The sequence below is a fragment of the Furipterus horrens genome, unplaced genomic scaffold (assembly GCF_987537825.1).
Source record: "Furipterus horrens unplaced genomic scaffold, mFurHor1.1.pri manual_scaffold_2, whole genome shotgun sequence".
In the NCBI taxonomy this organism is placed as follows: domain Eukaryota; kingdom Metazoa; phylum Chordata; class Mammalia; order Chiroptera; family Furipteridae; genus Furipterus; species Furipterus horrens.
Window position 1 is genome coordinate 152979165 of NW_028327172.1, and position 72089 is coordinate 153051253.

At 37.7% G+C, this 72089-nt stretch overlaps 1 protein-coding gene across 2 annotated transcripts; it reads right to left on the reverse strand.

Annotated features, from left to right (window-relative positions):
* Positions 1-8783: 8783 nt before the first annotated feature.
* On the reverse strand, positions 8784-39918 carry RAB18 (RAB18, member RAS oncogene family). 2 transcript variants are annotated; one of them, XM_090266644.1, is made up of 7 exons: positions 39762-39918; positions 35418-35473; positions 23720-23781; positions 13089-13161; positions 11082-11200; positions 10941-11007; positions 8784-9248 (listed from the first exon to the last, which is right to left on the reverse strand). In XM_090266644.1, the coding sequence occupies exons 1-7, from the start codon at positions 39827-39829 to the stop codon at positions 9073-9075; spliced, it is 621 nt and encodes a 206-aa protein (XP_090122770.1). In that variant the 5' UTR covers positions 39830-39918; the 3' UTR covers positions 8784-9072. The 2 variants fall into 2 exon arrangements, with proteins under 2 accessions (XP_090122770.1, XP_090122771.1); XM_090266645.1 differs by lacking the exon at positions 10941-11007.
* Between the last annotated feature and the right edge of the window lie 32171 nt (positions 39919-72089).

Genomic DNA, 72089 nt, shown 5'->3' on the forward strand with positions numbered 1-72089 from the left:
ATATGAAATATTTCTAGATTTATGCAAAATGGGGAATAGATGGATGCCTCTAACAGATAACAGAGGTGAGAAAAAGGAAGTCTAGAATATATATGCAGATGGAGACTGCAATAGAGGCCAGAGCCGACCTTCCTGGGAGGGTCACAGAGAAAGCCTCAGGCAACATCAGGTAAAGTAGAAGTGACAGGAAGAAGCATTTATACACAAGCAAACTTTCTGGCAATAGAAATGTTCCAAATCTTGATTGTTATAATGGTTATATAAAGGCACATATTTATTCAAACCCATTAAAATATAGTCCTAAATGGGTGCATTTTATGTAAAATAAAGATTTTTAAAATTACCCTAGAAACTTATCCTCCACAAATGAGAAAGTTATTCACTGCCCATTTATGGACAATTGGTTGAATAAACTGTGCAGCCCACAATGGAGGATCTGCAACCGTAAAAAAAGAATGAGAAAGAGCACTATGAACTGAAGCTATATGGAATGCTTTTTCAGGTTGCATTGTTAGGTGTAAAAAATGAAAAAGAAAAAAAGTGTATACACTACACTACCTTTCATGTAAGAAATGGAAAGAAATATTGGATGATTTTTGATTTTTGCAAAAATAAACAGAGGAGGAGGAGAGCATGAGACCAGGATGGAATTGACAGGGATAGGAACACAATTTCTCGATTTAGCTTTTTATATCATATTGACTTGTGAGCCATGTAAGTTTTATTTATTCAAAGATTAATTGAAAGATGAAAAACGTAAGCCCTAACACTGAATACAAGCAAGAACAAATCAACTCATAGATAATAAAACCACATAGAAAAAAGAATTTATTCAAGTAATTTGAACACATTTTGAGATAACACCTAAGGACAAAAGAATGCAAATAAATATTTACATTTTCTTAAGAGGTTAAAGGCTGGTAGCTCTATTGGTATTGTAACTCTGAAGTCATTTTGTAAGACTGATTTAATCATTTCTATTAACGAAAAGTGAACAGCGCAAGAGGTAAACGTAAACAGATGTTTATAAGTGTACGTGTTTATGTTCTCTATCTAGCACTACAGGATTTCATCAATGTGTTTTAGAGAAATGTTGGTTGTGTATCTAACCTAAAAAGAAAGGTGTTAGGGGTGTGACACATGGGAATATTTAACTAGCTTAAACTTTCTAGTGAAGAAAATATGGCTACAGGAGCATGAATTTAAAAAGGACAAATGCCTGTGGTCAGGAGCATACATATAACTGTTTCCTGACATGGCAAACTAAATGCTTCAAGCTCCTGTGGCATGTGGAAGCCGCGAAGAGCCATGACTTAGGGATGCTGTGTAGCCTGTGGTGAGTCCCATTGTCAATATCCACGTCTTCGCAATGGAGGGAATCTGGCAGTATCTCCAAATGGCCCTCATTTGCATAAATCTACTCAGAAATCACTAATTGTTCATTCCAAACTGTTCTAGACTACGATTTTGCCTGTTAAAAACACACACATACACACTTTTTGCAAAAGAAATAAAATATTTATATACACATGGAACAAGAAACTATAACCTTAGAAAATAATTTTCAAATAAATATCTGATTTTATTCTAGAAAATTTTAAACCTCAAAAAAATGCCTTTTCTCTATGTGAATTATAAAAATTAAGGAAAACAGAGAACCTCACATATGCTGACAACTGACAGCTAACACATCACATGCTGAGGTGCACTGTGTCAAGCTTTACACTCCCTAACTCATTCAAAGCCCACACAACCCTAGGAAGTTGTTGAGACTATTATTGACCAGTTTTCAATGTGAAGAAACTGAGACCCAAAAAGGTTATATAACTAGGCCAAGGTCGTACAGCAGTAAAGTAACTGAGCTGGGATCTGAGCTCACTGATTCCAAAAGGCCACACTTAACTATTATGCTACACTGACTTGAAGGAAACCTGCAACAAACAGGCAATACCCATTTTTAAAAAATGAAGTATTCCAGCATGTAGAAAAAGAACCGTCCCAGTTGTATGACTTGCGAAACATGGACTTAGCAACAACAGAAAAAAAGAGCCCAGTGTCACTAAGTGGTGCATCCCAGGGACAGCTTGGCCTATGGAACACGAGCCCTGGCCTTGGAAAGAGCAGGGGGCACCTGTGCTCCTGCTGACTGGGGAGTTGTACCTGCACTGCACCTGAGCTGCCCGAGGCAGGCTGGTACGTACGTAGTACTTAGCAGTAGTTGTGAAATGAGAAGCCTCCTCCACTTTGTCAGGAAACAGATTCAAATAAAACAAAACAGATGCCTGCAACTTCCTCTAAATAAACCTATCTTTAAAAATTACAAATCACATTTTTGCTATTTTAACTAGAAAACTAAAGAAACCCTAATTTAAATTCAAGTACCAAATTAATTATGTAGCTGGATAGACAGAAAAGTCAATAGCTTTTCCTTAAGCAACAACTACATAGATTCTGAAATGAGAAAAAAAATACCTAAAATAAGTTTTAAAAGAAGGTTCAGGACCATGTAAACTATAAATTTTAAAAACAGTATAAAAATTGAACAAACAGAAAGATATCCTGTTTCCTAATGGCAAGTCTTACCATTATGTTTTCTTACAATTAATGCAGAAATATCATATGATTCCAATTAAAAACCCAGCTTTTAAGAACTAATTAAAATAATTAAATTTTTGCTTTAAAATATTTTAATTATGCAATATTTCAGACAAAGTCAAAAGACAAATCACTGGTTGGGAAAGAACTTTAATTTAAAAAGAAGAAACCACAAAAAGGAAAAATGGGCAAAGAATAAAGTGATCTTTAAGACACATATAGAAAAACAAATGGAAAAAGAGTGAGAAAGGACTTGCCCTGACATCCACAAATATAAACATATTATAGAGCCATTACCATCAAAACTTTGTTTCCTCAGAACTCTGCAGTCATCTGGTGATACCTGCAGAGCACTTCTAAGAATAATTTTTTTCTTAAAGCATAAATGAAATACACAGGGTTAAAGAAAACCAATTATGCTGAAATACATTACCTTCCAAGGTCAAGAGACCATAAAATAGAAGGCAGAAAAGTAGATTCAAGTACTTATGGAAATTTTATCTAAGAAAAGAATGGTATTAGCTCAGTGGGAAACAGAAAGTTTATAATGTATAGCGCTGGCACAGCTGGCTATCCATATGAAGAATAAAATTGCTCCATATCTTGTGTTAAAAGCAAAAGTGAATTCAAACTCATTAAAAGATTTAAAACCAAAAAATAGAAGTTTCAGATGAAGTGAAGAAGATTGTATGTACAACCTAAGAGTAGGGGAGCCTATAAAGTATAAAATATTAAAAAATTACTTTGAAGGAAAAACACAGCATAACCAAAATGAAAAAACAAATACCAGGTAAGAAACAAATGCTTAAAACATACACATATAGGTTAATACCTGTATTATATAAAGAATTCATATAACAACAAAACCACACACAAAAAAAAATGAACAGAAAATCTGGCAAAGGATATGGATAAGTATTTCAAAAAAGAGTAATTCCAAATAGCCTACAAACACAAAAATAAAATGCTCTTAAGAAAACGCAAACTAAAATAACAGTTAACACCTTACAAATATCAAAGTAGCAAAAATTAAAACTTGAAAACACCTACTGCTGTTGATGGAGAATGCAGGGGGAAAGCAAAACACTCACATATTACTAGTGGAAATTAAATTTTTATAGTTTTAAAAGCAATCTACAAAATACATCAAAACTGAAAAAATACATTTTGTTTGGCCCATGGATCCAATTCTTCGTATCTATTTCATAGAAACAAAAAGATATGTGTACAAGGGTATTTATTGCAGCAAAGGGAAAATTAGAAACAATAGAAATTCCCATTACTAAAAGAATGGTTAAATAAATGGCGGTAATCCACAGCATAGAATATTCATAATGTACAATCACTGAAACAGATGCTCGTTGCATCAAAGTTCGCCTGAAGGGACTTTCATAATCTATTGTTAGGCAAGAACAGCAACATGCAGAGATGGATATACAGATGATCCCAGTCTTGTAAAATAAATAAGAGTGAAATAATTTATACAGATATTTGCATATGATTGTAGAGGCATGGAGAAATGCAGAAACGGTGCATGTGCCAGCTGGTACTGCTGATTACCGCAGGGAGGAGAGGGGAAGACTGAGTGTTTCGGTGAGAGAAAAATTAAACCAAAAAACATGAGACATTATACAACAAGGGGTCCTTAAAATCACATGTATGAAGTTAACTCATTTATATGTAATCATCATCGGCAGCCGTCCGTCTCGAGAGACGATGGTGTAGCTTCTTAAGAGTCTATCTGCACCACCGAGAATGGCTGTGCAGTCCGACTTGGGAGTGACACGGTATCTGTCTCCTCCCGTGTTGAATCGACATCTTGCGATGAAGCTGGAGTGTCCTCTCCATTGAAGCTGAAGCTACAGAGCCTGGGCAGGGTGATATGGAGGGTCTGCTGTTGCCCATGCAGCAGACCCCCCCCTCTCTTCGCAGCTGAAGGATCCAAGGGAAAGACGGAGTCAATACAGCTTGGCTTCAGGTGCGCCGCAGGAGTTGCCGGTGTTGACTACAACGTCAAACCGCCTTAGGGACTCCGGCTCCGGATTATCTGTCGGGGTTTACTCCCTTAGCCTTTCCCCTGAAGAGGTATGCCGCAAGGCAGCGGAGGTTTTTTGGAATCAGAGTTTTCCTTCTCTGATGTGCCCTGACTGGAAGATCGAACCAGCGACACTTAGCTCGCAGGCCGACGCTCAATCCACTGAGCCAAACCAGCCAGGGACATTTATATGTAATATCCACAAAGAAACATGTCAACTCACTAAAATATTAAGTTATTTAAGAGTAACGCCTTTTCAAGTGACAGTTTTCACATATTAAACCTGATGTACAAAGAACCCCCACATATACACTCACACAACATACATTTGGTTGTAAGAAAAAAGAAAATCCAACTCAAACTGGATTAAACAAAAAAAGGAATTTATTGGCTCTCAAAAGTGAAAAGTCTACATATAATTTGACTTCAATTCCAACTTGATGGAGGTTCCGAATTGCTCCAGGGCTCCAAGCTAGAATCCCTCTCCTTTCCTTGGCACTGCCCTCAGGCTGGCTCCTTTATGTTAGAAAAAAGGGACGCATCAAGGTCAGATGTGAATCCTCACACCACACTGTCTCCAAGATGGTGTCTTCCTCCGTAGTTCCTGAGAAAGCCTCAGCAAATATCTAGTAGCTACGCAGCCTGATCTGAGTATCCTGTCTATCTCTGAACCATTCACTGTGGCACTATTGAAAAGTAACCGGACTAACTCTAGAGCTGGAGGCGTGACAATTCCATTCAAACCACATGGGCCATAATGAGGAGTTAGTTATCCAAAGAAAAAGTGGGTGGCCTTGTGAGAGAAAGAAGTGGATGTTGGACAGGCAACCACAACATATACATGAATATGAAATTTATCCAATAAAATAGTGCTCAACCTCATTAGTATTCAAAGAAAGACAAATAAAATTACATAACATGTTTCCTACCAGGTTAATTTAAAAAATGTGTGGGGGAGACGTGGTGAGGAGGCAGGACTGAGAATAGGAGCTCACACTTCTATTGGAAAGATGCTTATGTACAGTTTTAATTAAAAGGCACTTAAGCAAGTTTTACATCACAATTAGAAACATTACTGGTTGCTAAATATAAAAGAAGAAGCTAGCAACAAATAGTAAAATTTAAAGCCCCATAATGTAACAGAAGTTGATTATTGTTTTTTACCCTCCAACCTGATAGATGTTTCCATTTTGGGGGGAAAAAAAATCAGAGATTCCCTATACTCCTTAGCTCCAAGTCTTGACTTGGCCTATTTCTTTCTATTCTCTTCTTTCAACATTCCTGGACAAAATCCAGGATGAAGTCTACAGTTAATTAATCTTGGCATAGCTGGGGTCAGAACTAGTAAAATGTCTTCTGAAAACTGATTAAATGCTTTTACCCCCTATGTAACTAGGGGAAAATACATGAAGGACAAAAAAAAAACAAAAAACCAACTTCCTAAGTGTGACTTTGAAATATACCCCAAGACATAGAAGCATAATGCTTGAATACAGAAACTTACAATCTAGAGAGTACCTATATGATTATTCCAGTTCACTTAAAAATTAGGAAAAAAAAACAAAAACCACTAAACTGTATTTTAAGATATTATGGTTAGAGGTAGGTCTGTGTGCCATCCCACAGGCAGAAAAAGCAGTGGCATAAGAAGGACGTTCCCAGTCCCACATTTTGTACAGAATCATGTATATTTCTTTAATGAAGTTCGGTTCCACTGAACTCATTAGAATGTCAACACCAATTGTGAATTTGTTGATGGCAATTAAGTACTTGAAATGAGAATACCCACAAATTTGAACTAAAGACTGTTCCTAGGTTTAATTTTTCTCAACTCCAATTACAAATAGAAAGTTAAGATACCATAAGTTCCCTGACTTTGTACTATTGTAAATCAGAGATTTTCATACCACCCGGAAAAGATAAAAGAACTAGGAGACAACATACTCCTCTAGTTTAACTTTTTGGTTAAATGACTTAAATGGCTGGCTTACATCAATGGGATTTACTCTATAACTGAACTATCTGAAAAAGAACAATAAGAAACAGGAAAACTCTCAACCCTACTGTGTTAAAACAGCAAGCTAGTACCAGCAAAGGGAGCAGTGGTTAAAGAGCAGAGACTCAGCAGTGAAGATGCCTTGACTGAAATCCATCTCCACCACTGATTAGCTATGTGATCTTGGGAATTTACCCAACATACCTGTGTTTCCTTATCCTCATCTTTAAAATGGGCATAACAGTAGTACCAACCAATCTCTTAAAGTTGCTGTGAGGTTTCATGAGATAACCCAGCACCTCACACCAAGGAATCTTTCAATAAATGTTATTGCTCTTAATAGAAACTGAATAGTTCTTTGTTCCTTTAGGTCTATGTCCATACCCCTAGAACACAAACACTATATGTATCCTAATTGTTCTAATTTGCCCATCTGCAAAAAGCACTTTAAAACCACTTCAAATGATTGGAAAAATTAACAAAATCCTTTCTGTGGCTAATAATTTTAGATATTATAACACTTCAATTAAAAAACCTCTACTATGAAACAGTAAGTTTGCAAGAAAATAGTAAAGTGAAAGCCACAGAATACAATAGAACTTGAACAACACTATATTCAGAGGTTCCTCAGCTGATGAGAGTAACAGGGAAATGTATAATACTTCCTGCACGAGTGCATCTAAGGAAAGCAGACTATATTTATTCAAAAACTACAAAAGGTTACAATATAAATCAAACAAAATTAGTTTTTAAAAGTTAAGTGACTCAAATGTATCCAAATTCTGACCAAATCAAGGCAATAATCCAATGTACAGAAAGGTTATTTATATAGCCCAAGAAGCAAAAAGCAATAAACAGAAATGTCTTGTCAATATAGACACTACATGAATATACAAATCTAGTTTTAACGTAATATGAATAAATCTTAAGTACATGTGTTGGCTAACTTTTTCCAACATTAAAGCAGTAAATGTTTTTATACTTAATAAAAAATATATATACTGTATAAAACCTTTAATCACATGTGACGAGGTCTAACAAGTGTGAACCAAGTAGAACTTAAGGTTTTCTTATGTAAAGATGGACATTTCAGAAAGAACCTGACTTGAAGTAAATCCATTATCACATGTATTGTAAAGATAACCCACAGAAACGCTTATCCTTTGCAACTGTATACAGAGAACAAACTGCCCAGGAATTTGTATTATTTCTGGTATGATAGTGACCTGCCTGAAAAGACAAATTACTTATTTGAGGGCTTAAATAGCAAACATCAATGTGAATTAAAATAACATATGAGTAAAAATATATATACAATGTACAAGAGCTAGAGGTTAGAAACCTGAATACTGTGGCAAAGATTTATTAGTCTGTACAAGTTGGTTGATAAAATATTGACTACTTGTTACAATAAATTACCAAGATTTTCATTGCAATAATATTTCCCCATACACATCAAAATCTGGAAGCAAATTATCGTTTAGTGTTTTTTTTCCCAACCCTCAAAACACAGGCAAAGGTTTTAGAATATCAACAAGCAATTTACGGAAGTCATAAGATACAGCTATTATAAACATTACACAAGCTACAATGGATGTACCGGACAAATACCACCAACATTTACAGCAAAACTTGTTGGTTTAAAAAGTGTTAAGTACTAACATGAGCCACCTAAACACACTATTTGTATCCTTCTGAAACCAAAGTAAGGGAAGACCTTATTGCCATTCTGCCAAACATCACATAACTAAAAATGCTGCACAAAGGGTCATGAATCCAATGTACACATATCACAGAATTAAAACTCCAGTTAAGCAACTGAGCTATTCATTGAAGTAAATTAAAAAGTAAGACCAAACTTCTTTAACATATCAATGCTATTTTAGAAGCATCGTCAGAACAGAGATTTAATTATAAATTGGCCTGGACTACACCCCGTAAAGAGAATTTTGTTTAGTACTAAAAGAGAATCTGCCAACAGACATCCTAGGAAAGATGTGGAATCATGCTCTTTGTTATTCCTGAAGAAATTCACCAGGTTGGATGATACCGGTAATCTCCCAGTGGTTCTAGTAATTCTACGTATCAATTAATTCAGTAATTGATAGGCATATTCAAGCAAAAAGAAGACCAAAAGTGGACCTTGTTCTCAACATAAAGTAGGTGAATTTTTAAAAATCACATGATAAATGTAAGTCATAAAATGAAGTGTACTTATAAAGGTACACCAATTTTATGTTACATAAAAAACTGTAGACTGCAAACTGCGTGCTTACCCTAACATTTTACCTGGGAAAGCCAATAAGTGGGATTTCTTGTAAATATTTACTGCCATGATACAAAACAAACATGTGCAAACTGCAAGGTCCCTAAAATAGCAGTTAATTTATATACAGAAGGATGTCACTATCTGATCAAATATGTAAGAGATGGCATTTCCCAGAGTTTATAACACAGAACAATAACCTCCGCAGGCTCCTCCTCCATGGCCTTCTTCCCTGTGTGACAGTTTGACTCCTTTATTCTGGTTCTCACTTTCCCACAGTCCAGGTGTCTGAATGATCTTTTCAACAAGTTCTTCAAAGGCACACTGCACACCATCACAGGTTTTCGCACTTGCCTCTGAAATTCAAGGAAAAATGTTATAGTACATCCTTTTCTGGTCATACTGCTGTTTTTCTGTGCAACTATCACGGCATAAATATCAGCCAATAATATATAAAGAGCCAAATCAACGACCCCCCCCCCATGTTTAACATTATTGGATTTCCCCCCCACTCATTGCCTGTCAGCTTTACTGTCGATCAAAGCCTCTCCCAGGTCTGCCAACTTTCCACCACCTATCACTGCCACTGCTGTCAAAACCACCAGCTTCGTTCATCTGGGCTATTTTAAGAGAATAACTGGCCTCTTGCTTCTGCTTCTCATGGTCCATTTTCTACACAAATGGGTCATTTTTTGTTTTTTAAAGAATATCAGATCACAGCAGTATTCCCTTGCTTTCCACCACACTTAGAATAAAATCCATTTCTTTACCATATCCTGTGAGGTCTAACATGACCTTTTTAAATCTCATCTCCCACTATTAACCACCCTTTCCCCCAATATATACTGCTCCAGCCCACAAACTTTCTTCCTGTTTCTTAAATGCACTAAACTGGTTCCTACCTCAGGAAATATTTGCTATTCTCTCAGCCCAAGATGCCCTCCCTCTTGGCCTGCAGATGAGTGGTGATTCCTGCTCAAATGGCATTCCCTGGAAGAACTTGCCCGAATCAGTCCCCAAGCCAGTCGTTCCCTCTCCTCTCATAATGCTTTATTTCCTCCATAGCATTGCTTACTTGTTTCCCATACTTGAACGTATGCTCCATAAGGGCAGGGAGTTTGTTTGTTCTATTCAGTATTATATCCTCAATGTTCAGTCAATATTTATTGAATAAACTAACAAATATTGAAACAAAAGGGCACCCAGTAAGTAAAAAGTAAAGGTAGTACTGTTCCTTTCTAAAACTCCCTATACCTTCCACTTACACCACTTTGCTTCTACTTATATATGATGTTCTTCCATATCCACTTCTTGATTCCTAGTCACTTCTAACACCATGAAATAGCCAAATTGGTAACTCTTATAGCTAGCTTCACATTACAATCAACTAGGGTGGTTTTTATATACTGCCTTCTAGGTCCTCTTTCAGACCTGTGTAAGTCCCAGGGGTCTGTAATTTTAAAAAGCATGCCACTTTTCTAGATGAGGGGCGTCAACAAACTTTTTTTGTAAAGGGCCAAATAGTAAACATTTTAGGCTTTGTAGCCATATGGTTTCTATTGTAACTGAACTCTGCCATGAACCCGAAAGCAGCCTCGGACAGTATGCAGGTGACTGGGCATGGCTGTGTTCCACAGAAATGATGGGGCCCGACTGGGCCCCTGCTATAGTTCGCCAACCCCTGCTCTACAATGCTTTTGAAATATTAATGTGCATACAAATCACATGAAGATTTTATTAAAATGAAGATTCTAATTCACTGTAGCAAGTTACTAGGTGGAGTGACTTTAGCACTGGGAGCCTGGCTTTATTAAGTAGCATTATATCTTGAGAAGAATGATCTGACTGTGTTCTGTATGACTTCATATAATGGATCTTATTTTTTCTTACAGAAGGAAAAATAAAGAACCTGATTCTATAGTTAGATTTTATATCATGAGATAACTATGAATACATATCATTTATAATTCCTAAAGAGAAAAATTTAGCATAAATTTTATTTTTAAATTCCCTATTAATAATGAAAGGCTAAATATTTACACACCTACCTATAAATAACATGGAATGCTTTCGTGCAAATTTCAGGCCTTCACTTCTATCAACTTCACGATTTTCCTAAAAGATAGACGCAAAGATTAAGAAAAGCTACCAAAATATAGAGCCAAAATGCCAAGTAGCTAACTTCTTACCTTATCAATTTTATTTCCAACTAGCATGTTTACTATGTCATTTCTCGTGCAGTATGTTTCCAACTCATTTAACCAATTATCCAGTTTAACAAAGGTGTCTCTTCTTGTGACATCATAAACTGAAGTAAAGAAGTCATTTATTAAATAAGCATTTAAAAATAAAAAGCAATGATATCATATTTCTGATATGTAAACAGGCATTAACATTACTATATGGTAAGTCTTTTTTTAAGCATTCAAAGCTTGATCTTCACTGTCTACCGATGTAGATGGAAGACACAAAGAAATGAAAAAAATACAAACACACATATGCACATTTCAATTTGATGTGTATTGATGAAAACCAACTTAAGCAAAACAACAGGTGCCCCTTCATTCATAACAACAAAAAAGGAAGTTTGTCCAAAAACAATGTGTTTAGGTTCAAATCTGACAAAATACCAAAAATTTTACATGAATTTAAACATCTATGATTATATGCTTCTTACAAGAACAGAATGTAAAGTCAGCAGATGAAATCCTGATTGTCTTCCTCTGTTATCACTTTCACATTATTCTGAATTATAATAAATAAAGAGGTTTATCAATTTATAGTGTTTTCTAAACTTAGGAGATGCTAAAACCAATACAATAGACTCACTGTCAAATTAACAGAAATAAAACCAAAGCCTCACAAATCACAATATAAAAGAATTCTCCCTACAAATGATCAATATTTATTTTACACTTTTCCCAGGAGCACTTCTTGGCAAGCCCGCAAGACAGCAGCAGCCAGGGAGGTGTCTGAGGTGGGTGGTGTGGGCCCTGCTGCTCTGGAAGGTTATTGATTGTTATGAAAATCCCAAAAATGAGGGGACATCTAAAAATGTTGTAATTGGATCTGTGGATGACGTAATGAAATTACAGATTCAAGTGGATTAAAAGGGGGAGATCGTGGATGCAGGTTTAAATCATTTGGCTGTGGTTCTGCAATTGCCTCCAGCTCCTGAGCCATCAAATGGCTGAAAGGAAAGAGAGTGGAGGAAGCCCTGACCATCAAAAACACAAATATGACCCAGGAACTCTGTGTCCCCCCTGTGAAACTGCACTGCTCCATGCTGGCTGAAGACGTGATCCAGGCGGCCCTGACTGATTTACAAACTGAAACAAGAACCCAAGAAAGGAGAGGTGGAGAGGAAATGAGCCCTTGGTGAAGCTTCCAGCAGGACACATCAACTGCTTGCCCACCAGCCATGCAGTCATCATATATTTCAAAAGCCGTTCCCACACTGCAGTGAGATACCCACAACATTAGCTGTTCATGCTGTGGCTCTAATGCAAGCAAAATACACAATTTAACTGTGCTGAATCCTATGGTTTCTTTCAGCCCACTTTCATCACCTTAACAACTTGTGTATATTCTGAATTGTGGGAATGGCCTCAAAACTAAAATCGGTAATGAAGTCTCAAGTTTTGATAGTGCATGAAGTGCACAAAGATCTATTTCTGGGAAGATTACCAATGGAATGGCTCAGTATGATTATTTGATAGAAGCAAGTATTGTACATAAAACAGATTTGTATATATAATAAATAAAAGAACGTAAAGCAAAAAAAGGACAACCACTTTTCAACTGAGATCCACATTTGGTATTTAAATTCTGTGTTAAGTGCTTTGTGATTATTTTTTTTTTTTAGGACTGATAAAATGCTTCTAACTAAAGATCAGTTTCCTGTAATATTCTAAGACCAACTATATATGTGGATTAATCCTCAATTATTTCCTTATTAACGTGCTTTTAAATGAAGTGAATTAGCCTGATTTTTTTTATTGCTAGACAAAGGGTTGAAAATAAATTTTACAAGTTTCAATACTCATTAATATTAAAGTTAATACAACTTCAAGTTACTTTAAAGTAGCCCTAAAGAAAAATAAAACAAAAATTTATTGACATTTACAGATAATAATCAGAAATTCCAGTAATAAACAATAATATTTTTAAAACAGTATATTAAAGTGAAAACTTACCTAGTATAACACCCTGTGCACCTCTATAATAACTGGGAGTTAATGTTCTGAACCTCTCTTGACCAGCAGTATCCTAGAAGTGATAATCAATAACTATTGAATAAAACAAAGTATAAATAACATTCAACATACTAATTTAGAAGTAGAAAGTAAACAACGTTATTTAAAATATCAATGCACAAGAGCTCATTTAAAACTTGAAATTTAAATAAGATGTGTTCTCTTAATAAATGTTACATTAAATAAAATTAAACACTGACTCATCTCTAAAAAATGCAACTAAGTAAAGGTTTCCTACTACTTTGGATTTAAGATTTTCATCACACATGAAACCCATTTCATTGAAGGCATTTTAGGCAAGCAACTTTTAGTCTGGACTTTTTGAAGTGTTTTCTATGTATCTTCTTTTAGGAAAATGCATAAAACCAAACCACCCCATATTTCTGACTCATGCCAGGGGTGAGAAACATAAAATGTACACTAGTAGGAAATTAAGATTTCATGAGAAAGAATCCTCATCTGCTTAATCTCCAGTTCAACCCCAGTGCCTAGAGAAAGTCCTGCCATAGGATAGCTGCTCAACGTCTGCTGGAGGGGGGAGGGACAGGAGTGAAAAAACTAATTAAGAAGTCTCTACTTCCTGGATGGTTCCTTCTGGCTTCTTTCTACGTCAGTGGACTGACTGTGGCGGCAGTTAGTTGGCAATCTGCTACCTCAGCCCTCCACCTGTTTTACTATATAACATTTTAGCAGCCACGCCCATTCACTTATGTAATGCCTCATGACCCGCCTTAGGGTTGGACTAAATATTTACTATCCTGCCTTTTAAGGTGACTGGGTGAAAAAGGTTAAGGGATTAAGAAGTACAAATTGGTAATAAAAACAGTCACAGATTATGACAACAATGCATGGTGCCAGAAGGGTGCTGGAAATATCAGGGGAAGCACTTTGTAAAGTTTATGACTGTCTAACCACTAGACTGTACACCTGACACTAATCTAAAATAATAATGAATGTAAACCATAACTGAAAAATAAAATTAAAAAAAAGAAAAGTCTGCAGTATGCTAATGTAAAGTACCCGGAAAAAAAGTAAAGATGTATATCAAATGTCAGCTGAGCTACCAGTTCCACGGTTGTAAATGTGAGTTTAATTAAGGAGCATATAGAGTGTGAATAACCTCTAAGAGGTTTATAAGATTGGAGAAAAATTTTAAACCAGCAGTAATGAGCTCTAGCAATACCTAGTTTCTTAGCCTAGCCAAAGTAGAGAAAGCTTAAAGAAAATAACAATAAGGTAGAGTGTTTGAGGTAATTCATAGCCCCAGAAGAGAAACTTAGGAAATTAACTTTCACATAAACCACTCTGCACATCTGCTGCTCTTCCACAGATAAGCCTACATAAATGCATTATGTCCTTGGCTTTCAGATTCTCACTGCAACAGAAATACCCCCCTCCCAGGATGAAGTGAAAAAGTAGCAAATTTAAAATTAAACTTTCTAAAGAGATAAATTTATGAGATAAAGATTTCTCTATTTACTAAAATTCTTTTATAAAATTGCCTCAGATATTTAAAATTATTCAATTTGCATGTTTACTCAAAACAATAATACAAATTAAAAGCTACTTAAAGTGAAGTGACTTTGCTATCTAAAGCAGATTATAATTTTGACAATATAATATAGGTCAGGAAAAGGACCAAGGATGAAATATTTGTGTCCCAAGACTACTTGTTATAACAGGAAGTAATTCTATTTGCATAGTGAAAATATCCATACTTCAATAAATTAATTTCCAAAACTAGTAGAAAACCATTTGAATATATATAAGTTTGTTCTCTTTGGTCTTCACTGAGATCAACTTCAGTAACTACCTTGATGAAACACAACATAAAAACTGGAACTGCAATTCCCGTTATAATTTCCATAAAGCCCAATGTTTTAAAAGTAAAGATTATAGCAAAAAATGTTTTAGTGTTAAAATAGTGCACATGATTTTGACATTTTAAATATGAATTTTTAATTAAGTCAGATGTGTAAGTCTTCACATTTTTTATTCACCTATAAAAAAGTTTAAGAGGGTATAATTATTTGGGGGAAAAAACCCTGTGCCATAGTATTGGATCAGGATTTATAACAACTATAAAATTTATATGCTTAAATAGTAAGAAGTTAGATTTTTGCTTGTTTGTTTTCAAAACAGAAATACACAGTAAAAAAAGTGTAGTGACATCTTTGTAAGATAAAAGCAGGAGAGCTTATTATCTTTATCCTGCAGTTTTATTTAGTAATGGGAGGAGAAGAGATTATTCAAGACAGCAATGTATAAAGGGCTAGAAATGATCTAGAAAAGTTAAATAACAGAATGAGAGGCATGGAAGTGAGGGAAGAACACAGAGAAAAACAAGCTTAGAGTAGGTCATAATACATATGCAGCACTTTCAGGAGGCAGTGGGGGCAGGGCTATGCTTGATTATTCTATTTGACTGATCCTAGAAGGAGCTTCCAAGTAGGAAAGGAACTGATTTTATTTATGTAAGTAAAACTACAGAAGAATTAAGCGAAAACTATGGATTCATACATTTCTAAAACTGAGTGAGAAGGTCGTCCTAAATATGACATGATACCCAGATGCCATGAGAAAATAACTGATCTGATCACATAAACACTAAACCTTGGTATGGCAAGAACATATCTCCGCTGACCCCATCCCTCCCCAGACACACACTGTGATCCTAAAAATGATTTGAAGGTAAATGGCAAATTGGAAAAAAAAAATATTGTAGGATATGACCAGTTAGTATTACAAACACAAACAAGAACATTAACATATATCCATCTTAAGTAAGATTTAAAGACAGAGTGGAAAAAAATAGCATTTGACAAAAGATAGTCTTTTTAATATATAAAGACTTATTAATCATTAAAAAGATAAGTGCTAATACAAAATGGACCAAGTATATAAAAAGAAAATCCATTTAAAATATAAACAATAAATATGAGAGAAAAAAACCTCACTAAGCAAAAGAAATGCAAATATAGTGAAAAATTACTCAGGCAAAAATGAAAAAGAATGTTAACATATAGTACAGAAGACTTGTTTGATATATCTCAATGTTATACTTCACCTTCTTTGAATCAATTCTATTCTAGGTAAACATCCTAAAGTAATCAGACAAGGACACACAGATGTATAAATTAGGATGCTGATTAGAGCACTACTAATATTTATCAAAAACTAATAACAATGTAAATACTTTTCACTAGGATTAACTAAATTAGAGTATAGCCATGAGATGGAATACAGGTAGCTACCTAAACCGAGGTACCTCTATTTTCATTGACAAAGAATGTAAAGTGTGTGTGGGGGGTTGTGGGGGCAAATATAATCCTTTCTTTTGGAAAACTGCATATACAAACATGTAATGATATGCACATGCCTAAGTATTTTAAAGGATGTTAACTAAAATGTAGACAATGATGAACTTTCTCCTCTTCATTTCTTATTGTTTTAATTATCCTTCTTAGAATGAGTCTGTATTTTCCTTATAGTCAGATGGAAAGCTCTCTTCTTTAAAAAATACTTATAGGCCTGTGATAAAGATGTCACTTCAATGATACCTGTCAACTTTTTTATTAGAAAGGAATTAAAAAGTAAATTAAATACAAAAAGTCTCTCATACGAAAGACCTTATGGCAACCATCAAACCTAGATCCTACTCTGATCTGTACCTTTCACAAAGCAGTAGCGGGGACAGAAAGAGGTGACAAATCAGCCATTAAAAACATATGGAAAATCAGTCTCGCATTTTAGCACAGAAAGCAGCCAGCATTCTTAAACTGTTCAGTATATTTTACTATGTCCTAATCTAACATTTTTCAAATTGTTTTCTGTATGGCATTACTGTTTTGATTGACATTAAATGTTTTTTGGGGAGACAGGCAAAGAGGCCACCAATCATGTCGAATACTGTATGCAGAAAAAAATTAACAGGAAGACATTAGAACACTTACAAAGTTACTTGTTATTTGGGATAAAATGTTTCTTAGGAACAGTGTGCCATTCAAAGATTGCCATGAAAATGAATGAGATCACGCAATGTATGAATATTGTGGTCTCAACCTGTAATTGAAGTCTAGACATCCCTTAATATTTAACCACCATGTTGAAGTATGTATCAGTTTGAAGGTAGCTGACTAGTTCAAACATTATATATCATGTTATAAAAATATATTTACATAATTATCATAGTATATGAAGAAATTAGATATACAAAACAGCACATTTTAATGACATGTAATATATATTTAATATAATAACAATCATATTTAGATAGACAGACATAAGGTAGGAAGGTAGGTAAGTAGATAGGAGCAAGGGATAGACAGGCAGACGTAGACATTAAGTATCTTGGGTGTTTCTGACAATTAAAGCTACCTATTCAAAATAAGAATACTTTAAAGGACCTTTGGAACAACATAAAGTGTAATAGTGATACCAAAAGAATAGAGAGAGCAAGCAAGCAACAACCTGTTTGAAGAAATAATGGCTAAAAACTTCCCTAACCTGGTAAAGGAAAAACACACAAGTCCAGGAAGCACCCAGTCCCAAACAAGATGAATCCAAAGGGGACCACACCAAGACACATCATAACTAAAATGCCAAAGGTTAAAGACAAAGCAAGAATCTTAAAAAGCAACAAGAGATGAAGCTCACTGGCCTTCTGTTTCCCCAACATAATTTGTCAGTTGTGGATCTGACCTGCATCCTGGAACAACCTGTCAAATATGATGGCATCAGGACAGAGTGAAGCAGGCATCACAGGTCCCCCAGTCAAAGGCATCCTGGGATATACTGAGGACCAGGTTGTCTCCTGGGACTTTAACAGTGATACCTACTCCTCCACCTTCAATGCTAAAGCTGACATTGCCCTCAATGACCACTTTCTCAAGCTCATTTTCTGGTATGACAATGAATTTGGCTATAGCAACAGGGTGGTGGGCCTCATGGTCCACATGGCCTCCAAGGAGTAAGAGCCCCCTGGACCACCAGCCCCAGGAAAAGGAAGAGAGGCCTTCAGCGGCTAAGGAGTGGTTGCCCCAAATCAACCCGCCAACATACTGAGAATCTCCTGACCTCCACAGTTTCCATCTCAGACACCGTGAAGAAGGGGAGAGGCTCAGAGAGCCCTACTTTGTCATGTATCATCAATCAAGTTCGATGTTCCTAGCCAAGAACAAAAAAGCAAGAGAAAGACAGTTACCTACAAGACAGCTCCCATAACACTATCAGCAAATTTCTCAACAAAAATATTTCATGCCAAAAGGGATTGGCATAATATATTTAAAGTGATAAAAGACAAGGACCTACAACCAAGACTACTTCACCCAGCAAGGCTCTCATTTAAAACTGAAGGAGAAATAAAGAGCTTCTGAGACAAGAAAAAGTGAAGAGTTCATTACCACCAAAGCAGTATTACAAAACAATGTTTAAGAGTCTTCTTTAAGAAGAAGGAAAAGATAAAAAACACAGTGAGTCATAGTTATAAAGAATAAAATGGCAATAAATATGTATCTAACGATAATCACTTTATTCAATAATCACTTTAAATGTAAATGGCTTAAATGCTCTAATCAAAAGGCATAGGGTAGCCCTGGCCAGTGTGGCTCAGTTGGTTGGAGTGTGGTCCTGTAACCAAAAGGTAGCAGGTTTGATTCCCCATCAGTGCACATACCTAGGTTGCCGGTTCAGTTCCCGGCCAAGGCACATATGATCCTCAGTCTGTATGTGGATGGCAGGAAACTAATGGATGCTTCTCTCTTGCATCAATGTTTCTCTCTCCCTTCCTATCTCTTGGGTGAGGATTAAAATAAAAGGCATAGGGTAGCTGCATGAATAAGAAAACAACACCCATATATATGCTGTCTACAAGAGACCCACCTCAGGATGAAAGATACACACAGACTATAAATAAAGGGATATAAAAAATATTTAATGCAACTAGAAATGAAAAAAAAAGCTGGGGTAGCAATGCTTATAACAGAAAAAAAGACTTTAAAACAAAGGCTGCAATAAAAAACAAAGAACAATACTACATAATGATAAAAGGATCAATATAACAAGAGAATATAACCCTTGTAAACACTTATGCACCTAACATAGGAGCACCTAAATATATAAAGCGAATCCTGATGGATATGAATGGAGAAATCGATTGTATTACAGTCATTGTAGCGGATTTTAACACACCATTGACATCAATGGATAGATCGTCCAGACAGAAAATCAACAAGAAAATGTAGCCTAAATGACACACTAGATGAGATGGCTTTAATTGATACCCTCAGAGCATTACACCAAAAGCAGCAGTGCTAAAAGGAAAATTCATAGCATTACAGGCCTACATCAAGAAACAAGCAAAATCTCAAATACACAATGTAACATAAAACTTAAAGGTACTAGAAAAAGAACAAGAAGCAAAACCCGAAGTGAGTGGAGAAAGGAAATGATAAAGATCAGAAAAGAAATTTTAAAAGTCTAAAAATAAAACAATACAAAAAAATCAATGAAACCAATAGCAGGTACTTTGAAAAGATTAACAAGGTTGTTAAACCTTTATCCAGGCTCATCAAGAAAAAAAGAGAGGACCCAAATTATTAAATTCAGAAATGAAAAAGAAGTAACAACTGACAGCAAAGAAATACAAAGAACTGTAAGAAAATATTACAAACACCTAAATGCCATCAAATAGGACAATCTGGAAGAAATGCATAAATTCCAAGAAACATACAATCTTCCAAAACTGAATCGAGAAAAAAATAGAAAATATGAACAGATCTATTTCAACTAATGAAATTGAAGCAGTAATCAAAAACTACCAATAAAAGTCCTGGATCTGATGGCTTCACAGGTGAATTTACCAAATATCCAAAAAAGAACAAACACCTATACTGCTCAAACTATTTCAAAAAATTCAAGAGCAGTGAAGAGGTCCAAGCTCTTCTGTCAAAGCCTGATACAAAAACTACAAAGAAAGAAAATTATAGGCCAATAGCCTTCATGAACATAGATGCTAAAATCCTTAACAAAATATTAGCAAACCAGATCCAACAATACATTAAAAAGATCATACATCATGATCAAGTGGGATTTATTCCAGGGATGCAAGGCTGGTACAATATCTGCAAATCAATAAACATAATACACCACATATACAAAACAAAGGATAAAAATCACATGATGGTATCAAAAGATACAGAAAAAACATTTGATAAAATCCAGCACTCATTTATGATAAAAAAAACTCTCAGCAAAGTGGGAACAGAGGGATCGTACCTCAACATAATAGAGGCCTTAAGTGACAAACACGCAGCCAATAACATACACAATGGGCAAAAACTGAAAGTGTTCCCTTAAGATCAATAACAAGCCCTGGCTGGTGTGGCTCAGTGGATTTAGCACCAGCCTGTGACCCGAAATGTCACGGGTTCAATTCCCAGTTAGGGAACATGTCTGGGTTGTGGGCCAGTTCCCCAGCTGGGGGCATGTGAGAGGCAACCGATCCATGTATCTCTCACACATTGATGATTGATGTTTCTCTCCCTCTCCTTCTCCCCTCTCTAAAGGAAATAAATAAAATCTTTTAAAAAATAAAAGATGGGTAGCAAGACAGGGAAGTCTACTTTCATCACTTTAATCAACATAGTAGTGGAAGTTCTAGCTACAGCAAGCAGACAAGTAAAAGAAATAAAAAGCATCCAAATTAGAAAGAATGAAAGGATGAAGTAAAACTGTCTTTATTTGCAGAAGACATGATATTTGCAGCTGACATGACACTATATATAGAAACCCTGAAAACCACCAGAAAACAATTGAAACTGATAAATTCAGTAATGTAGTAAAACACAAAATAAATATTCAGATATCAGTTACATTTTTATGTACCAACAATATAAACTATCAGAATGGACAACTAATAAAACAATCCCATTCACAATTGCATCAAAAAATAAAATACCAAGGAATAAATTTAACCAAGAATGTAAAAGACATCTACTCAGAAAATTATAAGACACCAAAGAAAGAAACTGAAGAACATACAAATAAACAGAAGCATATACTGTGTTCACAGAAAGGAAGAATTAACATCATTAAAATGTCCATTCTACCCAAAGCAGTCTATAGATTCAATGCAATTCCTATCAAAATACCAATGGCATATTTCACAGAACTAGAAAAATACTCTAAACCACAAAAAACCTGAATAGCCAAGCAATCTTGAGAAAGGAGAAGAAAGTTGGAGGAATCATGTTACCTGATATCAGACTATACTAGAAGGCCACAGTAATAAAAATAGCATGGTACTGTCATAAAAACAGACATATAGATCAATAGAACAGAATAGAAAGTCAAGCCCTGGCTGGTATGGCTCAGTTGGTTGGGAGCCATCCTGCAAACTGAAAGGTTGTGATTTGATTCTCAGTCAGGGCACATGTGTGGGTTGCAGGTTTGGTCCCCAGTCAGGACACATGAAAGAGGCAACGATTTCTCTCTCATATTGATATTTCTCTCCCTCTCTTTATCCCTTCCCCTCTCTCTAGCATCAATAAAAGGAAAAATAAAAAATAGAGACCCAAAACAAGCCCACACCTTTATGATCTATTAATATTTGATGAAGGAGCCAAGAACATACAATGGGGGTCAAGACAGTCTCCTCAGTAAATGGTGCTAGGGAAATTGGACAGATATGTGCAAAAACATGAAACTAGACCACCTTCTTAAATCATACACAAGAATAAACTCAAAATAAATAAAAGACTTGTATGTAAGACTCAAAACCATAAAAATCCTAGAAGAAAAGATAGGCAGTAACATCTTGAACATTTTTCTTAGTAATACTTTTTCTGATGTGTAAGGGAAAGAAAAGAAAAAATAACAAATGGAACCACATCAAACTAAAAAGTGTTTGCACAGTAAAAGAAATCATCAACAAAATGAAAGACAACAGGCTGAATGGGAGAACATATTCATCAATAATACATCTGATAAGGGGTTTATATCCAAAATCTATATAGAACTTATACAACTCAACACCAAAAAACAATCTCATTTTAAAATGGGCAAAAGACCCTTAACAGACACTTCACCAAAGAGGACATATAGACAACCAATGGACATATGAAAAGATGCTCAACATTCTCTAATCATCAGGGAAATGCAAATTAAAACCACAATGAGGTATGTCACCTCACAGCTGTCAGAATGTCTATCATCAATAAAACAACAAGCAAGTGTTGGCGAGGTTGTAGAGAAAAGGGAACTCTCATGCCCTGTTGGTGGTAATGCAGGCTGGTGCAGCCACTGTGGAAAGCAATATGGTGTTTCCTCAAAAAATTAAAAATGGAACTGTCTTATGACCCAGAAATTCCAGTTCTGGGAACATAATCAAAGAAACCCAAAACACTAATTCGAAAGAATATATATGCATCCCTATGTTCATTTCAGCATTATTAGCATTATTTACAATATCCAAGATTTGGAAGCAGCCTAAGTGGATAAAAACTGTGTATATTTACATGATAGAATATTACCTGACCATAAAAAAGAAGGAAATCTTACCCAGAGTGTTATGCTAAGTGAAATAAACCAATCAGAGAAAGACAAAGACCATATGATTTCAGTTATACTTGGAATCTAATGAACAAAATAAACTGACAAACAAAATAGAAACAGATCTCAGGTAGAGAATACACCAACAGCTGTCACAGGGGATGAGAGTTGGGCAGGACTGCATTAAAAAGGTGAAGGGATTAAGCAGAAAAAACTCATAGACACAGACAAAAGTATGGTGATTACAAGAGGGAAATGGGGGTAAAGGGAGGTAGAAGAAGGTAAAGGAGGGATAGATAAATGGTGACGGAAGGAGACTTGACGTTGGTGGTAAACACACAATACAATATACAGATGATGTATTATAGAATTGTACACTTGAAACCTATATAATTTTATTAACTAATGTTATCCCAATAAACTCAATTTTTTTTATTTTTTACTAAGCTACCTATTCAACATTACCATGAAGAGGTCTTTACTGTAAACAGAGCAATGTGGATGAGAACAGTTTGGTTGACAGGTAAATGAAATAAAAGCCAGTGTGTAAAGACTGGGCATCAGCAGTAAAAAATAATCCCAAGGTTGGAAAACTCAAATTTTATAAATATTTATACTAAAAAAACTAATTTTTTTTAAGTATGACTCCATTCCCCTTTCCCCCAACAACTGCCTTTAGTGTTATGCTAGTTCAGTCTAAGCAGTCTTTTTAAAACTTGAAAGAAATACATTCAGTAACAATAATTATGTCTGGCAGGCAAGATTACTTCTAAAAATATTTTGTTCTGTTTTTCAATATTCTGAATAGTCTATATATTTGAAATTTTTAAATAAAACAAGTCACTGCCTAGTTACCCAATCATAAGATATGACTATTGCTTATCCTTTAATCAACATCAAATTTCCCAAGTTATTTAATACAAATTGTTCAGTCACCTCTAGAACACTACAAACATCAATATCTACACTTCTTTAAAAAGTACAATTTCATATTTATACAAGTACATTTTTAAAAGTCTTACCCATATTGCAAGTTTAGCCTTATTTCCATCCACTGAAATTGTTTTCACCTTAAAGTCAACACCTTGAAAAAATAAAAATTTTGGTAAGAATCCCAGTAAAATGTATTTTTAAAATCAATTACCAAGAAAACCAGAAAACAGAAAAGCCTCTTTATCAAATGCCCTAATTCATACTGCAAGTTCTTAGCTATGGATGTGAAGATAAAAGAAAAAGTGTCACTAAAGTTCAGCACCTTAGGATTTCGTCAGGATAAATGAAAACCAGATGTTTGTAGGATTCACACACTCACCTACCTGTACTTCTTGAAAAAGTAAAATAAAATTCAACATAAGGTGGAGATTGAATATGTACATTAAAAGCCAAGAGTTAGAAATTCACAGTGTTAAAGTACAAGACTACCTATGGCTGACTGTGAATCCAGGCAATTTTCAGGGACTCCCTAAGCATCTACACATTATTTTTAAGAGTGTTGTTTACAGCTAACCAACTCCCTAACTTGGATTCTGACTGTAGGAAACCTGGAGGACCAGTAAAAATATAAAAGAGCCCTCACTCCTTGTCTTGTAAATTTTGTTTTGTTTGTTTTATCCTATAAAACAGTGTTAGTTTTACATAATATCATCAGTGATCACTTGCTACTGCACAATTTCAAAGAGAATTCACATGTACAAAAAGTTTTGTGCCCAACCCTCTAAGAATCTTTATATGTGAAAGAGAGCTGCTCTAAGTTCTATAAAAATCTTCTATTAGTATGAATTTATGTAAAGAGAAAAAGAGCTTCATTAAAAGTCACATGAGGTTTTACTACAGCAACCCCCAAAACATCTCCCTTTTCAGGAAAAGGGTTGACACAGGCCATCTGGCTTGAATGAAAGAGTTTCAAAAAAAATAAGCAGTCTATCCCACTGGCCAGAGGGAAAACATTAGCTTAAGAAGTTTGAAGGGTAACTTTCAAAAGATCTTATTAGCTTGTCACAATTAATTCAGAAAAGCCACAACTAAGATGAACAGCACCCTCATATACCAACTGTTCAATAGAACACCTGCCACAAATAAGGAAATATATTAGTAATTCTTGGATGATTTCTGGTAATCTATTACATATACAAATTAGGTATAAAGTGCATTTTAAAATGTGCATTATGCCAGGACTTCCTGTGTGGCAAAGATTTAAGAAAAAAATAAGTTTGGTGTTTTGGGCTAGAGTGATAAAGAGGTCGTTAAAGCCATGCTTAGAATGATGTACAAACATTAGTTAAAGGATAGTGCCAATTACATAGTTCAAGGAAAACCTAAGTACAAAGTTTCTTTGCAGTCCACCTTCCCCGAAAACCCTATGTTAAATAATCTTGTATTAAACACGTCTATATATTTTTAAAAGTATGCCACACTATCTACATAAAATAAATGAAATTACTTACATTTTATTCATATTACTTTAAAAAACAAAAGAAAACCTAAGAAACTCCAGTGAAGGTAACAGTTCTGACTTGGTCCATGTACTACATCAAGGCCATTGGTAGATCTACAGAGAGAGAGCCTGTCATACATATTCTACAGTTAAATTCTCGAGGTTTTTCAGAGTGGAGAAATCTTTTTTTCCTTCATAATCCCAGACAACAGGATCACGGGCAAACTGGACTTTTTGCTAGCTACTGGCTAATTAGTTTACCCAAGAAAAGAAACTCACTGTTCCCAAAATGTTTGTTTTCCTCCCTTCCCTCGACTTCCTCTTTTATAAGTTCCCATTTCTGTATGTTTCTGGACAGCCTAATGACTGTCTCTGTCATGTGTAGTTTGCATGTCAATAATTGTCTCCAAGTTATTATTCTAACATATTTGATCTGAAAGTTACAGAGAACATCCTATCATCAAAGTTAACAGCCATTGTCAGCCTGATAGGGCACCTGATTTGGATTGAGACCCCTCAAGTCCTCATTCATCTTCCCTTGTCTCTTCTGGTGATTCTCATGTGCTGATATTGAGCTCTTAAGTTCTCATATGCTCAAACTGTTTCTTCACCAAGACTGGTTCTGTTTCCAAGTGGCTGTTAATTTGACTTCATTGGCAGCAGCAGTGGGAATCTCTGATAAATTTGATTTTGCCAACTTCTTAATACTAGATTTGAGTGAACTATCTTTTCAGCCTCCTCATGTGGATGACAAAGAGCTCATAATAGAAGCAGAATGTCTAGAAAGAAACAATCCTTGTGTTTCTCCTCTACTACAAAACTGAACATTTTCTGTGACCAGATATATAGGGGTTTTTCCCACAAGAAGGAATTCTCCATCTCTCCAGGGACACCAGGTGGGTGTCCTACAATTCAATGCAACTCTGGTACTACATACCTGGAATTAAGAATCAGATCCCACAGAGTAAAGGTTCAGTTCCACAAGATTGCTATACCCACCATTACAGATGCTAATCACAGATCCAGGTTGTTAACTGTGCTTCTGACCAATTGGCTCTAAATTAGAGGGGTATAATAAAAGGGTACAACCCAGGAACAGTAAGATGGAAGAGATGCATAGGGCAAGGAATGTGGGAAGGGGCACAGGGCTTCCATGCCTTCCTCTGAGCTCACCATCCTCCCAGCACCTCCAAGTATTCACCAATATGGAAGCATTTCTTGTGAGATCAAAAACAGGCCAAAGATGCCTTCTCTCACTACATAGTACTAAAAGATCTAGCCAGAACAATTAGGAAAGAAAAGGGAAATAAAAGGCATCCAAATTGAAAAAGAAGAAGTAAAATTTTATCTGTTCAGATAACATACTCTTAGTATGTAAAAAATCCTAATGACTTTATTCCACACATACACAAAAAACTACAAGAACTAATCAACGAATTCAGCAAAGTTGTAGAATATAAAATCAATACAAAAATCAGCTGCATCCCTATATACTAGCAATGAACACTCCACAAAGAATATTTTTTAAAAACCATTCCATTCCACTTACAATAACATCGAAAAGAATATAATGCTTAAGTATAAATTTTACCAAGGAGGTTTAAGATTTAAACACTGATACCTACGAACACTGCTGAAAGAAATTAAAGACACAGATAAGTGGAAAGACATGCTGTGTTCATGAGTTGAAAGACTTAACATTGTTAAGATGGCAATACTACCCACAGCAATCTACAGATTCAACACAATCTGTATAAAAATTCCAACAGCTTTTTTGCAGAAATGTTTATGAAGTAGCTTTTAGACTCCACCTAAGGATGGAGACTGGTTGCCAGAGGATCCAACCTTGTAGTGGACTGGAACTTTCAGTCCCATCCCTGACCTCTGTGGAGGAGACAAGGGCTGGAGGTCGACTCAACAACCAACAGCCAATGATTTAATCAATCCTGCCTATATAATGAGGCCTCCATAAAAACCCAAAAGGAGGGGGTTCAAAGACCTTCCAGGTTGAACACATAGAGATCTGGGAAGAGTGGTGCATGGAAACACTACACCCCTTCCCACACATCTTGCCCTATTCATTTTTTCCATTTGCCTGTTCCTTTTATAATGTATCGGTGATCTAGTAAGTGAAATGTTTTCTAAGTTCTATGAGCTTAATTGAATGTGATGAGAGACTTGGGGGAAACTCTGATTTATAGCCAGTTAGAAGTACAGGTAACATCTTGAACTTATGACTGACATCTGAAGTCCAAGCTGGTCAGTCAGAAGCACAGGTGACAACCTGGAATTTGGACTGGCATCTGAAGTAGATGGTCGGGGGAGAGGGCCTTTGAAGTGGAGACAGGAGGAAGTAGACAGTCCCATAGGACTGAACCCTTAGCATGTGGGATCTGACGCTATCTCTGGTTAGATAACGTCAAGACTGACCCAGCTGGCATCTCAAGAACTGATGGCATGGAAAACATTCCTTCCACACAAATTGGAATTGGGTCCAGGAACCCAAAAGAAATAGATAAACAAAATGTGGTACGTGATAGGCTGAAATATTATTCAGCCATAAAATAGAATGAAGTTCTGACACATTAAACAGCATGGCTGAATCTTGAGGACATTATGCTAAGTGAAAGAAGCCAGTCACAAAAGGACAAATATTGTAAGACTCTGTTTATATGAGCTACCTGAACTAGACAAATTCACAGAGATGGAAAATGGAATAAAGGTTACCATAGGTTGAGAGGGGAGTGGTGTGTGAGTTAGTGTTTAAGTGGTAGAGTTCCTGATTCAGGTAATGAAAAAGTCTGGGAAATTTATAGTGGTGATGGTTGCAAAACAGTGTGAATGTACTTAATGCCACCTAACGTCATACCTAACGGTAAAGATTAAATATTTTCCTCTTAATATCAGGAACAAAAAAGTAAAAATAAAAACGATTTCAGCTCTTATCACTTCTATTCAATATTGTACTGAAGATTTTTAGTGAGGGCAATAAGACAAGAAATAAAAGTCAACCAGATTGGAAAAGAAAAATATAGAGATCCAATGGAATCTACAGAGTAAAAGCAAAACCAAAACAAAACAAAAAGCTCCTAACACTAATAAGCAAATTTAGCAAGTTTAGAGAATATAAAATAAACATTAAAAAAAAACAAAACCCAACTCATATGTTCCTATATGTTAGCCACGAACAGGGAAATTGAAAAATTATTTAAATATCAATACTATTTTACGTAAAAATCTATGAAATACTTAGTGATGAATTTAACAAAAGATGCAAAAGACCTGAAACAAAACACTCCAGAGAAATTTTAAGACATAAACAAATGGAGAGATATAACTTGTTCGGTGATCTTAAGAATCAATATTGTTTAAGAGGTCAGTTCTCCCAACCTGATCTAAAACTGATTCAAAATGATTCGGAGACCTACTGTACCACATGAAAGTGTAAAATTTCTAGAAGAAAACATAGAGGAAAATCACTGAAACCTCTGTTGTCATCCATAAAAGAAAAAATTGATAAATCAAATTTCATCAAAATAAAAAACTTCTACTGTTAAGAAAATGACAGAATTGGAGGAAAATATTTGCAAAACATAAATCATTTAATAAGGGATTCATGTTAAGAATATATAAAGAACTCTCAAAATTCAACAATGAAAAAGAAAAAATCCAATTAACGAAAGATTTGAACAAACACTTTAAATATGCACATACACAACACACATGTGTGTTATGGTATATAAGCACTTTAAAAGATGCTCAACTTCATTAGTCATTACAAAATGCAAATTAAACCATGAGATACCAATACATATCTACTAGATGGTCAAAATTTAAGACTCATTATACTAAGTACAGGGGTATGCAAAAGTAGGTTTATAGTTGTGGGTGAAACACCTAGGTTTTTTGTGTATTATTTATTAGTGAATTATTTTCCATATGAACAGCTGTAGGCCTACTTTTGCTCATCCCTGTATAATGATGTGTGAAGATGTGAAAGAATGGGAATCTTCATATAACGTTAGTGGGAATAATGTAAAAATACTTTATTTAAATATGGCCAAACTGTTTTCCAAAGTTAAGCATGCATTTATTATACCATGTAACCCAGCAATTCCATTACTGAGTATTTAGAGTAATAAAAATTAATATTTATATAAAATCCTGTACCTATAAGTTTACAACCAGTCTATTCATAATCACCCAAAACTGGAAATAACCCAAATGTCTTATAATGGGAGACTAGATAAACCAACTCTGAAACATCCATATAATGAAATACAACTCAGCAATAAAAGAGAACTGCCCTGACTGGTGAGACTCAGTTTGTTGTGTGTCAACCCACAAGACAAAAGGTCCCTGGTTTGATACCCAGTCAGGGCACATGTCTGGGTTGCTGGTTTGGTCCTAGATCAGGGTGCATGTGAGAGGCAACCAATTGATGTTTCTTGCACATCGATTTTTCTCCCCCTCTTTCTCCCTCCCTCCCACTCTCTCTAAAGATAAATAAATAAAAGATTTTTTTTAAAAACAGAGAGAATTGATATGCAGCTGGATGTGGCTCAAAGGCATTATGCTAAGTGAAAAAACTCAGTCTGAAAGGTTGCATACTGTATATTTCATTTATATGACATTCTCAGAAAGACAATACTACACCAGTAAGAACCGACTACTAGTTGGCAGCGGTCAGAAAAGGGGACAAGTGTAACTAAAAAGGGGCAGCACTAGGTATTTTAGGAGGGATGATACAAATATATGGCATTTTATTTGTGGAGTTAAAAATATGACCATATACAATTATTAAAATATATATGTTAAAATTCAAATAACTGTATACTCCCCAAAAAGTAAATTTTACTTCTTCTCTTATGTATGGACAGATTTTGCTTATATATATGTGGCTTCTATGTTTGATGCCTACTTGTTTATGACTGTTATAACTGCTTTGTTAATTAATTGGGCCTTTGATCATTACATAATATCCTATTTTATTCTGTCCAGTGCATTAACCTTAAGTTCTACCCTAACTTATATTACCACCTCTGCTTTTGAGTTGTTTGCATTTGCCTGGCTCGTCCCTTCATTTTCGTAACCTTTCCTAATTTAAGTGCTTCAACTCCACTGACATTAGTCGTGTCAAGCTCAGTTGCGAGGTTCCAACTTGACTCCTGTGACTCCTGCAGAAGGACATGAGGCTGGCAGAGGTGGGTTGTCTTCCTCCAAATGGGAATCACTATCTTTAGAAATAAAACAAACAAACAAACAAAAAAGGGCCTGGAAATTGAGAAACACATTACTAAATCAAAGATTTCAAATGTTCAAACTGAAAATTCAAACTATCACATCACACCACAACCTGTTCTTAGCATACACGTTTATTAAAAAAAGAAATTAAAAATAAGGAAAGTTAATACTCATCTTAAGAAACTAACAAAATAAACCAAAAGTCAAAGGAAAGGAAAAAAAAAAGCAATTCCTCAAACAATGAAATAGATATATCCCTTCGAAAATGACAGACAACAAAAATTATACCAAAATATACAAATTTAGAAAGAGGAATTAAGCTCTGATAATGAAGAGTTTCAAAGAATACCATGTGCAACTAACTTAAGAGATAAATGGGCTTTCCAGATACACTCCCAAAACTATATCTTAAATAGAAAACTTGAAGATGTTGGAATGGTAAGGAAAGGAAGAAGATCAGATTGAAATATAACCTTTAAAGAACAGATAGTTCCAATATCATTTAGGCTACCAAAGACAATTTTAAAAGATGAAAAGCTACTTCATTTTATAAACTGGTACAACTTTAATACCAAATCCTGATTTCTAAAAACTACAAAGAAAAAGGAGGGGGGGCATATTATATATAAAAGTAGACATAAAAATTCTTTTTAAAGGTTTTATTTATTTCTATTTTTAGAGGGAGGGGAAAAGAGGGAGAGATGGACAGAAACATCGATATGTGAGAGAAAGGTTGATCAGTTGCCTCTCACACATCCCCAACTGGGGACCAGGCCCGCAACCCAGGCATGTGCCCTGGCCAGGAATTGAACCGTGACCTTTTGATTCACAGGCGGCGCTCGTTGCACTGAGCCACACCATCTAGGGCTAGATGTAAAAACTCTAAATGAAATATTAGTCAGCAGAATCCAGAAACATGTCAAACAATATGAATGGGGTTTTCTAGGAAAGCAAGGAATTTCAGTATAAAAGTCTATCAACAATTAATGCTGAAAAGGCAAATGGAAAAAAACCACAACACTTCCTAATAAAACCTCTAAGTAAAATAGAAAAAACGAACTACTCAAATATGAAGTATTTGCCATCTGCCATTATTCTAAATAAAGAAATGCTAGTGTCATTTTTATTGCTTTATTTCGATTAAAATGTTTAAATAAAATTATATGTAATGCAAGAGTTATATTTTTCTTTGAATTATCTCAAACTTTCAAATATTTTAACAAGCTTATGGTATGGCATCAAACAAGTATAAACTCTCCTGGGAACTCCAAGGCCAGCAAAAGTAGCAGCCATCTGTATATCACTATGTAGCTCATGCCAGGTAGCCCAGGGCAGAGCAAAGGTGATGGCTGACCTTGGCCTGTAATTCCTGGGAGGCCACAATCCATTACCACCTGGTAGATAGCTTCAGATGACTCTGAGTACCACCTAATCATCTCCACCAGTGATACACTCAAGGGGCTGACTCATCAGGCACTGGAGCTCTGCTGACGCAAGTCCTGTCTGCGGGGTCGGCCCCCGCGCAGCAGCCAATCTGATGTAGTCATGGCTGGTCCTCATAGCCAATTAGCTGGGGGTGGTCAATCCCTCCTATTGAGGTGCCCAACAGCAATCAAGGCTCAGCTGCAACAGGATTGTGTACACAACCTACACACGGAGAGTGGCAGGGACAGGCCGCACCCAGAGCACCCAGCTTGGGTGACAGAGAAGGCCCCACCACTGGGCCCCACAGGATACCTACTATGCACAAGGCCTCTATACCAAGACCAGGGGACAAAGCAGCTCTACCTAATACACAGAAACAAACACAGAGAGGCAGCCAAAAAGAGGAGACAAAGAAACATGGCCCAAATGAAAGAACAGAACAAAACTCCAGAAAAAGAACTACACAATCTACCAGATGCTGAGTTCAAAACACTGGTTATAAGGACGCTCAATAAACTTATGAATAGAGTAAATGAACTTGTTAGAACTTCAACAAAGTTTCAGGACACATAAAAATGGAGACACAAAAGATAGAAAAGAACCAGTCAGAAACAAAGAACACATTGACTGAAATTAAGAACACATAAACTGAAATGAAAAACATATTACAGGGAATCAACAGAATAGATAAAGCAGAGACTCAAATCAGTAATTTAGAATATAGGAAAGCAGAAAATACCCAATCAGAACAGCAAAAAGAAAAAACAAAACAAAAGTAATCAGGGTAATTTAAGAAGCCTCCTAGGACTTCAAATGTACCAACATTCACATCATGGGGGTGCCAGAAAGAAGAGAGAGAGCGCAGGGAATTGAAAAACTATGTGAAAGAATAAAGATTGAAAACTTCCCTAACCTGGTAAAGTAAACAGACATACAAGCCCAGGAAATGCAGAGAGTCCCAATCAAGATAAACACTACAAGGCCCACCCCAAGACACATCATAATTAAAATGCCAAAGGTTAAAGAGAGAATCTTAAAAGCAACAAGAGAAAAGCAGTTGGTTATCACAAAGGAGTTCCCATAAAACTATCAGCTGATTTCTCAAAGAAACACTTAGGCCAAAAGGGACTGTCATGAACTACTCAAAGTGATGAAAAATAAGGATATGCAACCAAGACTGCCCAGTAAGGCTATCATTTAGAATCTAAGGAGAGATAAAGAGCTTCCCAAACAGGAAAAAGCTAAAGGAGTCCATCACCACCAAACCAGTATTACAAGAAATGTTAAAGGGTGTTCTTTAAGAAGAAGAAAAAATTGATAAAAAGTATGAGTAATAAGATGGCAATAAATACATAGCTATCAACAATCACTATAAATGCAAATGGATTAAATGTTCCAATCAAATGACATAGTCGCTGAAGAAATAACAAAACAAGACACACACATACGCTATCTACAAGAGACTCACTTCAGATAAAAAGACACACAGACTAAAAAAGGGATGGAAAAGATATTCCATTACAAAATGAAACAAAACAAAATAACTTGGATATCAATAGTTGTAACAGACACGACAGACTTTAAAACAAAGGCTATAACAAGAGACAAAGGAGAACCCAGCAATTCCACTTCTGAGTATTTATCCAACAAAACCCAAAACACTAAATTGAAAAGATATACACAGCCATATGTTCATTACAGCATTATTTACAATAAATAAGATATGGAAGCAACCTAAGTGTCTATCAATTGATGAACTGATAAAGACGAAGTGGTACATATATACAATGGAATATGACATGGCCATAACAAAATTTTTTTTTTTTAATGAAATCTTGCCACCTACAACATGGGTGGACCTCTAGGGTATTGTTCTGAGTGAAATAAGTCAGACAGAGAAAGACAAATGCCATATGATTTCACTTACATGTGAAATCTAAAAAACAAAATAAATGAACAAGCAAATGGAAACAGGCTCATAGATACAGAGAACATTTTGAAGGTTGCCAGAGGGGAGAGGGATAGGTAACATGGGTACAAAAAGTGAAGGGAATAAGGAGTGTAAATTTGTAGTTACAGGAGAGTAACTGGAATTTAAAGTGAAGTGCAGGAAATATAGTCAATAATACTGTCATAACTATGTATGATGTAGATCAGTACTAGATTTAACAGCATGATCACTTCATGAGTTATATAAATGTCTAATCACTGGGTTATACACCTGAAACTAACATAATGTTGTATGCCAACTATAACTGAAAAATAAAAATTATTTTTAAAATCAATGTCAAGGCCATGAAACATAAAAACTGAAGAACTGTCTGGATTAAAAGAAATCAAAGAGAAATACAACTAAAATTCAATGTGTGATCCTGCACTGAATCCTGGACCAGAAACAATTCTTTTACTTTTACTATATAAGATAGTACTAAGAAAATTATTAAAATCTGACTGTATACAGCAGAATTTTATCCATATTCTTTTTAGGAAATACACAATAAAGTATTTAGAGGTTAAAGGCATCAGATCTGTAATTTCCTCTCAAACAATTCAGGAAAACACAAGACCATTGTTTAATGTGGAGAGAGAACGATAAACCAAATGTGATTAATATTAACATTTGGGAAACTTGAGTGAATTCTTTGTAATATTTTAAAACTTTTCTCTAGGTATAAAATTACTTAAAAATAAAAATAAACAGACCCACAGATGTGAAAACAAATGAAGCCATTTAAGAGAAACCAGTTTCCCAACAACAATGCTAGGATCATCTTTACTACATTCTACTCATCAGAGCATAAAATTTCAGAGCTGGAAGAAGTGTATTCTCTATCAGCAAAACTCCTCAATTTACAGACGAAGGCAATGAAGTTAAATTCCTTGCTCAAGATCACAAGTATTTAAAGGCAGAGCCCAGACTACTACTATCTTGCTCTGACTCACTCTTTGAACTAGGACAGCTATCTATATTGTCGTCTACTCCCTAAACATATGACACCAAAATATTTAGCTCTATCTTCTCATATATTCTAGGAGCTAGTGCGGCAAACCATTCTCAGGCAATCTAAATTTCATTTTAAAAAGGAATTTAGGTATCACTGCTCCTAACAATCGTTAATAGCTAATATTGAGAAGTATGTTGAGTTCAGAATTCAGGCCAGATACTGTAGCAAGAGCTAAAAATACAAAAATAACATATGTTACTGTAAGGCAACACTGTCAGGTCCATGATGAGAGAGACTAAGTCTGTATTATTCATCATTATAACCCCACCTCTTTGGACAGTGCTTGGCATACATAAACAGGCAGATAATTGGATGCTGCTGAATAAAAGACAATTCACAGTAAAGGAAAGAAACAGTTTCTGCAGGTACTAATCATAATATCCACAGTGTTAACAAAGTGCCATGATGCAATAATTACGAACTTATTTTTGCTTCATGTGATCTACAAAGCCTTCAGAAATTCAATGTCACCAAAGTTAAGCTTTGAAAGATAAATAAGATTTCAAAGACACAAAAGCAATGGGGTGGAGGAGGGTAGTGGGGGGATTAGAGAAAACAACCTAAAAGCAAAAAAACATTTAGCATGTCTACTGAATTTTTAAACATACTTACCTATTGTTGCTGCAAGTTCCGGATCAAAAGTGTCATCTGTGAACCTTAAGAGCAGGCTAAAAGAGAGGTTAAATAGGCAGATTAGAAAATTGACTTTTCTGCTAATCATTTGATAAATGTGTTCATGATCTGTTATATTTGCTTACCAATTAGATACATCTAAGAATATTATTCCCAAAATATTACCTCAGTGCAGGTATATAAAGACAAATTAAATTATTGGAAAGGTAATTAAAGAAGAGCAAAGTAGTTTATACTAGAAAACATATTCCCCATGCTTCCCTACACAATTCCAAATGTGAAAAGGTTTGTTTTAACTGTACTGATATGTCCTTCTGAGAAAATGATATAGCATCATGTCATGCTTTAACTGACATGGACAAAGGAGGAGGGAATAAGTCTCTTGGAATGCAGCAAGTTAATTTTCTTTAAAAATATCTGATTATGTAATTCACTCTGAATTCAAGTAAAAACAGAAAGGTATGAATGTCTAGCACTTTATAATACACAGTGCAACTATTACCTATGTGGGATAAGAGGATATACGAGTAAAAGGTGACGGCAGACAGATCACATGATGTACAGAGTACACATACTCTGGCAAATGATATGCAGGGTGTATGAAATCATGTAAGCAATGGGGAGCTTCTGTGGGGTTTTAAAGAAAGGAATGGCAAGAACTGCTCTGCATTTTGAAGTTATGCCAAAAAAAAGAAATGTAGGAAAATCAACAGGAGACAACTTCCATGGTTGTGGTTGTGGTGAGAGATTAACAAAGGACTAAACCTAAAAAATGGTAAAGAAACTAAAAAGGAAGGGGTGACATGAAAGCAAAAAGATACCAAAGTAGAAAAATATCCTAAGATTTTACATCTCCTAGGATTATTTTATTTAATATGAGGCAGAAGTGTCAGTTCTTAAACGCTCTTCAAAAATAAAATCCAAGCTTTTGTTAAAGCCCTAGATTTATAAATCAATCAGTCTTCCCTCACATTATCTACTAAAGTAGGACAAGACTGTTCTATTATTGACTTGTTTGCATTAATAAAATCAAGGCAATAGATACCACGTGTCTGAGTTGCGGATAAATATTTCTACAGGTTGTAATTATTGCTGTTAGAGGTTTTTTGTTTTGTTTTATGTTTTTTGATCCACAGATATAAGCAAAACATAGTAACTTCCTCAGAATTTCCAAACCCAGTATCATTGATAGTATCTGAAGGATTAACTCTCTTTCTTGGTTTTGCTATCTGTGTCTGCCACGAAATCGGCACCACAAAAGCAAAGTAAAACAGAAGAGACAAACTGTAGATTAGGTGAGAGCAGTAATTAAGAATCTTAAAAGACTCCTACAAAAAATTTTTCTCTCTGCAACATTAAACTTTAAATTAATAAAAGTGAAAATTTCACTAAAAATTTCAGTCATCCATAATTTAAGAATAGAAAAAGTATGTAGCCATGCTTGGTCACTACAGAAAATAGCATTATAAAAACATAGGTTAACATAATCTTATAGAGGAGCAGCAGTAGTAATAATAACAATACTTAAATAATATAAATAACAACAACAGTGTTGGCTATTATTTACTGAACATAGACAATGTACCAGACACTGAGCCAGGGGTCTTTCCTACATAATTTCTAATGCTTACACCTCTTGTCATCAATGATACTTTGTCAGGAAAGGCACGGAATTGGTGTGCAAAGCAACAAATTTCAATAAAAGCTCTGGGTAGAAGTCAGCCAATACTTAGCCAGGGATATACTGGTAGCTCAAAATGTATCCAAAATTCTATGCATGCATTCTTCTAGACACAGAGTCCATTTCTCTATTAGATTTTGAAAGGAACCCACAACCTGAAAATGTCAAGAACCACTGCTCTAATGGACGTAGTTTGAACTTTCATATTTTCAAAATTAAAGGAACAAAATATCTCCGTGCAGAGCTAAAGATGGAAAAAGTAACTACCACCATTCCACTAAGGGTGGGGGCCAAATTTGTAATAAACTATCTGATTTATAACTAATGTGCACTTCTTAATTCACAAATGAAAATTAGCCAAAAAGGATGGATGGGGGTACAAGAGACACAGGAGGAACAGCAACTTAGATAATAAAAGGTCCCTAGAATCCCTTCCAGTTTCTATAACACTTTTCACCCTGGCTAGTCATAGAATCAGAGAATCTTATATATTTAACATGAAATAGGGTTTGAGAGATTTCTATTCCATCCTCATTTTTCAATAAAGAAATCAAATCTAGAGTGTTCAAATGTCACACACAAGATCACACCAGTGGCAGCACTAGTTTTCATAATCCTGATCTCCTGACTTCTAACATACATGCTCATTACTCCAATAGTCTGAAATAAACTGGAAAAATAACCCTCTAATTTCAAGGAGTTCAGATACCCTTTGTTGTGCAATGATTTCTCAACAAAAGTGGTATCTTACTTCCACTAACTCTAGATCTGTAAAGAAACAAATTATTGGTTAGAACAACCCTTTAAGATTATATCCATGACATATGTTTTTGTACTAACTCACCTTAAAAAAGCACAAGCTCCTGTTTTTTTAGTAGTCATTTATTCCCATTTTATCCAGAAAAATAAGTGCTGTTTTCCATAACATATTACATATATTATAATAAATATTCTGCTAGAAAAATAGGCCAACTTTCTCCCTAAATATAAATTTTCCATTAAAGAGACCATTAAAAGTGTTAAATTTTTGCAGTGACCAGTTGATAACTCACCATGAAGTAGTACTGAGAAAAAATCTGGAAATTAGATTCAAGTAACTTTGTATGAAAGGAGGAAACTAAGGAAACCAGTAATTACACTCAACACATTATACTCTAGAGGAAAAACCACAATTATGTGAACATTATACCTCCAGTTAATCTTCCAGGAAATTTTAACATAGCTTCACTAGTTACCCATCAAATATATTTATAAGAACTGCCAACTGACCATGTAGTAGGATTAACCACATGAAATGACATTCATCCTTCACTGACTTCAAAATCAGCAATTTCAGAGGCCTTAACTTAAATGAAGGTCACATCTCAAGGAAAAAAAATGGTCACAAGGCTACTGAACTCCTATTAAGACAATGTTCAGTATATTAACTAACTTTTTAACCCTCAAACACAATAGATGGTGATTATAAAAACTCTTTTATTCAGCCCTCTTAAGTCACACACACACAAATCACACTATTTGGCTAGCCCGTAGTGTTTCCTTAAGGTATTCCTTGTTATGTACAAATCCCTTACTCCAGTGTACACATGAGGGAAACTATGAAATGTGTTATCATATTTTTAAAATACATAAAATTTCAGAATGCATTACAAAATAGGACTTCAAATCTTTAGATATCTAAAAAAAGTAAGACTCTAAAAGAGATTTGCAAGACACGTTTATCAGGAGGCATGGCCAAAAATGTAAAACTGCTTACAGCTCCTCAAACTTGCATATTGTTTAAAGCACAAGGCACCCTATAATACAACTTAGGCATCATCAGATGGCAGGACAACTTGTTCTAATACCTGGCTCCCCACCTCACCTCAATGTAAACAGTTGTTCATGTTAGCTCCTCAAGAAAGTGTCAAGCAAGGAAAAGCACAACACTAAGTTGTTGTTCTACCTCTTGATGATGTGGCAAAATGAAAACTAACAATTACCCTTTCCTTTCAAAGGTGGTCCACAGCTTAAGCTCGATCAGCTCAGACCAAGGGGAATTATTCAAGCAGTCGGACAACCAGTGAGTTCTTTCACAGCTGACTCAGAAAAGAAACAGAAAAGCCGCCGCAATGGGGTGCCTCGAAATAGGCCAGGAATGTGACCTACGGCGTCACGAAACTTCCTGCAAAGAACATTACGTATTGAGGAGACAAAGCCCGACAGAAATGCCAACGTGATCAACTACAACTCTTAACTCGCGGGGTGACAGGCAGCCTGGACCGCGGGGGGCCCAGACGAGGCCTCCTGCTCGGCGGGACTGGGGCCTAACCCAGCCCGCCACGCCCTATGCGGCCCGGCAGCAAACCGGCCAGACGAGAGGCGGTTCTCCGAATTGTTTTCCTCTTGGTACGACAGGGGGGAAAACGATCCAGAGAACTCAGGCCTGGCAGAGGCCCTGAGCCAGGCCGGCGCGGAGCGCAGAGGCCGCAGGACCCGGGTGGCGGAGACACCCGGCAGGGCGCGAGCGGAGCCCGCCCGGGCACCGTCCGGCCCAAGCCTGGCAGCAGCCGGTTACCGCTCCCGTCGCGGCCCAGGAGACAGCGGCACGGGGGGCAGACAGGGCCCCGTCGCCCCCGTCATGGCCCGCAGACCCGCCTCACCTAGACTTGCCCACGCCACTCTCGCCGATGATGAGGATCTTCAGGGTGGTCAGCACGTCCTCGTCCATCCTGACCCTTGTCGGCTCCGAGCGCAGCCGCCACCGTCTGGCTCTCAAACCCTCCCCAAGAACTGCTGCCGGTGCATGCGCACTGGTCCGCCGCCACCGCCCTCTTTTTACGGCGGATAGATTGCTAAAGCCTTATTTCCGCCTGGACGTAGTTCTGCGTCTGCGCAAACCTAGAACCCCGGGAGTCTTTTTCTCTCTTCAGCAAGTGCAATTTGGGGGGGTGCGGGGAGTCGTGTGTGAGATTTCACTGACTTCGGTTCTTCCTCCTTCCTAGCCCTAACCTAACCCTGGTTCCGCGGGGTACTTAGGAAAGCGCTGAGTTGGGGGAGTATGACGCTCTATTTAGAAGTTCAGCACCTGCTCCCAACAGTCGCATTGCAGTAAGAAAACTTTGTGGTCAAAGGCAGATTATTTTAAATTTAGCTCCCGAATCCACCGTATAACACCTTGATATTACTTAGTCTTCTGAGCTTGTTTCCTCTCTCAGAGTCAGTGCCGTAATACCGGCTTCTTAGCATTGTTATGAAGATTAAATAAATTAATTTGTGAAAGCACTTTGTAAACACAAGCGCTCCATAAAGGCTGTGATTGGGTATTATGCACTTCGTGGCTTATACTGTTAGATTGAAGAGTAGCCTTCACACTTCAGTTCATCTTGAAAGGGAGATATAAACTTCAGATCAGGTGCATGCACACCTCTGATGGTGCAACTTCCAAATAAGAACTGCTACACCATAGCTGCAGAAATTGTATGTATATACTTTGCCTACTTCACTAAGTTGTAAATCTTGGTGAAGGTACCAAACTTCATATATATAATACCTGGCAAAATTTCTGGCAACATGACAGACATTGCATGGGTTTCATCTTCTTATACTTGCACCTACACTAGTGTCAGAACATGGAGGCAGCTAGAATGCACACCTGGACTTTTGGTATATGCTAATCAACCTGGCACTGGACTCAGCCGTTCCCAAAGATATGCTGATGGACTTAGCAGTTCCCAAAAGATGTGTTGATGGACTGAAACCATTGCCAGGGGAAATTGTAATGGACCTAGCCGGATATGTTAACTAACCTGATTTGGTGGGGGGGGCGGGTATGCGAGCAATCAGATGTAAATGATCTACTGAATATGTTGATAAGCAAACTCACCCTCACCAAAATATGTGGTTGACAAGTATAAAAAAGGTGCCTTCAGAAGTACAGGAGGGACTCCTACAGGCCCACGAGGAGTGTTATAGAACCCCTTGGCTGCTTCAGTTGAAACAGAACCCACCGGCTCTTTAGTTAGGGGCCCGATAACCCGCCACCAGAATTATAACTCTCAATACCAGAGTTTCGTGAAAAGAAAAAGAATTGTTTAATAGTTATATAGATCTAATTATTTGCGGATTTCTGCTGTTAAGTCTTATATTCTTTAAAACATCCATAAACACATATCCTTGCCTCCCCCTACCAAACCAGGCTAGTTTTAGAAAAGTTAGAGATACTGTTTCCCTACTTTCTAAACACAGTTCAGCTTTACCAGTAGCTGCCAATCATTCAATTCTGATTGGGGACACCTCGTCTGTGTTATGGGGTCCACCAGCTTTTAATCCAGAACCTTGTGGGTTCTTAGCCTCCTTGTAAACTGCATGGTTAGTCCTTTGTAATCCATATGGAGAGCCTTCCTTTTCAAAGCAGCAAGGTATGTCCCTTCCTTAAAACTGCATCATCAGTCCCCTGTTAAATCCACATGGTCAGCCTGTCCCCAATTAAAACTGCATGGTCAGCCTCCTTAAAATGTCTGCCGCTTACTTTTAAATCCTTGACTGCGTCCTGTAATGCAGTGGGCATGGCACTCAGTTCTGACCATTCACAAAACCTCACGCAGGCTGTCTGTGCTTCTTCCATACTATCTCAAGGTCCAAGACCCCTCCCATCTACCTGAAGCCCTGGATGCATTAAAGCCATTTTGTATAACAAAGACACTAGCCACCAGCCTCAGGCATGTGAAGGCATCCTGAAAGCTGTTTCCTTCTCCCCATCCCCCAGCCACAAGCTCTGGGGGTTTTTCTGGACACCCCTGTTTCTGTAACAGGAGGACCTGGAGTCCCCATTCCCCATCCCCCATTCCCCTTGCTCCTGAGGGCCCTTGAGTTGGTCTGGGAGCTGCCTCTCCCCTTCCCCACCTTTTCCCTCAATAAACCCATTGCCTAATCCCACAGTGGACTCCAGGTGATTTCTCAGAGCAAGGCTGCCCTGACAACTAGGTTTTTGATTAAATAATACATATTAATAAGAATTAGGAAAAAATAAGGAATTAATTTTTTAAATACCTGAAAAAGCTCTTTCACCAGAAGTCCAAATGCAAGCAGTCCTCTCATAAAACAGCTCTTGAAAGGTCAATGAACTCTATCCAGGCTATAGCATCAAGAGCACATGCGTGAGGTTCACAGTATAATCATGCTCTTCCACTCTAGAGCAGTAATTCTGAAAGTAATCGCCAGGTCTGTAGAGCTCACCTTCATGGGGTCTCCATGATCAAACTAGTTTTATAATTATTCAAGATGGTATTTACTTTTTCACTCTTGCTCTCTAATGTTACAGTGGAATTATCCATAAAATCATGACAGCAAAACAGATTGAAGGCAGAACCAGATATAAGAATTTTATTAAGCCAGCCCTTAATGAGATTTGAAAAAATGTAAAATAATACCACTCTTCTCACTAATTTTTTGTTTTAAAATAATTATTTTCCAAAACACATACATTAACTAGTAATAGGCTTATTTCTTAAATGAATTAATACATATATTTAAATTTTTATTTCTGAGTAAATATTAATAGCTATAGCCACATAGTCAGCTCTTTTGAGTCCTCAATAATTTGTAAGAATATACAATAACTTGTACAACCAAAATGTTTGAGAACTGTTGCATGGTACTATTCACAACAAAATTAAAAAATTAAAAACTTAAATTTAAAAACCAGGCCTGGATTTATTGATGATGCACAGAACATCATTGAACTACTTTGTCAACACTATAGTTTCTTAGATTTTTCTCCTAGTTCTTGGCCATTTCTCAGTGTTTTGTGAGATCCTCTTGCACATCTTTTAAACATTTTTGTTCTTTGGGTTTTAGCTTGGCTTTATTTTCTTATTCTGCACATGCTTTGTCCTTTTGGACTTATGGCTTCCTCATCCCACATACTTTGAGGAGTCCCAAAGTTACATTTCTCATGAAGGTTTCTCTCCTGTGGTTCATTCAGGCCAACATACAGGTGCCAAGTCATCTCCAGGTGGCTAAGCCCAGGTAAAGTGAAACATGACCAACACGGAACTTATGATTTCCTTCTCTACATTACTACATTAGGTGGGGTTTCTTTTTGTTTGTTTGTTTGTTTATTTGTTAGTCAATTTTCTTTTTAAGGAATGACTAACAACAGTTTAACTCCCTTTCCTTCACTTTCCACAACCAAATGTTTAGTCCTCACAGTTCTACTCCTTGAGGATCCCTGAAATTTATCCACTTTTTCCCATCTCTATCACCACTGCTATAGTCAGGTCATCATCATCATCTTTTATCATAAGATTACCTATCATATCAGCAGCTGCCCAACTGGCCTTCCTGCCTCCATTTTTCCCTCCCTTCAGAGCCCTCAGCAGCCAAAGTGCTATTATTAAGATGCAAACCTGATTGCACCTTCCCTATGCTGCTCCCTGCCCTTACAAATCTTTATTTTATCATTAAGCTCTGATTATCCCTCCAGCCTCATCTCTTGATATCCCATGCCTTGCCAAATTAAACTCCTTTTATATTTTCAATGAACCATGCTTTCCTTGTCTCTAGGAACTTGCATGTGTTGTTCCTTCTGCCTGAGCACTCCTGTGTCCTCCATCCGTTACGCAATCCATGCACAAACACACATTTTTGTTTGGACAACTCCTACTCAACCTCCGTGGTCTAGCTTTTGGATCCCTTTCTCTGGGACAACTTCCCTGACCACCTAGGTCACCATTACATATCCCTGGTGTGTGTTCTGATAGTGTCCTATGCATATAATGTGCTCCACAGTATTATAATTGCATGTTTTGTTTGTTTCCCTACCAGAATGTGTGCTTTTTTGAAAGGAGAATTATTTAATGCCCCATTCATTGTTCTGCCTCCAGCATTTAGTACAATGCCTAACCTAGAGTAGTTGCTCTAAACTATTATAAGTACAAACCCCAAGTCAACCTCAGGAGTTTGGAACAGCAATCTGCTTATTTATTTGTTTTTTATGTAGGTTAGGATGTCTCTTGAATCTCTGTGTTGAACATTAGGGGGAGAAAGCCCTCAATAACTCTTAATTAGGGAAAGGGTAGGAAGCAAGGCATGGAGACTTCATAGGAAACTATTGGAAGACCTGAATTGGTGGTGACAGTGGGAACTGAAAAATGGAGGGATTATAAAAAGGCACAAGGTATAACTGTCCCAGTGAAGGACAAGAAGAAGAAAAGGGAGAGAAAAACATCAAGCATTTATCTATTGGTTTAAGCTTCAGTGCCACAGATAAAAAAGAACACTCATGACAGAAACAGGGAAGAAAATGAGTTAGGTTTTAACCATGTTGAATTTTATGTGAAGGTAGATCTTGGAGGCAAAATTTTTCAGAACTCTTTTAGAGAAGTGGCTCTAAAATTCAGAGCAGATAACAAGACACAGAAACAGAAAAGTCTGGAAGATGGCATTCCTAACTCATGACTTGACCCAGGTGCTCTGCTCCACATATACATTATCATTCTTAAGTCCCTGGGGGGAAATGAGTCATCTCTTATGAAGCTTCAGACATAACTTATTGTCCTTTAACAAAAAAAAAAAAAAAGAAGAATCTATCTTCTTGTATTAATTATTTCTGCCACATTCAAAATATATAATCAGATAGTTAGGAAATATCTAAGCCAAGATTCTTAAGACCTGACATTTGGGATGACCTGTGAGCAAGCCCAGTATAGAACAAGAGTTTATAATTAAAAAACACTTGGATTTATGATGGGGAAAGCCTCCTGAATCTGGGTTATTCACAACATGCCCACAGCAACAGTCCCAGAAAAGGGACTACAGGGAAGAAAAAAGATCAGATTTGATCCACTGACTTTTCTTCATCTTTCTGCTGTTCCTCTCAGCATCAGTGATGAAGAACAGAAATGCTGGTTTCAGAACTCACATGCTCTGAATAGGTACCGACATGAGCACTGTGACTCAGGGCTTGAATAGGGCTGCTGTGTCCAAGTGTAACAGGCCTCTGCGGCTGGAAGTTCACGTGCTACTGGTGGGAAGAATCCTATGGCATTCCTCTACACCTCCTACCCACCCCAAGTAGATGTTTCAAAACTACACCCTACCTTCCAGGCATCTCCTTGCCTCTGTTGATAAAGCACAGAAGCTTTGGTTGTCGAGGAGGAGTTCGTTTCACTGTTTAGCTGTTTTGATAAAGCCTTGAGAACTTGTGAGAGGTGAAGTCCCTTTAGGAGGCAACTGGTGTGCCCTTTGGAGCATTTGGCATCTTGTGGCTATAAAGTATCAGCACAGAAGGCCCAGGTTTGCCAACAAGCAGTAATGTTTCTGAGTTTCTACTTGAACCTGGCAGAAGGAGTCTTATTGGGCCTGTCAAAAAAACTAGATCATACTTTCCAGAAGTGGCCAGCCTGTTTGAGAGCAGAGGCAGCCACCTGTGAGCTTTTACAGGAAGCTGAGAAGTTTTTCTTGGGACAGCCTGTTACCATATAGGCACCCCACTAAGTGTTGAGCCTGCTGGAGCAAAAAGAAAATTCATGGCTCACTGCTGGAAGAATGGGCAGGTACCAAGCAATTCAAAACTGTAAGTTAGTGAAATCCTGCCTTCGTTCTCCAAGAGCCTGACTGGGTCGTGCTGATGCATGACTGTGCTGAAATAATTGATGATGTTTATTCTAGCAAAATTAATTTAAAAGAGAGAGAATGTGCATATGGAAGGAAAGAGGAGTATTAACCTCCAATAAAAAGGAAATTAAACATACAACAGAAATTTTGAATTACTAGAGTCTGTTCAGGAACCTTTACGGTTAACAGTTGTGCACTATGCTGGACATCAGAAAGAAGACACTGAAGTGGCTAAAGGAAACAATATGGCTGATCAAGCAGTGAAAGAGGCTGCTAAGGAAACATTTATAATGCCTTTGATACCTGCCCTAGACTTGTCACAATTCAACCCTGAATATTCAACTGCAGACTTAGAGAAAGCTAAGATCTGGGGTTTTGAACCACCTATATTAAACAACGGCTCACAGGTCCTAGAATTTCGAAAGGCACGTGTGCCAGAAAAACAGCCTCAAGATACATCCCCATCAGAAAAAAGAAACAATACTAAGAACAGTGCATGTTTAAGGACTGACAAATGGACTTATAGACACTGAAGGTCTGAGGATGCAAATATTTGTTTGCCTTTGTTGACACATTTACCTTTTCAGAATGGGTAGAGGCCTATCTTACTAGAACTGAGAAATCCTCAGAGGTAATAAAAGCCCTACTAAAGGAAATAATTCCTCACTTTGGCCTACCCAGCAGCATCCAGAGTGATAATGGACCTGCTTTTGTTTCAAAAATTATTTGAAAGGTTAATAAATGTTTAGGAACCAAGTGGAGACTCCACACAGCAGGGAGACTTCAGGCTTCTGGGGAGGGAGACAATATGAACACAAGTTGAAGAAAAATGTAGCCAAACTGTGTCAAGAAACTCATCTCCATAGGGATCAAGTTTTACCTATCACTTTGCTCAGGATAAAAGTGGCTCCTTGACATGGATTCAATTGAGTCATTATGAAATCGAGTATGGGTGACCATTTCAGGCTATGATTGGGATGGAAGATACGTATGTAGATCAAAAAGTGCAGGTAAAGAACAATGTACAATATTTAAGTCAGACCTTAGCTGTGATTAATGACTTTAGCTGTATTAGAGATCTGTCCCCTACAGGTTCACTACATTTCTTTGAGCCTGGACATACTCAAGACTAGAAAGACAGAATCCCCAGCAAGCCTTCTAGAAAAAAAAAAATGGACTGGAACCTATGTTGAACACTTTCATTTCATGTCTTGTAGGTGTTTGTATTTCCCTGGAAAGAAAATTGGGGGCCTATAGAAACTCTGAAAGACAGGGAAATGTTTTATTTAAAAACTCTAACGTAGGCCCAGGTAGAAAATGTACTTTTGTCAACTGTACAAAAAACTGTTGTAGATTAATTACAACACCACTACTAATGTATCTTATGCCTTTAGTCATGTCAAATTGCCAGCAGTATGGTTTCTAATACATGAACGGATTGTTTATTCAGCAGCAAAATGATTTTTAAATAATCTTATCTGCTTTTATGTTGTTTTAGTTTGTATTTCTTCAATTAAACAAATCTGACAGAAATAAGATAATTAAAAACTAACAGCAGGGAATGATAGGGTAACTCAAGAGTTAAAGATCCCCCACCCCCACCAGGGGATCTGCAGATGGAGGTGGTATCTGAGCCATTGTGTTCCAGGGAGGGAATGTCAGTGATGCAGAAAAGAATTGTTGATCAACAGATAAAGAAGTACTAAGGAAATAGCAGCTGGACTGCAACTCCTATCAACTAACCTTTTTTCCAAACCCCTTACACACCCTTTCTTCTCCTTATAAAAAGGTCAGCTCCAGACGAAAGATGTTAAAACAGTTTTTCAGGGTACATAACCTGCTGTCTTCTCAGATCACTGGCATTTGAATAAAATGCCCATAAAGATTCAATCCTTGTCACTACTTATTGGTTCTGGTAGTGATGGGCAGCATGAACACCGACTTTTCCAGTTTCATAGCTATTCCAGCTCCCATTTAAATGGTGCTTTTTATTATATAGTATTATATTTAAAGTGAGTTTCTTGTAGACAGTATAGAATTAGTTCAAAATATTTTTAAATCCATTCTGACAATCTGTTTTTTAATTGGTGTATTTAGGTGATTGAAATTGATATATTTGAACTTAGGTCTACAATTTTTTTAGTTGTTTTTTTCTTTTTCTGTTTTTATTTCTCTGTTCCTTCTTTCCTGGCTTGTTTTGGGTTATTGAACACTTCTTAGTATGTCATTTTAATTTACCTATTTTTAAAACTAAAACTGTATATTTGTGTACAGTTTTGTAATGGTTGTTTCTAAGGGCACAATATCTATACTTAACTTTTCACACAGTACTTAGGATAAGTATGTTTCCTCTTCAATGGAAAATGTAGAAACCTTGCAAATATATAGATCCCTGTTACCTCTCCCTCTTATGTTCTATTTATCATATATGTCACAGCTGCATACATTGAAGCCCCTATCAGACATTGTTAAAAATTTTGCTTTCAAACATCAATCATGCTTTAAAGAACTCTAGAGGAAAACAACAGCTTATTGTATTAACCCAGATATTTATCTTTTCTGTTGCTCTTCCTTAATTAATGGTATTCCAAGTATTCTTATAACATTATTTCTCTTATGTCTGAAAAACTTCCTTTAGCAATTCCTTCATATCAAGTCTCCTGGCAATGAATACTCTTAGTTTTCCTAATCCACGTTTATAATTCTTTCACCTTTATTTCTGAAGGATGTTTTTTATTATTAGATACTCCATTTTTGATTGACAGTTCTTTTCTTTCAGCACTTGAAAACCAACTGACTTCTCTCTGGGCTTTCTGGTTTCTGATGAAAAAATTCATAGCCATTTGATTCATTGTCCCTCTATAGGCAATGAACAGCAATTGATGTTTTCAAGTTAAATATGTTTAGAAATGGGTTTATCCTGTTGTTAAGGGGTTGCTAATTTTCTTAAATCTATCGGTTTATGTCTTTTGCCATATTTCAGAATTTTTAGCAATTTTTTCAAATTATTTTTTTGCACCTCTTTTTCTTCTTTCCTTTTGAGACTTCGAAGACATGATGTTAGACTATTGTCCTATAGGTTCTAATGAATGTAAGAATATCACTGTTGTTTCCAGTCTATGCTCTCTGTTATTCATATTGGATAACTTCTTTTGATCCTCTGACATCTCTATTTTGCTACTAATCCCATCCCGTGAGTTTTTCATTTCTGTTATAGTCTTTTTTAGTTCTAAAATTTCTATCTGCTTCTTTATATTATTATTTTTCTGATATTGTCTGTTTTCCATTCAAGTGTGTTTGTTATTGCATTTTAAAATAGTTGCTTTAATGTCTTTGTCAAATAATTTCAAGATTCATGTCATCTCAGCATTGGAATCTCTTCAACGACTTTTTGAGTTGAAATTTTCTTGATTCTTTGTAAACTGAATAATTTCGGATTATCTTCTGGGCATACTAAATATTATGTTATGAGATTTTCAGTGTTGTTTACAACCGATGAAGAATGTTGGCATTTTGCTTCAGCAAGGAGTCTACCTGACTAGTTTCAGGAAAAATTTCCAACTCACTTTCTGTCGTCTGTGCTTCTTATATATAAATTCAGTTGTCAGAGACTTTGCAGAGCTTTTTGGACCTATCTAGTATACATACCACTCAGTGGCCAATGCAGTAGATGGGCAGTGATGTATCACTTTGTTCATTTCTCAAACTTGTTGGTTTGCTGAATAGGATCAGGCTCAATTATGTGAGCATGGGGGTTAGCCCAGGAATTTATAAACAAATGCATGGTGTCATTTCCCTGAGTTCCTCCCTCTTAGTTATCTCCCTAATATTTTCTGATTCCCATAGATCCTCTTCTCAGTCCTCCAGCCAGAAACTTAGGGCTCTAGTTACCCTGGTATACTGTGCACTTTCATAACTGATCCATATCTGTGGACAAATGGTGGGAGAACTGAGAAGGAAAAGAGCTGGCCCTGATATCTTGGCTGCCACAGGATTGCTTGAAGGCTAGGGCACAAAAGGACAAAGGAAGAGAAACAGAGGTCTAAATTCCCAGACTCTCTCTGAGCTTAGACTCTTTTCAGTCCTCAAGTCACCAACAGAGGACTTCTGGAGCTCTTTTTGTGCTCTCTGTTGCCCACTTCCAGTGCACTGAGCTGAGGCCAGGAGGTATGAGAGGGAAAAGCGGGAAACTTACTGCAGGTTTTGTGGTATTTCAAATCCTAGCCTTCTTCCCCAAGTCATATGCTACTATGTACTTTTCAGAGTCTTCGAATAGTTGCTGCTCCATACATTCTTTCCAGGTTTTACAGCTTCATTTGGTGGGAGAGTAAAGGTGGTGTATACTTGTTTTCTCTTACCTAAGACTGGACCCTTTGACCAGTGGCTTTTGAGTTTTGAAATTTCTGGCTCTCTAGTTTACTCACAAAGCTAGATCTATTGAGTAACAAAGGATAATCTACCAGATCAAAAGCTCAAACTTCAACAGAATCTCTTTCATTAATGTAATTAAAACATAATGATTTAATTTATGATGTGCCATTCACAGTCCTTGGTATGCATGGGAGGAATTGTCAAGGTTTGTCTCATATCATTCTCAACCAAGGTATATTGTCAAAGAAGTTTCCATTTAGGAATAAGCTGCCTACACTCTCCCACCCCTGCACCAGAGATCAGCCAGCCCAGCATTACATCGAAATCTCTCTCCCTGCTGCTGTCACTAAGTATGCTTACGTTAAGTATGTCTACAGGCCCAGTACCAACAGGTATTGACGAATGTACAACATGGCAATTCTGGGCCCCTACCTATTTCTCTTCTACCTAGGGCACCTGAGGACTCAGTGTCCTATGCGTACACCAAGCCAGTTGGCTAGAACCTGCCTCCAGTTCCATTCCTGCCAGCCCCTCTTCCTGTGGGCTGGGCTTTGTTCTTCCTTTTCTCTAGTTCTGAGATAATTCTTAGAACAACCTGGCTTAGTAACTAACACACCCACTATCCCTGTTCCAAAGTAAGTTCCTTGTGTCATTATCCTTTAGATCAGGTTCTCCTTGTTGATAAACTACACTGAATCTGTCCACTTTTGCTAGGTCTGGTCTTCTATTGGTAGAACAATTCTCCCATTTTCTATTTATGATACTTTTAATATCAGCTTTCTCCCTTAAAGCATTAACTAGCATTTTAAGAAAAAAAATATCAACGAATAATGGTAATAATCAGCAGCAATTTTTTCTGGTTCCTAATTTTAAAGGGGATAGCCATAGTAGCTAGAGTTTAATCTATTATTTGTTATTTCTCATAACTTATTGATGAAAAATGTTATATTAATAGATTTTTTTCTATTATTCTAAGCTATAAAACATCTTCATTGATTTTGGTAAAGAATTCCTTTATATAGTATTCAATTGTATTTTCTGGCATTTCATTTATGAGTTTGCATATATAACTATATTCTTAAATGAGACTGAATTATATTTTCCTGTAAGTCACTTTAACTCATAGCAGGCATTGTTCTAAAACAACCATAGATAAAGCATGCAGAAAATTTTTTTTCTGTGTGTGGAATGGCTCGTTGTGGTAGACATCTATTGTTTCTAATTACCCCAAATTTATTTCCTCTTCTTAGCATTCTTCTAATTTTGGGGGGAAACACCTTCCTTAATGTCATTTGGGAAGAACTGATACCTTGTCACACCAATTTCAGGGGTGGCACATAACCATGGCTTATCTTATCAGCCCACTCCCACAGTTAAAATGATTTAATTCATGATGGGCATATGATTCAATGGGATGAAATTATAGGGCTCTTATGAAAACTGTCAGGAGAAGTGCATATTATAAGAGATGCTGAAAGGTTCGGACATGGGCCCAGAGCTTTTGGGAGCCCTCTAGCTATCATAAATACAAACTTGAACAAGAACAAAACCCAGAGAGAAGGAAGTAGAGCCAAGATATGGAGAAAAAGAGCTCCCGACAACTTGATCCTCTGGATAGAGCCATGTTCTCAGATTTTTATGTTCCATGAGCCGGTAAACTCCCTTTTGAAAGAAAAAAAAACTATGAACTATTTTAAACATACAGATCAGAGGACAGTATGATGAACAACCAGTTTTGTCAACTATGTTAAGCATCATACTTTAGATGTTTTTAATATAAAGCATTAAACATTAAAGACAGATTTGAGATACCCTGTGTGCTCCTGCCTAATTGCTCCTCTCACCCCAGAGATAATCACTGTCAAATTCAGTGTTTACCATACCCATACATGACATTGTACTTTTTACTATTTACATATCCTTTAACTGTTTTTTACAGATTTTTGAACTTTATAATCTTATCTTATTACACAGATCCTTCTGTAACTTGACATTTTTTTAATCTTCACTTTCCTTTTTTTTCTTTTTTGTATGTTTTATTGATTATGCTATTATAGCTGTCCCAAATTCTTTTCCCTTTGCTCCCCTCCACCCCGCAACCCCCTCCCTCCAGCAGTCCCCCACCCTTAGTCCATGTCCATGGGTTGTGCATAAAGCTCTTCTCAACATCCCCGTTTATTCCCCAGCCTCCTACACCTTGCTTCTTAATTCCTGCACCATCTCCCTCCATCTCCCCCTTCCCAGTCCCAGCTGCCCTCCCCCCACATGTTCCCCGTACCTATGATTCTGTTCCCACTCCAGTTGTCTGCTTAGTTTACCTTTGTTCTGTTCCCTAGCTTCTGTGTTTGATAGTTGTGATACTGTTTCGATTTCAATGTTCATAGTTTTGATATTCTTTTTCTTAAATAAGTCCCTTTAACATTCCATATAATAATGGCTTGGTGATGATGAACTTCTTCAGCTTTACTTTGTCTGGGAAGGACTTTATCTGTCCTTCCATTCTGAATCTTTGCTGGAGAGAGTAATCTTGGTTGTAGGGCCTTGCTTTTCATCACTTTGAATATTTCCTGCCAGTCCCTTCTTGCTTGCATAGTTTCTTTTGAGAAATCAGCTGACAGTCTTATAGGTACTCCTTTGTAAGTAATTCTCCTCTTCTCTCTTGCTGCTTTTAAGATTGTCTCTTTATCCTTAATCTTTGGCATTTTGATTATGATGTGTCTTGGTGTGGTTCTCCCTGGGCCTAGTTTGTTTGTGACTCTTAGTGCTTCCTGGACCCATATGTTCATTTCCTTCCCCAAATTAGGGAAGTTTTCCTTCATTCCTTTTTCACATAATTTTTCAATTTCTTGCTCTCCCTCTTCACCTTCTGGGAACCCTATGATTCGGATGTTGGCATGTTTATAGCTGTCCCAGAGGTTTCTAAGCCTCTCATTTTTTTAAATCTTATTTCCTCCTTCTGTACTGGTTGACTGTTCCTGCATTATGTTCCAATTTGTTGATTTGAATCCTGGTTTCCTTTCCTTCGCCACTTGTTTCATATGGATTTTCCTTCATTTCAGCCAGGATAGCCTTCATTCTTTCCCCGTCCTGTTTAATCTTTAATGTTGTCAGAGTTTTGAGCATCCTAATCACCAATGCCTTAAACTGTGCCTCTGTTAAGTTGTCTATCTCCTCGTCCATTAGGCATGCTATCTGCTCATTGCTTAGTTGTGCTACTGGGACCTTGATCTGCCCCCGCTTCTGGGTCGTACTTCTCTGTCCCCTCTTCTTTCTGTGTTTGCCTCTGATTTGGGCAAGGGCTGTCGCACCTCTTATGTTATAGGGGGCGGAGCCTTAGGTATTCATCAATACAGGGCAACCCATTTCACCACGTTGTGGTGCTGTATGTGGAGGAGGGGTCAGTGAGGGAACAATGCCACTTGCTCAGCACTTGCCCCTTTTCCAGGCACTTCTCCCACTTTTGTATGGGACTGGTGCCTCTCTAGCTGTTGCCCTGCCTGTCATTCCCAGAGAGATTGGGTCTGCGGACATTCTAGGACCATTGGGGCCCGTTAAACAAGCGGACTCTGCTGAGAGACTGGCAGTTTCTTCCTCTGCCCCAACCCCCACTGGTTTGCATAGTTAGAAGCAATGAGGCATGATTTTCCCTGGCATTGGGCAGTGATCTGTGGGGTCTGGTCAGGAGCTGGGAATGCTCCCCAGGTGTCCCTCCCAACTTTTTAAAACGTGTAACTCCACTTTCCGCCAGCCTGCCACTGCCGCTACCGCCACCACATCACGTCCTCTCCGCCCCGGCTCCACCCCTCCTACCTGTCTGGATGAGTATTTCTTCTTTATATCTTTGTTTGTTGGACTTCCATGTAGCTTGATTTTCTGGAACTTCTGGTTGTCTCTAGTTTTGAGATAGTTGTATTCCTTCTTAGTATGTCTGTCTAGGCCTCCACCTTGACATTTTTATTAAGTGTTATGTTTTGGAGATTTAACTCTGTTGTGAGATATAACTGTAATTCATTTAAAGTGTTGTATTCTAACTTCCACAAAGCTTTGTAGTCATCATTCTCTCTCTGATGTTTCTCATGTTTTGCTAGTATATATTCTTTTCCCTGAAGCCAGGTTGAGTTTGAGTTTCCCTTGCTTGCCAAGCAAAGGCTCTTGATGATCCATTCAGGAAACCTCTAAAAGCACCCCATGTATCTTTCTCTCTTCGGTGTGTCTATAAGCCCAACCATCAGCATCAATCTTGGGTAAGGCATTGCTTTTGGACATCTCTCATAGAGTAAAGGTATCCAGGAAAAGCCAAAGACGAACTCATCACATACTTAGGGTGGCTATCTCCTAAAAAAAGACAGGGCCCTGGGAGAAGAGCAACAGGTACCTCTCTTCATATGAGACCTTAAAGGAGAACTGGCCTGAGCTGTAATTAGAGAGACTTAGGAATATAGTATTGGCCGGAGAGCACTAGGTACCTGAGAAGCATTAGATCAACTTTGTTTATGAAAGATCTTGTTCAAAGCTTCACTCATTTATTATCTTTGTGATCCTTGGCAAGCCATTTGAATTTCTGATCCTCAATTGCTTCATTTGTAAAATGAGATGAGTTATACCTGCCTTTAAAGGTTGATAATATTATATAATGTGATGAATATACAGTGTCTGTTGAAGAGTAGATCCTCAATGATGAAGGCTATGATTATTATTAATTCAGCCAGTCCTGTCAGTCTAGTCTGCCATCAATGTTGGTGGTTCCCCCGTGATTTTACTATGGAAAGATGCCTTGAGAATGGTTTGCCTTTGACCTGGTTTCAAAAGGTTACTTTTTCTTTCAGCAAAGACATCTCTTGGAAGTAAATTATCTAGTATAACATCCATTATCCTCGCCTTTAAAACAGGAAAGTGTTAGGTTAAAAGGAACTTCAAGAGCAACTAAAAGGAGGTGTGGGGGGGGTGTTAAAATAGCATGAAGAGAAGGGGCAGAAAGAAAAGGTGGAATTTCTCATTATTTTATTTGAAAATTGTGAGAAGGGTATTATTATAAGGGTCAGATATATTTAGAGCTAATTCCATATCTGTGTAGAAGGCTCAAGCCAGGTGACATGTTGCCGCCTCCCAAGGTGCTGCCCATCTTTTAGATACTGCCTCATTCAGGTGCTGAAGGCAAGATGCAGTTCCAAGGAAGATCTCTTGGAATACAGCACTTCCTAATGGTAGAGAAATCCAGAGAAAATGGGCACATGATGACATGAAAGGAGAGAGGGGTTGATTTTTATTACAAGAAAAGTCCTCCACAGACCTGCCAATACCTTCACCTCTCTCCAGACTCATTCTGAACCTAACTTCTGGGATACCCTCTTTTCCTGTCAGCCACCATGAGCAGTCCCAGCCTTCTCACTTCGCTCTCCCCCTCACATCACAGAGGCAAAAGATGCAATGCACAAGCTACCAAAACACAGCTGGTGAGTGACGGATGATTGTTGATAGTAAAACTGTCTTCAGAGACAGGACAGCACTTGTTTATGTGGCTCTGTTAAGGAAGCCCACATGTACTGAAATCAGTGCTGAAGAAGGTTTGCCTTCCACTGGAAGTGAACTTTAGTGATCGCATCTTCGTTGCAAGGATCCCAGGTGATCTCACCTCTCCTGCCCAGTGCTCAACAGAAGGAAACTGGGAGATAATAGAGGTTTTTTGCCAGTTTATGACAACTGAAGGATAGTCCCTTTGTTGGAAAAAACAATGTCCTACTCTATGTTTAAAAGGTAGTGAGACAATCAAGTTTGGGCTAAATTTTCAGTCACCTTGAGAATGTAATTAAAGTTGCTGATATGCTTACAATTGAAATGGAAGGGAGTTGCCAGAAAAGGTTGAAAGTCACAATGCTCTTTAGAAATACCTAAAACTTAAGGACTATCAGTGCTGGGTAACCCTCAAGAGATTCTAAGGCCAATGGTTTAGGATGGGCATGAGCTTTTTTAAAAAAATTATAGTTTTACAAATAGTTGAAATGTGCTGCCAGGAATAAGATCCAATGGGAGAGAGAATTCTACCAGTCTGGTGTCTCCTGTGTGTTGAGACAGTTACAGTGTAAAGTGGCCAGTTTCATATGCAGGTAGTGTGAGCTCTGCTGGGAGAGCTATAATCACTTGTCACTCTTGGGTGACTAGGAGAGAACCCCACCTAGGAAAGGCCACTGGGCTCTGGGAAGTCCCAGGAACAGGACCTGGCAGGTTTCTCTCACCTCTCAAATCCCTAAACCACACATTAACATAATCACTACATTTTCCATGGTATGTGTACAAATAATACAAGAGATTGTGCGTGCCTTGTGATTGAATGCAAAGCAGTAATAAAAACTTACTCACTGCATTGCTCTTGTTAGAGCAAACTCTGTCATTAGAAAATATTACAGTAATTGGTAGAGGGAACAAAGAGGCTTCTGGAATGCTTGTAATGTTCTTTCTTGTTCTGGATACTGGTTACACAGGTGTGTTCAGTTTATAAAAATTCATAGAGATGTACACTTTGAATTTGCACTTTTCAGTCTGTTTTATATTTCAGAACAAACTATTAAAAAATTAAAAACTGACTAACCAATGCTTCCTTTCAAGATGTGCATGGGTTGTGGCTAGATAATTCTTATCAATGGGAAAATAAATGTCTGTGTTGAAGTCTTCCACTTACAGAGCTGGAAGGAGGAAACCAAAGGTGGGGTAGGAACTAAACAAAAACAGAAATTGCAAAGCCTGACAGTTATTCAGTGTTGCACAGGGCTGAGCTCCTGAGGAGATGCCTTTTGTTTAGCAAAATGACAAATGTATTTTCAAATATGCAGAGGTGAACCTCAATTTGAGGAGGGAGTGGAGAGCTAATTGCTCTGCCCTGTAAATGCAGGGAATTAAATTCCCAGGAGAGATAAAGGTGAAGGGATTTAGAGGAGCAGGGAATAAGAGGGGATATGTGAGGGAGAAGGCTAGTTAAGCTGTGTGATGAGAGGTTGGAGCCTGGGGAAAAGATGGCTGGAAAAAAATGGGGTGCATTCTGGAGATGCAGTGGCAGAGGGACTTATGAAAAGGGGCATCTAATATCTAATTTCAAATTGTTTATGTGGCTGCAGTGAAAACCTGCTCCATTACTCCAAATCCCCAGTAACATCTGCTACTCTGGCTACTCTGCTACCCCACTGCCATATGTTACACATCAGTCAGATGGAAGAGTAATGGAACTTAATAACCCAGAGAGAGTATGAATTGATTTGGATATTTTAGCTGGCTTGTTGCAGGACACTGAATTGAATTTCCTTTTAATGATGATACACGCCTGCAACTTGGTGATTTGGGGCCAGCCTCTCAAATTCTAAAATGTAAAAGTATAAAAACTGACCTGGGCCCTCAAGAGATAGATTAATTCTGATACATAGATTATAATTGTTATTTTCACCTTCAAGTATAAATAATCAGTGTCTCACTGAGAGCAGTGATGTGAGACAAAAAGCAGTAAAAGGCGAAGTCAGAAGATCATCTACATTTCTTGGGAAAGATAATTAAAATCTCTGTTTCTTCATCTTTGAAATGAAGGAAGATAATTCTCAAGCAGAGATATGCTGAGACTTAACTAGAAGGATGTATTTGAAGTAAGTCTTTTAGAAGACAGCATAGAGTAAATAATAAATATTAATACCTTTCCTTTTTTCACTTACATAATATTGCATGGAGAAGTAGTTTGTAAATTGCAAAGCCACAAAATAATTGTTTGTAAAATTAGTGAGAACTAAAATTTGTTGATTATTTGAAAAGCATGTCCTTCATAAGAGCAAATATCTAGAAGCAGAAAAAATATTTTTGTGCAGCAAATTAACTTAATGATTTTAGTGCAGTGATTTTTCAACTGGGATTGATTTTGCCCCCCAGGGGATATTTGGCTAGGTCTGAAGACATTTTTTGTTGTCACAAAAGGGAGAGTGCTACTGGAATCTAGTGAGTAGAAGCCACAGATGCTGCTAAATATCACACAATGCACAGAATAATCTCCCAGATTAATGAAGTATACAGCTCAAATGCCAATGGCACTGTTGTTGAGAAATTGGAAGTAACGCAGTTTAGTCTGGTTGGTTTCCAACTTTGCTGATGCCTCCGCCCAAATTAACATTCCGTAACTTCAAGAATTCCTTTCTTGGCCTGTGAACTCTCATAAAAGTGGGAAATTTTCATTGTAAAGTGATTATGTGTTCAGGCCTATATAAATCATGCACCTGCAATATCAATATAAAGCTGTGTTCAGCCCTAGAAAAGTCTAGAAAATACGGTCGCTACACATTCTTTTCCTCACCCTATTAAAAGATGTATATTTTGTACAATGTTATCATTGTGAAACGTGTACAGTCCTGCATATCTCAAGCAATACTTGGTAAAGGAAATTCCACTGTACTTAACTCATTTCATAATTCAACAATGTGGATGGAGCTCCTTCCAGTAAAGGTGATTTCTTCAGAGGATGAGCCCTCCTTCATACCAATCCTAAATCGAAATTTTAGAGATCAGAATGATATAACTCAGCTAGAAAAAAATTGTTCAGAAACATTTCTGTTATTGCACAATAATTGTCAGAAATTTTCTTCCCAGCTATGAATTTAACAGAGAATACATATAGCTGGTAATCTGGAGCAACTGAACTATTTGTACTGCTCTTCAGCTTCTTCATCTCCCATTGTCCATGCCACTACTGCTGCCTTCTTATCACTGGTTCCACAATAGGGCCTGGAAATCAGCAAGGCCATGGCTGGGTTGGGGCAAAAGACGCTGGGAAAGTGGGGAGAGCAAGCATTATGAAGTTGTTCTAGAGTGCAGTAATAATGATGCTATAATTTACTTTGTATTTTCACAACACATTATTTGATCCTTTTAACAACCTAATGAGTAAGCAAGATAAGTAATTTTATTCCTAGCTTTTGTGTGTGCTACGTGCTGTTGAGTCAGCTGCAATTCCTGGCAATCTTTTGACTGAATGATGTCCAATGTCCAGTGTGCTGTCCTCAACAGCTCTGCTCTGTTCCTGTAGATGCATGCCTGTGGCTTCTTTTATGCAGTCAATCCATCCCATAGTTCATTTGCCTCTTCTCCTGTGGCCTTGTTTTTCCCACCATTATTGTCTTTTCCAAAAAACCTGCCTTCTTGTGTGTCAGAACATGGAGGCAGCTAGAATGCACACCTGGACTTTTGGTATATGCTAATAAACCTGGCCCTGGACTTAGCCATTCCCAAAGATATGCTGATGGACTTAGCAGTTCCCAAAAGATGTGTTGATGGACTGAAACCATTCCCAGGGGAAATGGTAATGAACCTAGCCCGACATGTTAACTAATCTTGTGTGTGTGGGGACCAGGTGAGGGGGCTGCAAGCAATCAGATGTAAATGATCTACTGAATATGTTGATAAGCAAACTCACCCTCACCAAAATGTGTGGTTGACAAGAAAAAAAAGGTGCCTGCAGAAGTGCAGGGGGTCCTTCTACGGGCCCACAAGGAGGGCTGTGAGTCCCCAGTCCCCAATCCCCATTCCCAATTCCCCTTGTTCCTACAGGCCCTTGAGTTGGTCCAGGAGCTGCCTCTCTCCTACCCCCCCCCCTTTTTCCTCAATAAACCCATTGCCTAATCCCACACTAGTCTTGGGTGATTTCCCAGAGCAAGGCTGCCCTGACATTTTGGTGCCGAAACCCGGGAGGGGCTCTGAGAGCGGTCAACAGCAGCTTGTAGGCAGGGGAGCAGTGGGCTGCGGCAGCATGTCCCAGGCTTGCCCCCAGACCCGTCTGTTGGAACCCTCTCACCCCTCCTCCCATACCTTGCTCAGAGATCTGCCTGTCCCCTGACCTCCACCTCTGGACCCTTTGCCATGGCCTGCCCTCCATCCACACCGGACACTAACTAGTCGAGTTTCGTCTCATTGGGTGAGTCTCTTGTCAGGTTGGCTGTCTCGTTTCTGAGCCTATTGTGGCTCTGCTCGAAAATCCTAGGCTTAGGTTGGTCTTCTTTGGGGCCTTGCACCTCACCTCGTTGGACTTGCACCCTGTTGGCATGTTCATTTCGAGCCTTTGCGCCCTTGAGCCTCTGAGCTCGGTTGGACTTCCAAAGGTGGCTGGGAATGCCCTTCCCCTGGACAGTTTGCTCGAGGCCTTTGTGCCGCACAGAATCAGCGGCTTAAGTGGGGACACCCTTAACCCTCCTGATTCATTTCATCTCAGGCTCACCCTCTGGGTCCTTACTCTCAGTGGAGCATATCATTCTTACTAAAAAAGCTAATTTCTCTCTCCACTGTTACCTGACCTCCAAATTCTTACTGCTCTCAACAGTTATCTCAGGCATAACGGCAAATGGCCCAAAGTTCCATACACAGAGGCTTTTTAAAAATTCTTCACAGCAGACCATCCCTTTGCTCCTCCTGCTCCCCTCTCCAACCTATTCTCCTCCAATTGACCTCCACCTACCTTTCCTCTGCGTCGAAAAGCTCCCCTGACCACCCCCATTTCTATCTTCTTTACAAAGTAGTTGCTGTGTTTTCCAGCGAAGAAGCCACCTAATCACCTAGCAGGAGGTGACACTATTCATTGCCTGCCTAACCCAAGCCTTGACAGAAAAGCTGTAAAAAGTCTTTCTTATATTTGCCTAAAAGCTAAGGTTCTGTTTAGTAAAATAATTATGTATTGTGGTATATTACTCAAATACTTAACTAATATTCAAAAATTCATATCTCTCAATGCTAAGAACTGAATTTTTATCAGCCTATTAATGTTATATACTTTTTATTATCACTTTAAATAGTCAATATCATGTCATAATATATATTCCTTAAATCAAATGTTTGACAATATTTCCAGAATTTAAAATTTAAAACACTTTTTTTCTATAACTTTGAGGTATTTCAAAGGGCCCTTGAAATAGCTCAAGGATTTATTATTTTCTTCTTACCAAAAAGAAGAAAACTCTAGACCAATCAGGCTTAACACATTTTAAAATACTTGGAAAGCTTTGTCAAATAAAAAATGTTACAAAAATCTCCAAAAGTCTACAAAATTCTAATTATTTATAATTCTAATAATTATTTTAAAACGTAATGTTGCAGATTGCATATATTACAAAGCAGCTAAGCATGTAAGTCATAAAAAGTCTATGTAAATTAAAAAAGAAAAAAGAAGTGACACTTTTAAACTCCAGCCGTTTTTCAGCTGCAGCCTTTCTCTCCAGCCCCTGCCCTGAGAGAGCAGGGCAGGAGTGAGGGGGCCATTGTAAGGCAGGAACTCTTAAGTCACTTTTGTAATAGAAGTTGGCCAGAAGTTTGTGGGAAATTGCAAACGGTAAATAAATGGGCCAGATAAAACAATTAAAAAAACTCCAGAAAAACTCAAAAAATGTACAGTAGAGAGAGGAGGAGAAGCAGAAGTTTGTTTAAAGCTGTAGAATATCTCTGCAAATCTAGGAACTTCTAGCTGCTAGATAATGAGCTTGAGTATAGTCTTTCAAAGTATGGAAAAAAACAAGGATTGGAAACATGTTATGGTTAAATCTAAAGAAGTAAAAGGTATTTTGGAAAGTGTGTGAATATTGCAGAAGGTCTGTGGAAAGTTGTAAATACAAATGAAAAAGGGTGTGATAGTTTGAACCTGAAGAAAAAGAAACCTCAGCTGCTTATTTTCTAATCTTCTGTTTCTGCTCTGGAAAGGAAATGAAGGTTTCCCAGGGAGAGTTAAAGCTTCACACTATGTAGGAAAGTGAACGAGGGAGAATGTAAGGCATGGAAATGAAGGTTTGTGAAAAGTTTTGTTAGATGGTTTTAGTAATGGAAAGTATAGGGCACAGAGATAAAATTTTAGTGAGTATTAGGACAAGAATTTTCCTTCCTCATTTACATTTTTCTCCCTACCTGATCTCTCCAGAATTTGGCTTTCTGAGGGAGTGAGTGATGACTCCATGTTTCTTTGTATGAAACTAATAAGACTGGATGTTAACAGGGGTTTTGTCAATGGAGGCTTCAACTGGAATGTCATGCCTGAAGGAGGCATGCCTGGACTCTGGTCATTACCAGAAAACCCCAAGGAATGGGGATTGACTTTCAAAGCTTATGAAAGTCCATGAGAAAAAAGCCTGGTACCTTGGTGGGTTGTGATATTTGTGGCAATCTTTCATGGGAAGGAATGAAGGTTGCTTTCCTGAAAGATGGCTAAAAAAAACCTTAAAGCACAATGCAAAACCTCACAGACTTGAAAGAAGCAGGTGTTTACAGGCAAGGCCAGGTGGCTGGTGTGTGGCTCAGCTTCTATGCCCTGAAAGGCGGATTAAAGAGTCAATCTGAAGGTTCCTTGTGTAAGTTCCTGCAAAGTGAACTTAAAGATCATATGTGATCAATGGCTGCTCTTGTTGTGTTCATGCAAATGAACAGGCTAAATTAAAGCTGGACTTAATACAGTCCCTTTAATGACAATGAGGGCGATCGTAAGGAGAAATATCGCCATTTAAGGAAAATCACAATGCTCACTGGTGGACTATAGTGCAGCTGTCTCCAAAGTTTATTTTCATTAGGAAGTTAAAACTGGGTTTGTGACATCAGAGATGATGCTCAATATACAGGCAAAAAAAAAAAAAAAAAAAAAAACCTTTCAAATTGCAGCTGTTAAATGTCATTCCAAAAAGAAGGCTTTGAACTAAATGTCTTCCCAGGACAGTCGCATAGACCCAGTGACTGGTTTGTGAGTTGTGGTATAAATTAACAATTTTGCACAAGTTTGCTCATTGCAGGTCTGTCTATGCGCGTGACCCATTCCAGCCAGGGGAGTCAGTCTTACTAAAGATCTGAAAGACTCAAGGCCCTGACCACCAGCTGGCCAAACCATAGACTGTCCCATCCTGTGGACAATGCATTCTTTCTGAAGCTGATGGGAATCAAATCCTGAATCCACCACACAGCATCATTATTAATTATACTATTTTATCCATAGTGCGGTCAATGCAGCTACGGCACAGGTAACACATTTAACCATAATGCTGAGAGATTACCGCTACCAGCCTATTCACCAGGCTGAGACATACATCACTTGAACGGTAGTAAAAGCCCCACAACCCCTTCTTACACCTTTGCTAACACTACTTTTAGCTCTCATTCTAGGACCCTGACTCCTTGTCAGCTACAGCTATGGCACAGACAGCTCACACCATCACGTTCCTGTCCACTCCCTGGTTCCAACCCCTGCCAGCACAAGAAACACCAGAAATATAACACACGGAGGGTAATGTACACTCTAACTACTATAGAACCCCTGGGCTCCTTCAATTGAAACAGAACCCACGGGTTGTTTTGTAAGGGGCCCAATTGCCTGCGGCCAGAATTACAACTCTTAATACCAGAGTTTAGTGAAAAGAGAAAAGAATTGTTTATTTAACAGTTATATAGATTTAGATTATTTGAGGATTTCTGCCGTTAAGTCATATGTTCTTTAAAATACCCATAAACACATATCCTTGCCTCCCCCTACAAAACCAGGCTAGTTTTAGAAAAGTGAGAGATATCGTTTCCTTACTTTCTAAACACAGTTCAGCTTTACCAGTAGCTGCCAATCATTCAATTCTGATTGGGAAGGCCTTTCTGTGTTGTGGTGTCCATCAGCTTTTAATCCAAAACCACATGAATTCCCAGTCTTTCCTTTCCAAAACCACATGGTCAGTTCTTTATAATATGCATGGAGAACTTTTCAAATACACATGGTCAGTGTCCCCTGTTAAATCCACATGGTCAGCCTCCTTAAAATGTCTGCTGCTTATTTTTAAATCTCTGACTGCGTCCTGTGACAAACTGGGTGCAGCAACCAGTTCTGACCATTCATAGAACCTCACGCAGGCTGTGTGTGCTTTTTCCATACTATCCCACAGTCCAAGCCCCCTCCAATCTCCTTGAGGCCTTGGAGGCATTCAAGCCATTTACCTAACAAAGACACTAGCCCCTAGACTCAGGCATGTGAAGGCATCCTAAAAGCTGCTTCCTTCTCCCCATCCCCCAGCTGCAAACTCTGGGGTCTTTGGACACCCCCGTTTCTGTAACATAACTACGCCCATATGTCAGCATGAAGTAGTAAGAATAACTGCGATGCCCTTTTCCCCTAAACCCTCCATCCGTGACCCTGGACCTCAGCATCATTCTTTTTATTACAAACAAAAGACTGGAAATGTCAGAACATGGAGGCAGCTAGAATGCACACCTGGACTTTTGGTATATGCTAATCAAACTGGCCCTAGACTCAGCCATTCCCAAAAATAAGCTGATGGATTTAGCAGTTCCTAAAAGATAAATTGATAGACTGAAACCATTCCCAGGGGAAATGGTAATGAACCTAGCCCGACATGTTAACTAATCTTGTGTGTGTGTGTGTGTGTGTGTTGGGGGTGGGGGTGGGGGGAGCGATCAATCAGATGTAAATGATCTACTGAATATGTTGATAAGCAAACTCACCCTCACCAAAATGTGTGGTTGACAAGAAAAAAAAGGTGCCTGCAGAAGTGCAGGGGGTCCTCCTACGGGCCCACGAGGAGGGCTGCGAGTCCCCAGTCCCCAATCCCCATTCCCAATTCCCCTTGCTCCTACAGGCCCTTGAGTTGGTCCAGGAGCTGCCTTTCTCCTTCCCCCCCTTTTTCCTCAATAAACCCATTGCCTAATCCCACGCTGGTCTTGGGTGATTTCCCAGAGCAAGGCTGCCCTGACATTGTGATGTGCCCAAAGTAGGACAACTTAAGTTTTGTAATTTTGGTGATATTTTCCTAGCTTACAGATGAAAAAAACAGATCTACAAAGTTGAGTGTCTTGCTCTAAAGTATACAGTGTCTAGGATCCAGATCTCCCATCTCTTAACCTAGAGTTCTGCACACTATAGGACATAAAAGTATGAAGCTTACCTTAGGGTACTTCCTTTTGAGTTATCTTGATTTCCTTTGCTTCTCTAGGTGCAGGAGTGCACAGGGGAACTGGAGATGCCCACCTGTTAGAATGGGCCTGCAGACTGCAGAGAAGGGGCAGAAATTCTTCAGCAGAGCAAAGAGAGTTTAACTCAATGTCATTCTCTAAACCAATAAGGGTCAACCACACAAAAACCTTTGGGAAAGTCATTCAATCCTAAAATGTCATTTTCAGACCATAGTTAATCCTGGAAGGATTTTTCAAAATCTGCCTTTAAATAAAATAATAAATAATTTAGCTCCTGCCAAATATCACCCTTTTACTCTAATTTAACCATGTTACTGTGATTTAATGTAATTTTCTTCAGGATGATTGTTTTAAACATTTGAAGACAGCTTGTTCCAAATTAGCAATGTCATGATCTGAATGCATATATTTACTTCTTTCATTAACTTTCTTAGCTATTCATTCTCCCTTGAAAGGTTTTTTTTAGTTCCTTAACTTCCTCTTAGTTGAATACTCAATGTAATTGTTCTCATACAGAACACAGAGGTCATTTTTTCTTTCTGAGAATGTGAAGCCACACTTATGCAGTTATAGGAAATTGTTCTGATGGGTGTTTTTGTGCATGTATGTACAGTATGTAATTTAAGTTTTATTTTTGTTTGTTTAGAGGGGAGTTAAAATTTTCACAACAAACTGTTAGTACCATTTAAAGTCAGGGATTTTTTAATACATAGTTACAAAATTATAGCTTGTCTTTTTTACTCTGAAGGACAAAACCAAGAACAAAGTATTCCTGCAACAGCTCTGAGGCCCTGAGTTAACAATGTGTACCTTCTAACTTCTACGAAGATAACTCAAAGTTACATTGTTATCCCTTTCTGGTACTGTACTTTGAAAATTTATACCTTCAAAGTACATAGCAAAACTCTGAGTGAGCAGATGTGAGTTATTCACTTCTTGCATAGTGAGAAAGCCTTCAGTTGGAAAATACAGAACTATTCTGTTCTGATCTCACCTACTTCTAGAAGAAAACAGAGTTTTTTTAGGAGTCACTATGAACTTACAAAAATTCAGCACAGATCAAGAGTGGCAAGGATGCCACTAGATGAAATGGATTTGCTTCAACTCAGCAGTTCTTTAGCATTTCAATATCTATCTCTGAACTGTGCAATAATGACTTCTTGTAATTGAATGCTTATTTTCTCATCTTCACTCCACTTTTTTAAGACATAAAAATTTAAAAATTTTAAGCAAAAATTTTGTTGTTTCTGACCAGTGCCTGCTTCAGTGAACAATTCTAAGACTACATAAATCAAACTAAAATTCCGTCTCTCTCATTCTCTCTCTCTCACACATACACACACAGAAATATTACATATAGAGTGTATATGTATAGCTTAACAAATAATTTTTAAAATCCATATGCCAATGCAATCATCATATAGGTCACCAGACAAAAATTTTCTTACAAAGCAGCCACCCATATATACAGTCCTTCCTACTTCCAAACCAGCCTCTCCATTAGAGGTCACTATTTATCCCAACGTTTATGCTAATCATTTCCTGGTTTTGTTTATATTTTCACCATATATGCCTGAGTCTGAAAGTAATATGTTTTATGTTGCTAGTTTTTTAATTTTTAAAGTGGAATAATATATTTTGTCATGCTTTTAAAATTTGTTTGTAACATGCATCTATATTGTATGCAGTTATATTAATACAATTTCATTGCTGTATAAGATTCTACTTTATAAAAGTACTACAGTTTATCCTTTGTGCCAATGATGACATTTGGGTCATTTCCAGTTTGGGTAATTGTGTGAACAATACTGCTATGATTATTATTGTACCTATATCTAGGAGATAGCCAAAAGTGTAATTTCTGAGTCATAGAGTAGACATATCTTGAGCATTATCACATAATTTTAAATCATCCTCCAAAAGTCATTGTACTGATTTAAGCACTCATTCTGCATGTGAGTTATTATAGTTCCACATCCTTGCCAGCTTTGGTATTGTAAGACTAGGGATCTGAATGAAAAATCAGAATATACTTTTCTGAAAGTAAATATTATTTATCTCCCTCTTCATTTTTCTTTTATATATAATGTCAGATATAATATTAAGAATTATGACACATTCAAAGAAACAAGAAAATATGAGTTATTGTTGAAAAAAAGTCAATAAAAGCAAACTGAGGCCCAGATGCTGGGCTTGTCATAGAAGGACTTTAAGCTAACTATAATAAATATGTTAAAAGACATAGTGGGTAAAAGATGGACACTGCATAAACAGATGGACACAATCTTCAGAGAGTTGGTATAAAATAAAACAAATAGAAATGTTAGAAATAAAAACATAATGGATATAAGAATCATTCAATGAATTTAGCAGATAGGACACAGCAGAGGGAAAAAAATCAGTGAGTTTGTAGACAAGTTGATGAAAATTACCCAAATAAAACTAAAAAAAAGGGGAAAAGATGGTTAAAAAAGAAAGAGAATCTGAGTTCTTTGGGGATAACAATAATGGCTTAACATTGTACATGTAATCAGAGTCCCAGAAGGAAAGCAGAGAGTGGAACATAGGAAATATTTGAAGAAATAATGGTTGAGAAATTTCTTCAAGTGATTAACGATGGTAACCCATGGATTCAGGAATCTGAGTGGACTTGAAACAGGATACACACAAAGAAAACTGCTCCTACATACATCAAACTGTTAAAAAACAAAGACAAACAGCAGATCTTTAGAGCATCCACTGACTGGTTTATTGCACTTATCATAATGTTCTCCAGGATCATTCATGCTATCACAAAAGGTAAGATTTCCTTCTTTTAAATGGCCAGGTAGCATTCCAGTCTGTAAATGTACCACCATTTTTATATTTATGCATCTACTGACAAGCATTTGGGCTGTTTCCAAGTTTTGGCTGTTGTAAATAACACTGCAATGAACATAGGGGTGTATATATTCTTTCAAATTAGTGTTTCAGGTTTCTTCAGATAAATTTCCAGGAGTGGAATTGTTGGGTCATAAGCAGTTCCATTTTTAAATTTCTGAGGTAACGCCATACTGCTTTCCCTAGTGGCTGCACCAATCTACATGTCCACCAACAGTGCACAAGGGTGCCCTTTTCTCCACATCCTTGCCAACACTTATTGTTTATTGATTTATTCATGATGGCCATTCTGATGGTTGAGGTGAATGTCATTAGGGTTTTAAATTTGCATTTGTCTGATGATTAGTAAATGTTGAGCATCTTTTCATATGTCTGTTGGGCATCTGTATGTTCCTTTTGAGAAATGTCTATTCAGATTGCAAGGGATAAAGAAGCCAGTGACTCTCAAATCAGTAGGAGATAATTAATAGATGAATCATGGAAAAGGGGGGAGAAAATGACATTCTACAGCGCATTATATGTATCTCTGGGATCAAAAGAAGAAAGATTGTCATCACCAAACACACAGAAATGGGAAGATGTAGCTAGATAACTTTGCAAATAAGTTGGAGATAGACCTATAACTAGATTACCCTTAATTAATCACACCCTTAGTTAAGTAGTTAATTGCATTAGATTGTGAACCCAGATTAACCAGTAATGGAGAAATGGAGCAGAAGGAGAGGGGAGGGGGAGCTGATTGCATTAGGGAGGGGAAGTTAATCGCATTAGTATAAAACCAGTTTACTTTGTCTACTTTGTGCACACATGCTCCTGGCTGGCTGTGTGCCCGAGTCTGCAGACTTGTGAATAAATGCCTTGCTTTGCTGCTCAAGTCCTGTGTCCTGGTGTTTTACTATGAGCATTTCCCACAATTTGGGGCTCACCTGGGATCCTCCACCTGTGTACAGGAAGGGGATCTGAGCCAAGGCAAGGAGATGCATCCTACCCACTTTTGGGTGGCCCACTTGACCCAGGGCCCACCCACCTCACAGTGTCTGGAAATGGACACGAGACTTCTTGTTGGGACAGCAGTAGACCAACACAGAGGGGAAACAAAAGCAAACACTGTGGTAACCAGGCAACCTCATGCACAGGCCAAGGTAAGAAAATTGGGTTAATTACTGCCTTGGTGGTTGGGCATCCTCGAAGATCGAATGTGTGTGTGTGGCTGAGATGTATCTCAAGATATGAAGTGAGTGCAGAGTCCCAATCTGCAATTCTGTTCTCCCACGAGGGAAACTGCCAGAGGCAGATGAAGCGAATCTCAGGCTGTGTGCAAGAAATCTCCAGTATGGGGGGCTGGGCACACAGGGCATGGACAAGAAACCTCCAATTCTGGGGGTCGGGGGTGGGGACGGGGAATGAGCTCATGGCGTTTCCGTATACAAGAAATCTCCAGTAAGGGGGGTTGAGTATATGTGGTCTGTATACAAGAAACTTCCAGTATGGAGGGTTGAGCTCATGGGTTCATGTTCAAGAAATCTCCAGTAAGGGGGTGTTGAGGTCACAACCAGATTCAGCCACAGCTACAGGAATCAACTGAGGATGGGAAATAAAAATTCTAAGTCTAGGGTAACTAAAGAATTAGGGAAAATGTTAGAGCATTGGGGACCCAGAATAAGGGAAAACAGAAAATGGTAGAATATTGCTATCTCCTTTGGCCAAAGGAACCCAATAAGGGGCAATCTGTTTTCTGGCCCTGATTTGGGTATGATGAAACTTGGGTTTGTCAAGCCCTGATCTTATATGTGAGTGATCAGGCATCAGCTTCTAAGGAAGAGAAGGAATATGCTCTTTGCTGGTTACAACCTGCTGGCAGGTCTACAGGTCTCTTCCCTGTAAAAGAAAAAGATAATAAAGCCTGGGACCCTCTGTCCTGTCTCCCACTGCCTTATGACCCTGGCCAGCTGGCGGCCAACTGGGCACAGGTACCGCGGACAGATAGTACAGAAGAATCAGGCCAGGAACACCTAACAGGTGCCCAACTGGTAGCCGTGCTCACGACACTCACACAGGTAGGAACTTACTCTAGATTCAGAAAATAATTAGAACAATGTAAGCAAGACCTGAAGAACTTTCCCATTCTCTCAGAGCAGCTGATCTTTCCCCTTAGGGAGGGCCCCATGGACCCAGGACAAATTAGATATGTCAATGCTCCTTTAATGAGCACACGATATGAAGCACTTGGTAGAGGACCCCTTTGGATTGGCAGAACAATTAGATCAGTTCCTTGGACCCGGCATATACACGTGGATGGAATTCAGTGTGGAAGAGAGGGTAATGATCAAACCAGCTACTATGAGGATATGGGAAAGGGAACATCCTCCTGGTCAGGGAATCATCCCAGCCAAACAAAAGTTTCCCAATATAGACCCTGAATGGGATAATAAAAGGCTAGAGGATAAGGCTTGGATGAGAGACCTTAGGAGCTTCATCATCAGGGGAATTAATGAGTCTATTCCCCAAGCACAGAATGTCTCCAAGGCATTCGAGATGCAGCAAGAAAGATGAAACTGCATCAGCATTCCTACAGAAGCTCAGGGACCAGATGAGAAAGTGTTCCAGTCTAAATCCAGAGAATGCTGCAGGGCAGGGACTCTTAAAAGTTATTGCTGTAACAGAAGCTGGCCAGATATTTCTAAGAAATTGCAGAAGGTAGATGACTGGGCCAGATAGAACAACTGAAAAACTCCTCAGGAGAGCTCAGAAAGTGTACGTTAGAAGATGAGAAGCAGGAACTTGAAAAAGCTGCAAGATATCTATGCAAATCTAGGAACTTTTAGCTGCCAGATACTGAGTTTGAGTATAGTCTTTCACAGTGTGGAAAAGAACAAAGATTGGAAGCATGTTATGGTTAAATCTAAAGAAGTAAAGGGTATTTAGAAAGTTTGTGAATGTTGCAGAAGGCCTGTGGAAAGTCATAATGATAAAAAGGAAATAGTTATGGAAGTTTTAAACCTGGGAAAATGAAGCCTCAGCTGCTTGTGTTCTGATTTTATAAAAGTGTAATTTGATCTGTTCTGTTGTGGAATTCTCTGTATCTGTTTTTGACCAATGAGGCCTAGGAAAGGTCATCTGTAAACCAGTCAGCAAATATTCCTTTTGCCACCCAGGACCCAAGAAGGGTCAATCAGGGCTGCTGAGTGCTCCAGCCTGAGCAAGTGAACATGTCTCTGCCAAGAGCACATCTCTCTAGGAGGTCAGTGGACATACTGGAGAGAGAGGGCCTAGCTATCTGTGTTTTGAATTATTGCTCTGTTTATGCTCTAAAAGGAAAAATTGAGGTTTCCCAGGGAAAGTTGAAACTTCACATGAAAGAAAGGGAACCAGGGAAAGTGTAAGGCATGAAAATATAAAAGGTTTGTTAGAAGTTTATAAAGGTTTCAAAAATAAATTGTATGGTTTTAGTAATGGAAGGTATAATGCATGGAAATGCAATTTTGAAGGACAAGGATTTTCCTTCATGCCTTTATATTTTTCTTCCTACCTGAACCCTCTAGTATTTTGCATTCTAAAGAAGTAAGAAATGACACAAGGTTCCTTTCCATAAAACCAATAAGACCAGTTGCTATTAGTGGTTTTGTCAACTGAGGATTTGACTGGAATGTCATGCCTGAAGGAAGCATGCCTAGGCTCTGACTGTCACCAGAAAGCCCTAAGGAATGCGAGTTGACTTTCAAAGCTAATGAAAGCCAAGGAGGAAAAAGCCTGATACCCTGGTTGATTGTGTGGTTTGTGGCACTCTTTTTAGGGAAGGAACAAAGGTTGCTTTCCTGAAAGATGGACAGGAGGAACCTTAAGGCACAGTGGAAAACCTGAGGGTCTTGTAAAAAGCATGGGTTTTACAGGCAAGGCCAGATGGCAGGTGTGTCGCTCAGCTTCTGAGCCCAGAAGGGCAGACTGAAGGTCAACCTGAAGGTTCTTTGTGTGAGTTCTAGCAAAGCAGGCTTAAAAGATTATATGTGATCCATTGCTGCTATTTTTGTGTTTATGCAAATGAACAGGCTAAATTAAAACTGGACTTAGTACAGTCCCTTTAATGACAAGGAGGGTAATCTTAAGGAGAAAAATCATGATTTGAGGAAAATCACAATGCTCAGTGGTAGACTATAAACTAGTGTATCTGTCTT

Excerpts from the sequence above, each read along its gene's own strand:
- RAB18 (XM_090266644.1), bottom strand. The coding sequence starts at position 39,829 with ATGGACGAGGACGTGCTGACCACCCTGAAGATCCTCATCATCGGCGAG. Across the intron at positions 35,474-39,761 it reads AGTGGCGTGGGCAAGTCTAG|CCTGCTCTTAAGGTTCACAG; the intron begins GTGAGGCGGGTC and ends CCTCTCTTTTAG. Across the intron at positions 23,782-35,417 it reads GGAACTTGCAGCAACAATAG|GTGTTGACTTTAAGGTGAAA; the intron begins GTAAGTATGTTT and ends TATTTTTTCAAG.